Genomic DNA, 72,089 nt, shown 5'->3' on the forward strand with positions numbered 1-72,089 from the left:
AGCCTAGCTAACTTCTTATATATGGTGATACAACTACTGGATGTGCACCTAGCAAAATATGGTGCCACGTTTTCAATACAAAGTAGAAGCCCGGTGTGTCACACGGAAGGTAGGCATGTCTTACCTACTTTATTTAACCTGACTGTATACTGTACTGTAAACTAACTTAAATTTACGTACCTGCAGATGTTTTCTGAGGTTAGACATCAACATTTTCAATGTCATTAGCATTTTGACCGCTGCCATATATTCTTTGCATGGCATGGTTGTGTTCGAACCCTTCTCGGATTTTTATATGAAAAGTATTTTTGTATTTCCAGCACAGGAAAGCGTTTTTATCGGCACACAAAGTGGCAACTCTCAGACAGTTTGAGAGGCAAGTTAAAGATCAGATGGGTGGCTATGCAAATTCAATCAGGTGAACCAATTAAAACCAGCAGAAAAGCATCAAGCTTTACTAAACACCTGTGGCTGGAATTAGCAAAGAAGACATTGTGCACATGCAAAGCATACAAAGCCACAAAATGAATGTTTTTGTTTAAAATATAGCCTAGCTTACAGAAAATATTCTGATGTAACCCTCAATGTACTCATGAACATTTTCACAAGTAACTGCAATTTACTCACACATTCTTTCCCAGCAACTCTCATGGATTACAGTTACCTTAATTTTGTAATAAAATAACCTAATGCCTTTACATGTACAGTAACTAGTTAGGCCTACTCCCCAAAAAGGACCACACCATACCACCAACAGATTGTGAAGTGTACACACATAAAGGAGAATTTTTAAATTAAATGTGCAATTCTTTTCTTTGACAAAAATTACATGAATGTGTCAGGCAAAGATCCCACACCGTCACAATTTAAAGTAAATTAAGCACAACTAATAACCATAATAACCAGTACAAGCTCCAGTGGAAACCATTCAACTGGTAGTTTACTACTAGTCTTGGGTGCATGGCAGGTCATGTTACAATATAATCGGAGGCGTAAAAACCGCAGCAACACCCGTTGCGTGAGTCAAATGCAAGTGGAGAAGGGTCATCTCAGGTAAAGTGATCACGTGGGCTCTCCTGGCACTTCATCCTATTATTGTTGAGAAAAGCTGGCCTATATTCTGTGTTCTGCAAGAAAGTCAACCTGAAACTGACACAAAGCCAAACATGCTGTGGCACAAACAAGCCATGGGACTCCCCTCATTGTACCTGTGACCTGCTTTTTAAGGACAAGTCAGCCATGCTGCCAAGTGTTTTTACAGATTTGTGTATGTGGGTCTTGTTTGTTTTCCCTCGGAGCGCAGTGATAGGCTTACTGTAGATTGGCTGGCAGACGTGCTTGAACAAGATGTGGGCAGGCCTTGATAACACACTCAGATGAGCTGCCTATCTTCAGTCATGGGACTTCATGAACCCACTCACCCCAGCCAGTGCAAATGAAAAACAGTTGGCTGCAGATTCAAAACTCAAAATATAGCAGGGATCATTTTTTGTAAGTATATTCTTACAAATACATGCAGCATGAATAAAACTGTGGCTCATGCACATGTACATGTGTGTTTTACATTGTGCATTTGCACGGTGTGTCTGCCTGTATCAGTGGACAATTGATCTTTGCATGTGGCATCTAATGTTTGTCTCATGTGGCCTGGCCCTGTTGTTTGTCCGGGCATTACCGCATTTGATCCCTGTCAGTGCTCTTGGATTATCTCCATTTGAGGGTTTTATCCCTCTAGCTGACCCAGATGCTCTTTGCCGTTTCAGGCTGTTGGGCCATCCCCACAGCCCTGCGGTTCTCTTACTCAACACAGCATGTGTTATTCATCACATGTTGTCATGAGCTGTCAAATGCAGCCATGACAAATGCTGCTTTACTGTTTATAAAACGATCAAGTTGGCCTCACACTTCAAACCACCATTATAATCAACAGTTGACTGCACTGCACTTGCAAAATCTGTTTTGTGGGCATGCGGTGCCATAATTCAAAGGTAGGAGGACATTTTCTTTGCAAAGTCAATGAAATACAACATTCTTTACTACATGCTAGAGCTGTTTAAAAAGCTGAGAAAACAACAGGAAAAACATTAGCGTAATTAATGGTTAGACTTGTGGATTTATCACGGACCAACTTACTCTTTTCCCTTACAGTAAGTGACCTCAATGAACTTACAGCATGCAGCAGGCAACGCTGATGTGTGCACAATACGATTACTGTATATCTCTTACACCCCCTCACTGCTCTCAGAGATGACAAACATGCATTGTCCTGGTTCAGGGCCAGAACAATCACTTCCTTTGTGGTGGAATGCTCAAGGGTCCACAAGGTCAAGGATTTTTAAGAACCGGATGACTATAACAAAAATTAAAAGCACAAACGGTATTTGTGGAAAGAAAAAAAAACTGTAAAGCCATTACAACCAATTGAAAACTAAGCCTCCTACTTGTGTACCTCTTTTTTGTTTTTGCATTTAAAATGCTCTCAAATCTAGTGAGCCTGTTCAGACAAAGCCTTATCCTTGTCACAGCGCTGTGCTGAAGATATTTTGGCTGCTAAGTGGAAAAAGTCCTGTCCCTCTTGCGGCACTGGTTGTTCCTTTCACCCCTCCTTCTCCACGCAGGCTGAATCAGCCTGATTCCTAATCAGAATTAGGAAGGTTTTCTAAGTACATTTGTAGTAACTAAATGCTAAGGCAAGGTGCTTTAGCACTTCCTTTTTGATCTACATTAGCATAAAGTACATTTGACTATTCCTTACAAAAGAAAAGGAGATTATGCCGTTTGATGATTCCTTCTGCATGAATTCTCCTTGACATCTTTCCTTGACCTCATGTCGTTGTTGAGGTCAAGGAAAAGTGTTCAGGAAAAGACATAAGGTAATTTTTCATTGCTTCGCAATGGCATCATATCACATTGGCTTTGGTGTGAGCCGGCCCATGCATCACCGACAGGCACCCATTTTCAAAAGTTTTACTCAAGAGAGATTTAAGGGGAAACAGGCATAATAAATCAAAAAGAGCTCATGGAGCTTCTCTGTAATGTTGTTTTGGCTCTTGTTCTCAGTTTTACATTTAAAAGACATCTGTATTCACTTTTGCTGTGTTAAAACCACAGAGTATTTGTCATGATGAAATACATGGCCAAAGAGTGAATTTTAATCATGCATGATAACTAAACATGAAGCAAAGGAAGGAGATCAGTGTAAATTGGCACACATATGAATAATACTTGCTAAACTTCTATCTGACCTGTATGATTAGAAGGGAGCTTGAGCAGCAGCGTTTACACGTGCAGTGAGTGACAGAATTGAGGAGTTTCTGGCTCTGGGGTCTGCTCTGTTAAAATGTGCGAATTGGTCTGGACACAGCAAAGATTGATTATATACGGGTAGGAAATATGGTGCACACTCAGCCAGTATAATTTCCTGGGTCACTGGATCTTGATTTATATCTTTCTCAAAATCTTTGAAGCATTAGTAGTAGTATACATTCTGGTAGTTTGCAACAGGGTGCCTGCTGACATGCAGAAATATCAGATGGAGAAATCTAAATTTTTACAACAAGACAGTCGTATATACAACCCAGTGAAAGCAAATACCTTCACTTTTTTTCCATATTAAAGGACAATTCTAGTCTACTACAACTTGGCTTGTATTTTTTGTAGATTTGGCCATTATTTAATTAGCAATAACTTTGTACCTGGGAAGGTATTGACATAGCTACAGTGAAGTCCACTGGGGCAAGTAATACAAGTGGTCAGACAATTAGACAGGTTGCCACCAGTGTAACCAGATTACCTTCTTTTGCAGCTAAAAGTAACATTGAGCACAGCCAAATGTAATCCCTCACCACATGGTCACAATATTTTTGTAATTGTCAACAAATCCGACAAAAATACCATGTGTTAGTCCAGCTCCCAAAACATTCTGACTACTCTATCCTGCCTGTATAGCACTCAGCCCTAAGCCCATTTATTCTTACTAAGACATGCTTAAAAAATAAAAGAAATGTTCATGAATACACACCCTCATTTTTAAAACAATGTCCTAAAAATGCTGTGCACAGTACTTTTTAGGGATTTTTTTTCCATCTGTGGATTCATTGCACAAGTTGGGAGTGAGCGTTGACGAGTGAGTATTTACGGCAGCAGATTTGGTGTACGTGTCATAGTCTCAAAATAAACTAAAATGTCCAAGTTTATCATAGTGAAGGCAAAGCAAGGCAGTGTAGCTCACTGATGAGTTTTTAATTGTATAACAAATTAGGTCTATAGAAATAAGATGTATCAGACTACACAGGCAACACTTGTGTGTAGGATCAATTCATTGTTGGTTTTGGTCTTTAAATGGAAATAGTTAACAGTATAAAAAGATGTTGAATTTAATATAGAATCACCAGTGTTATTCATTGACAATGGCTGAAGAAATCTGACAGGGAAATGAAAATACCCTGCCTTTAAAGGGTGAGGCACAGCTAATGTTCCTGAGGAGGAGTCTGGTTACCAACATACTGTGGTTGTAATGAAGAGGTCCCTAAACGTATGCAGGGTACTTAGACAAACTATGTCGCTTTTCTAGGTTTAAAAAGTTTCCTCCATGCAATCATGGACACGAATGACATTTCCTCACAGGGGAATAATCAGATCGCTCAGTGCATTTGCGATCATGATCCAGTTTGTGTAGTAGACAAAACTTTATATTCCAGATTTTTACCATCAATCCACAAACTACAAGAGGAGACAGTTTTGCCGATTCATTCCGGTCGTACAATTAAACAGTATTTACATATGTTTGATGTTTAAGTGCTTTGTGTGACATGCTGAAACAGAACATGGTGCTATAATGCACTTTGACTCAGAGCAAGGGGCACAATGTCTATCTTTGATCAAGCTGTTTTTGAATTTTAATAGGGGTACTGTTACTGTACAGTGATACGCCTGGTGGGACTAGGAGCGCAGGGAGCTAGACACTGTTTCAATCCCACCGCAAGGCTACAATTGGAGGAGATGTGTTCCTCTGAATCCAAGAAGTGGTGTGCAATCAAGAGTTGCAAGAGCCCCCCCAGCCTCCACAGACACACACACACACACACACACACACACACACACACACACACACACACACACACACACACACACACACACACACACACACGTACACAATCCAGTTGGCAATCCAATCCACTGTAGTGTTGGCTGAAGTCAGGAAGTGCTAATGAAGACATTAATAATATTCATGCGTGTAGTGTCGTGCAAGCAGCAGACTGGGCCTCCACTGGACAGCTGGTAGATTTGTCTCAACTTTAGTTCATGGTGATTAATAAAGTGGGAAAGAAAAGAGAGGAGACTTTCACTTTGTACGCAGACAAACACTTGATACAAGCAAATACTGAAATGAACTTCAGCATAAGGGGAAAGTTTGCATTATGATTAAGAGATTAGGGGTACATTTCCTGCAACACACTTCATTTAATTACATCTAATTACAGGAGAAGGCTGTTTGGACTGTTAACACTTTTAATACATTTTTAATTATTTCCTTTTGTTTAAACAAGTGAAACTATCATGGCAGACACACTTTCTAATACAGAATGATTAACAGATACACAAATATACTGTTTCACGACTGTTCATCTGATCAAAGACCGGTCTTGTCCACAGTGTTGGAACATTTTATCACAGCGGTAATTTTGAGCCGTGAGTCACTCCTGCAAAGATGGCAGCAATTAAAATGGCGGAGGGACTGGGGGGGACAGTCAGAACACGGCTCCATGTGGCCGCATCCACTGGCTCCACTACTAGGGGCTGTAGAAAGTAAGGCCCTCCTTCCCAATGCTGCTTCAATACTTGTCCAACATCTCCCTCTGCTGACTGTCCACAGTGCTCGGTTTAATCAGACCTCTAAAAGCATGGAAAGACTGTAAGTGCTTGATAAGTGCCTCTTTCTGACATGCATTTTTCAGTTTTAGTCCGTCATAAAATTTAAGTCAATAATCGTTGAAAATTCCTCCAACATCTGTTAAAAAATTAACTAAACTTCTAAATTGATTCATTTGCCAATGCATGCTGTAATGCAAGCATCAACTGAGGGAGACAGAAAACACTCTAAATGGCACAAGCTCATTGTGGAGCACTTAGTGCTGCATTCTTTGTCTCCATCTACTGGGAAGAATCAGTTGTCACTTTGATTATTACAGCCTCTTTCAATGGTAGTTAAAAATGTTCACAAAGGCATACAAATGTTGATATTTGATGCCTTGTGGATAGAACAAGGCACCAGAAAATCTGATTTTGGTCACTTTAGGTTTTGCTGATATTGTGCAATATTTAGGAATATTGCACTTGGCAGCATTTTGCATGTCAAAACAGAAAAGTGATTTGTACATGACTCACATCACGAAGAAACCTTTACAAACAGAATTTTTCAGATACATTATCACAAATAGATTAAATACATTATTTATGCACACACTTTCTGCTTCTTTGACATATTGCTCTAATTTATCGTACCACACACAGATGGGCAGTGCTTCCCAAAGACATCATCATTCGGATGGCTTCCTGATGACAGCGGTCAAATCTGAATTTCATGCAGGAGTGCCAGGATCCAACCACCCATTAACCACCAATATATCCCTCAATATATTTAATCGCTTGGTTATGAATGATTTATCTGTGCGCCTGCATGCGGCGCCAGCCATGGGAACGCTTGGGAGCCATTATTCTGTTCAAGCTAACTGAAGATAAAGGAAAAGACAAATGTATTGCCCTAGTGCACCATTGGTCAAAAAAGAGGAATTGCATTGTCCACCATCTGCCACTTTCTGTAAGCTTTCTGTGTGCCTTAGTCTCTGCCAGCAAGCGTTTGCTGCAAATTCCACCAGATTCCAGTAAGTGGTGTCAGACGACTTTCCTGGGCTTAACGGGAAATCTGTCTTTGGGGTGCAAGATTATAACCTCTGCAAACCGCTGGTCAATGGAAAAGTCCTAATCCACTCATAGGCCAAACACTCCAGAGTGTAATATTGGCTCCAGGAGATATGGAGGTAGCCGATTTGACCAAAAACAAATAAATTCTGTACAGAATAAAATAAATACTCAGAGGAACAGCATGTGGGGAGCGGAGGAATATTTTGGTCTCTGTTTTCTTATAGTCACTTTAGGTTTGTTGCGACTGAATTCAGTGACTAGTAAAATGCTGCTATGAAGATGCGGACCCAGTTATTCCCCTCTGATTAGCCTGAAATAACTGCAAACTTCTGGATACCAATGCATTTAAATTTGTTTATTTACTAATTAAAAACACAAATTACAATGTGATCTGGGAATTCTTTAGCGTCATGCTAACATCTTCCACATGAATGCCTTTTACATTACGCTGCCATTCCACACACAACAGCCTCTCATCAGACGCTGATCATGACTTTTACTCTTGCACTTGGCCTAGTTATTATACAGCAGTCCAAACAAAGTTCTTTTAGTTTTCTGAAGGAATGCATGTAGTAAAAAAGTGTTGCACCGCAGCAAAATAAAACCAAATGGGAGGCCTTTCATGTCTCTGCAGCTTTAGTTTACAACAGGGTTTACGCTATGACTGAAAATATCATTGTCATGTTGGTGGCGGCTGAGGTAATGGCTACAGCCTCGTTGTGGAGGATGGCTCCCCTTCTGTGTTCGCCAGCCATTGTCGTCATCTTCACTTAAAACCCTGACACCAGACAGAAGGTGGTACTGATTGCGATGAGAAGAAGACATGCAGAAGAAGAAGAAAACTAAAGGAGGATCCCCTCAGAGCGGCCACAGTCCATTTCCAATGGAACGCTAAAGGGCTCTTTGACCTCCGCTATCAAAACAACTCAGAATGCTTTCTGTTTACAGTTCCATTGGAGTTGTGGCTGCCGGCAGAGAGCTCTGAGTTTGGCAACACTGGCTGTCACTCTTCTGTCGCCACGGAAATGTCTTCTTCCTCAAAGCGCCAAGGGGAAGCTTGAGGGCAGACACTCAGACCGACAGACAGACAAACCGCAGGCAGCCCAGCGCTCCGGAGTTGAAATAGCAGTCACTTCTCACAGGAAGTTGTTGCTCACTGGGATGCTTCACTGCTCAGACACAACAAAGTGGGCTTTTACAGACAAAACACACAGGAAGAAAAGTGTAGGGTTAAGCGGAGGCCAGGAGCAGAATGAGAGTTGAAATAGAGTGTGTGTATGCTAATGGTGTGGGATTTATGTACTTGAAACAGCTTGGACAGAGGTGAAGTTGAAGTAAACAATCTTAATAGACACATGGCCTCAAATAATGCTTAAGGAGTATATTTCTATTTAAAAAAAAAAAAAAAAATGTTCATACTAGTCTTTGTGCAGTCTGGTTGCCCTTTGCAACACATGTAGTGGTATGCAAACTGCTGGCTGGTAAGCTGTCAGTGTCTTTACACCAATGTCACTAGGACGACGTCTTAGTGACGTCTATTGTTCTTGACAATTTAAGTGATTCTGACTGTGACCCTCCTGAACCAGGACAATTTTACTCTCTCTTGCATTTCCTCTTCTCAGGCTGCCTCCTTATCCACTGTCCGGCCTCAAAGCGCTACAAGAACCTTCCTGACCCAATTTAGATGTCAGATTACTGTTGTGGAGTCAAACAGGCAAACAAGCAGTGTGTGTGTCTGTGTAACAGATCCATCTAAACATTCCTTTGTGTATGTGAGGCCCCTGCAAGGTTCACTGTGTAGCTGACACAACAAAGGGAACCTGTGTTTGTCAAGCAGCTTGAAGCCAGGCCCAACCCGAGGATGCCAGAGAAGCCTGGGACACTCTCAACCTACCTGAGGCTGGGCGTCCAGCTCATGGACACGACACAGACATACACACACATAACACACAATTCAGAATGCATTCACAAGTGATCACTGGCACTCATTTGCTTTCTAATTTGGATCTTATGACACATTTTGTGTTATGTCTCTGATGTAGTTAGTATCTCCTTGTCACTGCAAGGAAATTCATTTGGGATAATGAACGTGTTCACTGACATATTTTCAAATGATAAAAAGAAAAAGCACTGTCTGCTGAGAATAAAGAGAAGTGGGCTAATGACATTCAAGGTAAAACAACACAGCTGGAATTATAAAATATGAGAATGATGTTTTACATAATTGAACTAATAAGCTTTAATCATTATGTGCCCTGTTTTGATCGGGTATGTTACCACTTAATGCTGAAAATGGACAATGAGTTAATTTGGAAACAAAACAGTGTTGTCTGATGTGTCACCGTGTAGAATATAAGCTCCTATTTGTTTTCTTTTGATATTTTAACTTGGGGACTCTGAATTAGCATATAGTTGCTATGATAAAATGTATGGATGATAAGATCCAATGTTACCCAAACTGTAGATATAAGATGAAGATAATGTAAATATAAGTTCATAATTGTTGAGTTCCTGAAGTTGAAAGTAGTTTGACAAAAGAGGTCTTTCTCAAGGTTCACTTACTGTTATGTTTAATCATTTGTGGACAGTAACTGAGTGTTACAAATGTTACTTTAATGTCTGCTACTTGTACTCTACATACTACTCTACCTCTAACATGACAGCCTCCTCATTTACAGCAGACAGTTGCAAAATGCTGAGCATACCACGTATCAGTGGATAGACAGTTGGCAACATGGTTTCAGGGGTTACAATCTCTCACATATATCACCTGTAAACATGTGAATTCTTTTCAGACTTATTTGTGTAACCGGACGATCCTTAATTGCTACGATAAAATAAAATGTAAAGAAAAGTGTATTACTTTTCTTTACATTTTACTTTCGTTACATTTTATCTTTAGCTGTATTGTGTAATTGGTAAACGTTACAACAAAGTGACAAAAATAACCAGTTATGTCATGTGCTTCCAAACCTGCAGGGAGAAATACAACCATTGCATAACACGAAATCTTGGCATGCGCCACAATGCGTTTTGAAGGATGATTGGTGGAGCTAATTGCTCCCTTATATCAACAGCAAATCTAGCTTGAATTTCATTTCACATTAGCCTTCCTGAAAAAGGCAGTACTGTAAGGAAACATTTTTGGGCCATTTCTTTATACCGCAGTCTATCAGGCCGGTATTATTAGGCCTCCCTATACAGCTGCCAAGCCATCCGTGAGCAGGAGTAAACGCCACAGATGGCCTTTACATATTGCATACCCAGTGTTTGATGTCAGGATGGTATTTGAAAAGACACACTGCCAGTGCCAAAACAGGAAAACCACATTCTTATATCCAAACATATCAGGCCATTGGTACAGAAACCTCAATCTGCCAAACGCAATGCTGAAGATAAACAGCATGGATGGATTGAGGAGAATGGCATATGCAGAGATGGAGCACATTGAGAACCCCCCCCCGCCCTCCAAAAAAAAAAAGAAGACAAAAAAAGAATTTTAAACATTTAGCTGATGCACTCCTTCAGAGTGATTTATGTTAGGTTTATCAGTGGAATAATGAAATTCTGAGAAAATTAAAAGCAAGGGATAACAGGACTTGTTCTTTTATAATCTGATCTGACCCAAACAAATAATAATAATAAAAATAAAGACAATAAAAGATACTGACATTTGTATATTTTGCAAAAACAATCTGGAGTTCATTGTTAATCTATGTTTTTTTTTTTATTAACCTCTTTATACCTGAGGATAGAGTGCAAGCAAGGACAACAATCTCCCCCCGGCTTTGTGAACTTGGTGTACCAGCTTCTTCCCAACAGCAGGTTTGTCTTTGTGAATGCCATTGTTGAGGAAATGAAATAGTGCACGACTAATATCTCTGTGACCCTGACTGGAATGCCGAAAACATTATCAATTGCTTAAGGAGAAACACGGTGCAAAACGTGTAAGGTGCATTTCTGAGATTCTGGTTGATTTCTCAATGAACTTGGGCCCTGTTTTTCAAGTACGACCTGAGGCCAAGCCTTCCCAGTGTGTGTGTGTCTTCACAAAAGCGAGCCTCAGAGTGTGCTTGAATGGCAAAGGGACGGAAACAAATGCTGTTTGAGCTAGGTGCAGTGCAAACACAGACAGTGCATGGGTCATTGTGTGAGACAGAGAAGAGAACGAAGGACCCACTCACAGTGCAAACACTCCCAGCTGTTCAGAGTGAGGTTTGCATGTGTGTGCGCGTGTGCATGTGTCCATGCACTTGTGCTCGTCCATAGCTGCGGTCAGATACCAATATGGGGCCACACCTTATGTCAATGCTCTCTATTTAACGTTCACAGGTATGTAAACTTCAACGCCAAAGCATGCATTTGATGTATCCGCAAAGTTTACTCAAAAGGGGAGGAAAGTTAATATCTAATTCAGTTTTGCAATGTTATCTCATCCATATTGCCCATTGAAGCAAAACATGCTCAGAACATTCACTAATAGCTCTCAGCCAATGAGACCAATATGCGCTGGAATCAATGATGCAAGATGTTTTTTCAAGAACCATTTTCAAGCACATTGGAGTGCTAAGAGCCCTCTAAATGTCATAATAACGAACCTCAATCTTACTGTTTTATGTCATTTATGTTTTATTATTGCCGTTTTTTCATAGTCAAGCTGCCATTTTGAAAACAAAACAGAAATTATCCAGTTGAATTGTTGCTTCTGGACATAGGGAACATGTCATGATATCAATATTTCAGATGAAACCCCGTCCAAAGTGCCAAATTGACGAGGACTCAGTCTGTTCTCAGACCTTTTCTCATATCCTCTGGCTTATTAGGGACCAACAGAGAGTATTGCTCGTATTCGCTCCACTGCACACAAGGTCCGTGGCCTTTTTTACAGACACAAGCCATATGTCTGTCAGATTTTATTGTGAATGTAAATGCCTGGGTTCCATTCTCTGACCAAGGAGACTGAATGTGGTCTATGTATTTTTTTTATTGTAAAATCACCCTGTTTATTTTGTTTTTGTGATGAAATTCATTGTTCCTGCATTTAGTGTTCCCTTTCCTCAACTTTGATTCAAATTTTTTATTAACTCAAACTGCCGTAACTAACCCCCTTAATGCACTCCACCGTCTCCCACATGTCCCTCAAACACAACACAAATCCCCCTTTGTGACAAGCCCATCTGCAAACTGACAAGTCCATCCAATTTCAACTAAATCACCTGCATACAAATCAAGTCTTCAGAGCAGTTAGGCCAGTCCAATGGATCTGGAGAATGAAATGGCAGCACTGATGCCATAACACTTTCTCAAAGGGATTAAGCGGCTGTGGCGTATGGATATATATATATATATATATATATATATATATATATATATATATATGTATATGTATAATGGTGTGTATTAACTGTAACGTATCTTCTGTTTTATGTCTGGATTGGGTCCAGCCATTGATGATATTATGATCTCTGGAAATACTAGAACTTTAGTTCAATCCCCCAGACAGTGCCAACTAACTCATCTGTTTTTCTTAGTCGATTGATTCAGACATTTAGGAAGAAAAAGCTAAGAAGATGAATCAACACACACTTTTGCAAAATCGTAAATTAACAATGTATTATATATAATTGTAATTTAAGAGTACAGACATGTGTTTTCCGACTGCACTTTATTGTGCTCCTGGCTCAAGAGCAAATATTGGCCTGCATCAAATTGTTTGAGCATAAAACCTAAATCGTAAAAACAAAGCATCAATTTTGTTTTCTTATATATAATATGGCGGATGTTGGCACTAGGATCTCTTCTAACATAATACTGATGAATTAGAAAACTCAGTAATTAGTAGGTGTATATTAAATTACTTCTGTGAAACACACATACCCAACTACAGTCACACTAATATACTCATGAGCCAGGTCTAGACATGGCACAGTAGCAACAAATCCTAATCTCAGTCATTCTCAGGCTTCTCCAAGTGGAAACTGGACTATTTTCTTTCCTCTAAGCCATTTCATTCATTTTCCTGAGTGTGATCTTGAATTGAGGCTGCAGCTTTGGCGTGGTGTGCCAAACTGTCAGATTTTTGTAAATTGATCTTGCCTCCCTGTTCTGTCTCGGAGCCCTGGCCTGATCAGGAAAACACCAATGACAGTTTGGCTAGCAGCCTTGCTAAGAAGTGAACCCTATTTGAAATATCAAGATTGTAAATTAGTGTTTGAAGGTTTAAACATGAGAAAAACACTGCTCGCTCTTTGAGTTTCAGTTCAAACTTCAGGCTCCCCGAGTGGTATCGGACCCTAGTGAGGCCAACCCTCAGAAAACCTACTTTCCATCGGGAATCCAAGGCGCAGCATTTCAGCCTGAGCTAATCAGCCAGTAAGAAGCAGGCTGGGCTACAGACCTGCCATGCACACTTACAAATGCACAAATGAGCCACCAAGGACCTAATATATCAACAAGCATTGGGAGGAATAAATCAGATCACACCCTGCTTTCCTATCTACAGCTGTGACTGAACAGGAGAGAGGAAAAGGTCGAACCCATTGGCCAGGATAGGAGGACTGGGAGAGTTGGTTTAACCTGTGACCTCAAAGTTAGATGTACAAGGAGACATCTGACATCCAGGTCTAAAAGGTCACTTTCTCTCAGCATACCTCTGTGAATTGTCTCCCTCTGGGACTGCTTCCTCTCACTGTGACATGTTCTCAGACTAAATCTGAGCTTGGCTAATTTACGGAAGTGTTAAGATCAAGAAGAAGGGAGAGTTAGAGGGAGATGGCCAATGGAGATGGAGAGTGTATAATAGCCGTTTCCCCCCTCTTGCCTGGGGCCCAGTGTAGATGTGGTGGACCCAGCCCCAGACGCCACTCCATGGTTTGGCACACTCTGCATTTCAGCCCTCTCACTGTTTCCAGCTGAACCAGATCCCATGCAAACACATGGGCAACCGGTGGGTTTTCTTATTTAGTTGTCGGTCAAAAGTACTTAATAATATTCAAAAAGACAGTGCGACATATCATCCCACGCTTGCCAAAATATGATCCCCTTCTTTCCCCCCTTTCTCCCCAACATTTTCCACTCCACAGTTTGTGAAGAGTGCACGCAGATGAAAATGAACAGATACACAATGGTACAATCTTAAAAAAGGTTTGGCTGACAGTTATTAAAGTAATAGAGCAGACTGAGAAGAGGGTAAGTATGGAGCAAGGAGGACAGTGACCGCCTTTTAGGAGTCTGCGAGAGGACATATTTTAAATACAATGGCCTGTAATGCAACATAAAGCACCAGCAGTGATGTGGCATATGACTTACTCAGATTGATATGTCCTCTCTGACCCAAATGCTCTCATCCCTGCCTCAACTTTTTGAAGTTAAATAAACAACATGTCACTAGATCTTCCATGTACCACCCAAGTGCTGCAGTGTGTGAGAGACTCCCTGTGTGTCCGCAGTGCTTGTGTCTAAGTTTTTTGATTTGTGAGTCTCTATCCATACATGCTGTATGTGTGGACACAGAGAGACAGTTGATGCGTGTTAGCGTGCACAGGAATGTGTGCGCTACCAAGGAGCGAGCATGGATGTGTGTGGCATGTCTGTAATGACAATGGCGGGTGACAAATAACGCTGACGCACACTGTCCATGGTCTTGATCCTGCTTTAATAAAAAAGTGTTGGCTCTTTGAACATTTTAATTAAACTAAATAGGACCATCCCCACCCAGGCCTTGACGATGAGCTATGTACATTTGAAGACAAACAAGACCATCTGTTACAGGGCAGACATCAAATACATGTCTTTTTTATGTCACCCTGGGCCCGCATGTTGACTTTCATTATTTCTAAAATCCATCTGGAATTTTGATGGGCATGTTTTGAAGGAAAAGGCCTTGAAACCACAATGCAGGGATGTCTTGAAACAAAGGTCTCTGTGGTTGTGTCTGTTTCTCGTGGTCAACAACAGCCCAGCAGTCTCTGTGCTCAGATAGCTCATGTCTGTAATTTTAGTTTATGCCATCATTATTACAACACGTTAGCCGTTTTTCATGCAGTTTCTTGGAAATATACTGAATTGATGGTTTATGTGTTCTTTTAAGAAATTGACCTAAGACCATAACATATAGAGAGGCGAGAATGGAGTTCATTCAATTTTAAACTATAAGTAGGCAGAGGCGAAAACTATCCGGATGAGTGTTTGCTGCAGAAAATTGAATTTTTCTGAACAAATTACTGTTAATAAAAAAGGGGTGAGGTGAAAATCTAAAAAGTGGTCTTGTCAAAACAACATCAACTTTATTATATCATTTACCTATCCTTGCATTAGATTTTCTTCTCATTAACAACACATTTAGTGAAATTTTAATTTTGAAAAGAATTGTGATAAGTAGGCACTTTCTGTGAACTTTCTTCAAAAGTCCCACAACAACACTTACATTTGAGGTCCTTGCTTGAAGTAGGTGTGTTTTTAAATTCAACGTGTCAAAAAAAAATAATCCTTTAAATCCATTTTATTATCTAGTTCTGAAGTTAGTTTGTCTTTTTTTGTTTTAAAAGTACTGCCATGCAGGAGTCCACTGCAGAGGATGTTTTTATAGTATCTTTACCCAGATCAGTTCAGCAGTGTCTTGTTGCCACCAGAGGGAGTCTTCCTAGACAAACAATAGCTCCTAAAGGAGTTGAGTTCTGTATTCTAAACATCTGCTCAAAATCATCCTGACTCAAGCCCAAGTAATGGGAATATTGATGTTCTGTTTATGTTGTTTTGTTCATGCATTGCACTGTTATCAAAGTCACTGACAGAATCTTACTGACACATATTTATCATGACGCCAGTTTATTATTATTGGTCATTATTAGTCATGCAATTGTAATTTCTATTCATGCAGTTGGAAAGCCATTCCTCGGCTGTTTGATTTTATGGGCTTCACTGTTGTGGTGGAGCCAATCCGGGGAGCCCACACTGGTGGGGCAATGCCCAATGTTGCAAGTGACAAACACCAGCCTAGCCTGGGCCACAGGCCTATAAAAGGCCATTTTACTTCGGTTCTTTTAGTCTTCTGTACAACAACTACACGTGTTGACCTCAGACTGGAAGCCCGTCCCATTCACTGCATATCCATGCTGCAGGAGGAGGAGAAGGCGTGTAGCCCTTTTGTTACCTGTATTAGAGTAGTACCTGGCTGTTGGCAGTAACATGGACTGCGTTTAAGATGTCTTCAGAGAGTAGAAACAGCGAGCGATGTACAAAACCTTGACTCCAAAAAAACACAGGGTTGGCAGTGAATGCAACTAGTTGTTTTCTAACTGTCTGGCGCAGCAAATGGGAAGCGTTAATTAGGCTCTACCGTGAAAGTAAGGACGAATAGGAGGCACTTCCTCCAAGAACTCATTCACCTTTCAAGTCCGACCCTCTCTCAAGTTTCATTTTGGAGTTCTTAGCCACCTTTCAGCTCGTCATCAGCATCTCACCTGTACTGCTGGACCATGGATTTCACACGGTCGAAGATTTCAAAGGCGCTTCAGCTTCATATCGCGGAAAATCGGCGGTATACGTGCATCTGGAAGGGTTAGGAAACCTGCCAATGTGAAAGGAAAGCGTAACCACTTTATGTTACAGTGCATGGCCTCCGGAAAAAGTGGTAACGATCATGCACAAACCCCTCCGAAAGCGGAGTCTCTACGTGTTCCTGTGTTTTGGCATCATATACCTCAGACTTGGGTGAGTTTCCATTACCTGTGATTACATGCGTAGACTACTTTCTTCACATGCGCAAACCTGAACATCAAACTCATTGCGACACTCTGACTATTAAACAGGTAACAGGAAGGCTGCCCTCTGACCTCAGACTTAAGCCTTATGTGAAAAACCTATTTTATGCAGGTGTATGTAAAAATATATATATTTCAGTCCTATGTCCAAACGCCTGTACCCGGGAAATGTGTCGTGCGTAAAAGTGGCAGATCAGGTTTTATGCCAAAAGACAATATATGATCGATTCGTATTCGCCATCAAAGAGCTATTTAGTTCGCTACATGAGACTCCTGCTGCTCCTTTGTCGCACAAGATAATTTGAGCCGCTGTCATTGCTCCAGATCTAGCTCACCCTGCATACCTTCGTTAATAGCGGCAGCCTGAGTTGTAGTTCCACATTCCATTGGTCAGACGGAGTTTTTACCTGTTCTGCAATAATTTACATTGATGCATAAACACATAAGCACTTCTATCTATTCCTAATCTTCTGCGCCTAACGCAGTGTCTCTCAAGCATAATCACATTAGAATCTGAGAGGAATTGTGTGTGGTGAAAATCCATCTGGGGAGTTTTTGTACATGGTGTGCATGCAGTTACCGTTTCTCCACTTACGAAAAGCATATTCTGACTAGTGAAATAACATGATGGCTACTGCCTTCAAACTATAACTTGTGATAAGCCTTTATTAAGTACTTACGTCATAATAAGTTACACGGTCTAAATGTAGACTATAGGCTCGTACACATGCAGTGGAGGATAAGTTATTTTCATTTTTCTAACACTTTTGCAGTTTATTCATCAATAGGTCTATTTCTAGGCAGCTTTAATGCGACACTATTTGATTTATTGAATAACTGTAACCAATTGTTATGGTTAAGTGAAATCAATTCATTAATTGAAATATAAGAGGCCATATCAATAGACTAATTATAATAAACTTTAAGGTTATTTTCCTGATTTCATAGTATTTTCGGAGTTAGACAATGCTGGATGCCCCAATGAAGCAAACGAAAAAGGGTCAGCCCTCCCTGGTAGACTCTCATGTGGAGTGAAGCGTGTAAATGACTTCAAGTTCCACAGATGCTCATATCACATAACAGTAGCTCCCCATGGAGGCAAAGTCACCCATCTCCGTGTTCACTGAGCCTGAGCAGTTAGCTCATTCCTTCCATCCTTTTACTAAATCTTTCATGGTACCCTCTTCATTTACAATGACTGGAGCCTGCAGGTGTTGAGTGAGAGGCACGATGCTGAGGCGATAAAAGCCCTCCACTCACTAAGCTCTGCCACAAAATCTCCCCAAGTATTTTATTGTTTCTGCGCAGATCCAATCTCTGGCAACAAGAGTGCTTTACATGTTCTAACTTCACCTTGCAATCCTTAATATTAAATTTTACAGCAGCCAAATTAATAGTTGAATATTATAGGGTCACCAAATCCCATTAGAGCGCACCAGAATATAGACGCCTGTGAATGTTACAGTGCTTCCACAGGAAATAGCAATGTCACTGAAACTCATATATGAGTATGTTTCTAAAGAAATATTTTAGGAAAACTTAAAGGACATAAAACTGCATAGATCCCAAGAAAAGTTTAACAATATTATCGGAATATCATATGGGGAAAGGACATTTCTACTCAGCAGGATACTGACGCTTATGCGCACTCTCACATAGACACCCGTACGTAACTATTAGGCTATGAGAACAATATCTGTCGTATTATAAAGGCTTTATTGCGACACCAACTTGTTGATTCATAATGACACATCCTGCCAAAGAAATGTGCAGATTTTTTGAAAATTGAGCTGTGATAATGATGTGAGGCTCAAACAGCTAGCGTCTGTTTGTTTATTTTTGTCTGGATGGTGAGGTGGGGTGGTGGAGGAGGTGTGGGGGTAGTGATGATGAATGAAACCTTCTGCACGTCCAACGGGGATCGGATCAGTGTCACCCTATTGTCCCGTTGTGGCAAAGTGGGCGGATAGCAGTGTCTCTCCCTGCCCAATGGCAGGCACGACTCACGACGAGAGTGGAGAGAGGCACTTTTCTGCCATGCAAAATCCCTAAAACCATCATCATTCTGGATCGGGAACCCACAGTACTGTGCAACAGCCTCCGCCGCTGAGAGATGACAGAGCCAATCTCAGCGCACACACGGCCCTGGGAGCTTGGAGCTGCGTAGAGCGCACCAACGACAAGGAGACGCACAGCACCTCTTTTTGATTTCGGCCAAAAGGGACCTAAAACCGGGAATTAAGGGAGTTTGTTCATCCTGTCTGCGTCGTCTCTCTCAATCCGAACGTGGCCATTTGCTCAATGTCATCATGATCATCTTCTCGTCGCGCAGTGTACTGCTGTCAGTCTACTATCCACAGATCTTTCTGATCCTGACGAGTGGCAGCTACCTGTAAGTTTGAGTCAATTAACGGGGTCCTTAATTAACTTCAGAGAGTGCGCGCGCTCATCCTCACTAACGGAAGGACGCACGGGTTTGGTTTTGCTCTCGTGCAGCTTTCCTACCGCGTACAACGGTATTTTCTAATCTTTAAACGCCAGTTCTGAGGTGAAATCTTTTGTTCTCCGTATCCACGGATTGGAGATCAATTTTAACTTGTTTATATTCTTTCGAATGCAACGGCACAAGGAGCGGGCGTCGCAAAAGTGCAACTTAAGCAGTACATGTGATTTCATTTCAAGATATTTTTTACACACTTCCTAATGTTATACAGGCGTAAATTCAGTAGAGAATGCTCATCAGTGGAAACACCGTTGGGAAAGTGATCCGCGTGGGAATAAACTGATTAGTTGAAAGCCTGAACGCGCTAATGTGCCGTCTGCAAACGGATGAGCAAGTCTTGTGAGTAAGCAGTGATGGTTTGTAGCTAGCTGTCGTGTTGCAAATATTTTACAAGATCAGAAAACATTATGGTAACTGCTACATAGATTCATTTTGGCCACAGAGTGGCAGAGATGTTCAAGACAATCGGATGCTGAGGTTGGGTCTTTTTCCCTGTGAGGAGAAATTCACACAAATATGGGCACTTTTTACGCATGTGAACACCGTTAACCTGTCAGAGCGTTTGCCTGATAATCTGTGTGCATTACCTCATCTCTGATTCAATCTCAGTATTTTGATGTTATCATTTGAACCCACATCTTAGATTATATGCCTTTAACGTCCACGTGATTGACACCGTAATGCGCTTCGGCTTTGAATTAAACGAAAACTACTCCTGCAAAGAACACTGGCTTTCTTAAAGCTTCCAAAAAATTACTCTACCACGCTGCCTCGCTCCTTCTTCTGCTGCCCGGAGACCCCAAACCTGATGCTGAAATAGATGTGGGTTTTATGGTTTTCTGTTAAAAGTGGGCTACACTGCTAAATATAGTAAGGGCTTGCGCGTTCAAACTACGTAGCCTACCACTGTTTGTTTTGATAACGTTTTCTGTTCAGCCTAAACCACAAAATACGTTTTTGGGGAAAACATGTATAGGGATTCAAAATAATGCAATGCCCCTTCCTCAAAGCTACTGAACTATTTGTTTTGGCTTGTTAAACTGCAAAATCTGAAGAACTGTGGGTGGCAAATGAGCCGTCAGCAAAAGGATCTGACCATGGAGAGCATTGGGGCTATTGCACACCTCACACTCTAATATCCAGGAATTTCACACTAAAGCTTCCAATGGCAATAATCTAACCATTTTCACTCTGATTTGTTAATATCACACTTGCCTAACCAGTGTGTGACTTGATATATTTGGTATAGTTTACAGATGCAAATATAATTTTGTTATGAATTAATCACCTTCAGTGTGCTGATCCTTTTATTTGTAAATATGCTGCAAAAGAGAAAATCCTATTCAGGACTAAAATAACAGTTTATTTCATGCTCTTGGAAAGCTAAGAGCATTTATTCACTTGACTTAGTTAAGTTGTTTCTCAGGTATTTTTGAGAGTGCATTGCTCTGTAGAAGATGCATGCCTTGGAGCTTGATAGTGTGTCAGTTATGTTCAAAGTCTCCCATGCGATGGAGTAGGTGGCTGTGAGCACTCTGTATGCCATGACGTAGACTACAGTTTCTCTTAAGGCCAAAGTACCCTGTGATGGAATCTGTAAGCTCCTCACCGCTTACATTGGTACTGGTTACATTTTTTTCAATCACGTTTTTCCAAAGAAATGCTTTTTGTTGTCAGGTTACACTGGCCTCTGTTTCTGTGATATTTAATGTTGGATGTTTAGTGTGATTGGTTCCTCTATTGGTCACATTACATCACACATTTTCTGATTAAAATAACCTATAGTAACCCCATGTTTTGTCCAAAAAAAATCAAATTATTAAGGATAATACTTGTCACCTGCATAGGTGTCCGAGCCCTTGTGCTCATACAGTTCATTGATCTTCAATCAGTCCAACAAAATCACAATTTGAAAGAACATATCAACACGAATATGGCTTCTAAGTCACAGAGCTTTTAGCACACACAATTTTGGATATACACTTTATAGTATCAAGGCTCAAACTTGGCAAACATTCATGCCACCAAACAACTACAGAACTTCATCTCTCTATCCCAGCTGTGTTAATGACGCCAGTGATCAATCAAACACTGCATCAATGTATAGGTTAGATCATTACTGTAATACCTGAGACATGAAGTCATACTTTAGAGTTGCCTTCAACAGTCTATCTGATGGTAGATCTGTGACTCTAGGTGAGCAGTTCCCAAGCCGCTGGCGTACTCACAGTGTATACACTAAGCAAACAGAATTGCATTTGTGCACTTTTATGATTTCAGGGATTCAAAAGCTTAGCTCTGTTTGGTGTTGTCTGATGGTTTGTGTTGCCCACGGTAGATTGTGATTCTGAGAATTAGCAGGTGAATGACATGAGCAAGAGCCAAGAGGAGGAGTCATTAGAAGTTGCCAGAATATATCAATGGGCGGTTGTATAAGCCTTTAAGCAGTGCACTGAAAAATCAGACTCAAATGTATTTTATTGCCTTTGGATTTACATAAACAAACCAGTTCAAATCACTTGTTAACATTCATTATGCAAGGCAGTGAATTTCTCCAGTTGTACATTACTAGTCTTAATGAGCATGACCTTTTGCTATATGTCATCGTTGCCATGGACAACCACATATACAGCAGAGGGTCACAGAGGGTCAGAGGGGTTCAAGCCTGTTTAACAGCAGAGAGAGTGTAGATAGCAGCAGGCCTGAGTCTTTATTGCAGACAATCAATGCACCTATAGTGAATTTCTAAATGTTGTGACAGCCTTCAGTTGACAGTGTAGTGATCCACACATTTTATAAAGCAAAATTTGTTATTTTGTCTTACATACATCTTGCTTCTGGTTCTCTCTCTCTTTTTAAAGAACTACACATCTTAGCATGTTTACTGTAACTGAAAAAATATCTTCACTAAGTTTATTGGGGTAACTTTTACAGCAGGGTTTGCAAAATCAACAGAATATACAATGGCACCTTCCCCTTTATATACTGCTGTGCGTTCCCCTGCCTGCAATGAGAAGACCAAGAGAATGTGCGTAGTGCTCAGTCTGTAGAGACTTGTCTCGCGGAAGTCCGGATTTATTTGAACTTATGTGTTTGAAATTTATGTTTTTCTGTCTTTGTGGAGAAACTCAAGAAAACTGCAGAAAAGGAGCATGACTGTCCGAGAGTGAATTCTAACAAACGATTATATCTTTGTTCTTAGTCTGGGGTCTCCTACCAAGATCACTTTGAACCAAAACAGAAATTCTCGGTGTCTCTCCCCCTCACCCGTTCTTCCTCGTCAATCTTCTAACGCCGCTGTTGCTCTTCACTGAAACACAACTTGCCTGTGTTAGTTTGCCCTGTTTGTGGTGAAGCCTTTGGAGGTCGACGTCATACTTCAAAGCTGGCGTTTGACTTCATCCTCGTTTATGGCTCCCCGTCCCTGACATGTTTGAAAAGTATGTATCTACATGGTTTTGTGGGCTATAAACAAAGTTGTGGAGAAAGTCAGCGCTTTGTTTAGCTGTAATCTATTTTGGCTTACTCAGTGGTCACAAAGCCATTTTTAATATATGTTTTGATATTATCACATTGAAAGATCCTATGACGTCTGCCAGTGAACTGAGGACCATGTGTCATTTACTATACAGCTCATTAGTACCCTATGAATTAAGGTGACGCGTGTTGAAAACCTTAAATATTTTCCATGCAAAACCAATCTATGGATGTGGCTAAAGTGAAAGCGGTATCTCATGAAATTTATAGGCAGTACTTTACACCCTGAATAACTTTCAAACACATAATCACACAAATCTTGAAGATTAATATTTTGTGTGACATTTGGTTAAAATTTGAACCCTGCATTTACATCACAAGAACAAGTGAATACACTGTACTTGTGTTGCATAAGAGTCAAGTCTGGCAACTATTCACACCACTATGTTACCACTATGTCAAATAAGCATCTTGTTTTCACTTGCTGTGCTGTTTTAGCAAGTTTCCCTGTATGTTTTTTTAAAAATTTCATGTTGGATTAAGGTTTCAGTTTTATGATTGACCTCTAATCCATTAAACAGCAATACTTTCATGCAGTACAGCTTTCACTTCACTATGGAACGTGCATCAATCACTGGTTGTATTGAATCCTGTTCTGGAGAGTCTCACATAAATGAGTCAGTCTGACCATCCTCTACAAGTTCTTACTGAGTGTGTGTGTGTGTGTGTGTGTGTGTGTGTGTGTGTTTGCGTGTGTGTGTGTGTGTGTGTCAATTTATGTGTGTACGAATGTGCACGCGTGGTGGTGTGTTTCTCTTACTTTGGCAGGGCCCTGTCCTCGGTGGTGGCTCTGGGTGCCAACATCATCTGCAACAAGATTCCCGGGCTGGCACCCCGCCAGCGGGCCATCTGCCAGAGCCGCCCGGACGCCATCATTGTTGTGGGCGAAGGTGCCCAGATGGGCATCAATGAGTGTCAGTACCAGTTCCGATATGGACGCTGGAACTGTTCGGCGCTGGGAGAAAGGACAGTCTTCGGTCAGGAGCTGCGAGTAGGTCAGTCTGGGTTCTATCACAAATGGGAAAGGGCACATTGTGCGCTTGTCTGTGTATTTGTTTGTGTGCTCCAATATGGCTATTCTTACCTTTTTTATGCATTGAGAGGGGACATTTTTACAAAGTTGCAAGTTTCCTTTAGTGCCAAACCTTTTTTTAGTTAGAACTAGGCATGAAGTTTGGTTTATGTACATTCTAATGCTGGTTTTTAGTTAATTCTTTGATTTAGACTTAACTTCCTCTACCCTGCAGTACTCTCTTGTGTTTTGTCTGATATGGTGTGTAGAAGGGCTTTGTAATCTCTCAGGGTTAGCCTCGACCAAAGATTGGGCCCCTGTTTCTCTGTGTTAATTTAGATTGTTGATAATATAATTAAACATAGGTCTATTTAGAAATATCACTCAAATAGTTAAAATTTGATTTTGACCCAAGGAAGGGCCACAAGAAACATGTATTAATAAAGGACCCATCTCGATTGATATTATACTTTAGTTGTGAATATTCTCTGAAACATTTGCAATCAACCAAAAAACATTAAACTTGCAACAAACGCAGGGTTTTTGTATCCCAAATCTTCCAGAAATCCCTGAAATATGAGGCAGAATGAAAGGTAAATGTATCTATAATAAGTATTACATTTTCGGTTAGATATTGCAGCTATAAAAATGGCCTCTTGGATTTGAAAATATCTTCAGTTTGAGAGAAATACTGCCTCAGCACCATTATGTATGCCATATGAGACATTGTTGTACAATATGAATCATGTTATTGTAATTCTGAAAGAGCCTAAGGGGTAATTTCAGGGGAATATCAAGGTTCACGAGGTTAAAGTTTGAAATGGCGTGTAAGGATAAGTTAATTACTTCAGAGTAAGGCAATTTAACAACGATAGATTTTTCACAAGTGTGTGTGTGTGGTTTGTTACAGTGAGTTATTAAATTAATAAAAGCTAAAAAACAAATTACAAACTTGATTTACAACTTGGATGTTGTATGTAAAGCAAGGGAAAGATTACTTTTTTAAGATGCTTGTGGTCACAGACTTTTATTTGATAATGATAATGAAGCCCACAGTGATAGCACCATTGTAGTTCCTCTTGACAAGGGAACAGAAGTTACATAATGTGTGTTTCAAGCCATCCTATTGTCTTAGTCTTGAGAAACGGCACAAGAGGAATATCAAAAATGTAGTACCAGCTCCCTACCCTCTGAGCCCCATATGAAATATGGCTCTTCACAAGCCAAACCCAAGCTGCACACATCACACAGTCAAAACTCAAACCAGCAACACACAGTCTCTTTGACTCGCTATTGTATAACCATTCACATTGGCATTGCTCAACGGGACTTCATATACTGCTGATTCCAGCCCATCTTAGTTGTCCTCTTTTCAATTGACAATGTTATATTTCTCCAGCACGCTCTGGTTTATGTTGATGTAGCTTCTGCAATGAGACTGTTGGTTAGCAGCATGCCGACCATTACTAGCTATGCCAAAGTTATGGAAAAGCTACCGAAAGGCACTGAATCCCTAATGGGGAAAACGTATGGTTGAAAAATGATATCGCAAATGAGGAGTCAACTGATGGTGTTATTGCAGAAAATGCTTGTTGAACCAAAATAGATGGACACATCTGTTGTTAATTGGGCTAAATTGGTTGTGTCCAGGCCTGGCTGTGTATATACATGCAAAAAAAGACCTTAAGCAGACAAACATTTACATTTACGATGCTTTTGTTTAAGAGACTTGGCTCTACGCAAATCTCTTTTGCATTGTTTTCGTTTTTACAGGGACTTTTATATATTTCCTTTCATTTAGAAGATGCTTTGTTGCCATTACGTTGCGGTTGGGTTGTGCATTTAATCCAGCGGCTCTGTTAACAATCACTCCTCTTAAGGAGTAGCTAAATTAGCTCCAGCTCCCTCTCCAAAAGTATTTTTTCTTTGTTGTGAATGTGGCACTTTCTTTTGTAATGGAACTCATGGTCTTCTCCTCAACATTCAACATCCCCTTTCTTCCTCCTTTTGGTCTGTTCTTTTATGCCCTTTTAAAGAGAATAGAGATTTAACAATTATATAACACACTGGTTCATCAGAAGAATCTTTGTCTACTCTGGATATTTTGTAGTTTGTGTTTGTGTTACACTGTTTACCTTAAACACTTTATTGGATAAAAAATCTACATCTACAAAAATCTACTGTACATTTAGCAATTATTCACATAGTCCTTGTTCTCTGATGGGGACGAGTAAGCATTGTCACTCATCTTTGTGTAGTTGATGCATATGCAAAGTTACATGTACAGTTTGTGCTCAGTGAGGTTGAGGCCCTTCAACCCCCTGAGTGCTCTTCCACTTTTCATCAGTGATACGACATCTACATCCTATAGTGGCGTCTTCTGAATTTCATGCTCGCCTTTGTTTGGTTTCCATAGTATATCTGCACAAATAACTGCGTCATGCGCCTGCGCTGAGCACATGACTGTTGGTGTCCGTTAGGACTACTGGGCCTGCCACGATTGTCCAATAATGATGGGACTTGGTGGCCTTCTCAATAAAGTATTCCAACAATGACGTCTTCTTTTAGACCAATATGGAACAAGATTTTGCCCAGGGATCCCATGACAGAGTTACAAAGTCATAAAATAATCTGCTTTTTTGGTTATTTTTGATTGCCATGATAATCACCACAAATTCGCCTCTCTCTTGTCATATTTAAATCACATACATAGGCTGTATACAGTAAAAACTATTTAAAAGCTATAATGTACAGGTTCTTGTGAAATTTTCTTTATGTTTATATGATTAATAGAAAGAACACATTTGGCATTTGAACCTAAACTTTTTGAAATACAGTTTTGGACTACAAATTGTAATATTCTATGATCTCGCCTGTGTCATTGGCACCCTGTTATCTCACTCTGTAGCTCTGTTTGGAAAAGCCTGTAACAGGGATGCAGGAAAGCCTGGTTCATCCTCTCTCTTTCTGCTCCATGGGGGCAAGAGGGAGAACATGTTGCATTGTGTGTGCCTCTTGACACTACTGGCATGTCATCTGGAACCCATGGCTGTGCTGAGTCGCACACAGCAGCACTGTGTCCGTTGAGTCGGTAAACTATCTAAACAGAGGCTTGTGCTCTGGTTTTGAGATCTGGATGTGAGTTCACGATTCTATAAGTTAACGCTATAGTGATAAAGAGCTTTACGTGGTAAAAGCATCAGTAACTGTAAAAAACAAAGTTTAAGTACATGTTTCACATTATAAATGAATCTATTCTGTCAATAACTGCACTGGCTAGTGACAGAGTGAAACAAGAACACAAACCCATTCACACAAATATTATTGTTTAAAAAATGTGTTTTTGATAAACTGTGGTAAAAAAATGAAAGTCAGCAGTTCAGAGATGAACAATACATTCTCTCAGTGACTGGAGCATGAGTTGCACAGAAAATAAAGTTGTATCAAATTGACTTAACCGGAATTTAAAAGATCCTCTTACCACTTGGCATTGCGTCATCCTGGAGACATGAAATATGACAAATCTCATATCTTATTTCCAAATTGCACAGGTATGTTAATGTTACCTGATGATTGAATTATGAGCTTCGTTGTTTGATATTGCACATTTAAAGTAGTTAAAACGGATTACGGATCTGATCGTTGATTTGACCACACAGACAATCACTGTAATAGCACATAGTTCTTCATTTTTTTATGATTTGGCCATCGTTACTATAGATTATTATTATATTTGATTGATGTTACGAGCATATTAGGAATAACATGACTAGTTAGACGATTAAACAAATGTTCACAGCACCTAATAGAGATCTGAGGGTGTGAGAGATACAGTATTTTGAAACCAGCCTTGGGTCAGCTGTGCCACCCGCCGTTACCATCTATGCTTACCAAAAATGAAGTGTGGCAACTATAGTTGACGTTCTACAATGATGTATACTCAAACAGGCTTGCGTCAAACAAACAGCACATAAGCAGTCTAGTTATATTGAGAGTGGCAGTGTCCTCTGATGTGCCCAGTTACTCATATTAACCATATTTCTTTGTGTTATTGTCACAGCAATGATGTAGTCAGTGAGTTTTGCCCGTTGGAGCATGATTCCTGTGTGAAACCGAACCATGGTTACATATTGTGACCCTATTCTTGATTTACTTTCATCTTGCAGTAAAATACAGACTTTTCTATGTGCAGTTCCTTAAAATTAATGCTCTATTAGCATTCCTAGAGATTTCCACTCATTCACAGTTTCACTACTTAACCATTAGTGGATGTTTAAGCCTTTTTCTCTTTGTGAATTAAAAGTGATGAATTTTGTTAGCACGGAGATACCTAATTGTCAAAGTTTAACTAAAAAGTCGGATGAAGATCTCCACTAATGTAGGTAGGAATGCTGTTGGTTGGGATCTGACTGTGCTCATTCAGTTTAGCAGTGTCTCACTAGGTCATCATGGGAGACCACAGAAGCCACAGCTACTGCAGAACTCCGCTGCCAAAAGTGGGCGATTTCTCTCAGCACCTTATTGTCAAACTGCCATCAGCTCGCACATGACATTCTCCGATGTGATAGTTTCCAGTGTTTGTTGCTCATGATTGAAGATGTAACCATGCTGTCTGACCATGTCTGTATGTATTATGGAATTCTTTAGCATGGCATATGAAATCATGGAATACACCCCTTCAACAAAATGTTCCAATCCCTTCTCCGAATCTTCAAATTCCCACATAATCATAATCAAGTACAGAGAAAAATCTATTCCCGTTCCGCTCCTATTTAAGTTTTTCATTCAAATCCCCCAAATTATGAACACTAAACCTCCCCCCCCCCCTGCTCTGTGATCCAGTCTTAGTTTTGGACTGGAGGGAGAAGATGTCGGCATTTTTTCAAATACTGAAGATCTGCCGACCGCAAGTCTAATGCATTCTCTCTGTGTTGCCTGCTCTTGGAGGCGGTCTTTCTGTTCTGGTGCTTCTCCATGGTATTACATTTGCTTTCCAAGAGAGCACACATTAATAGAGCATTACAGAACAGCATTAATAGAACATTACAGAACCTGAGATATCAACATTCAGCAGAGCTGATTCATTTCCAAAGCTGGTCATTTTACATGTGTTTCTCTTCTACTGTAAACAGAAAAAAAACTGTATTCAATTCAGAAGATGGCTTTTTCTGGCACCTTTACTGGTGCAGCACTTGAGAGTCTTGAGGGTAGATGGATTGATGGAAAAATGAAAGCATCCTCATTCTTGTTGCAGCTCTATCCTTCTTCAGTTTCTCTGTTTTGCAAAGAGCGTTGGCTCCCTTATTATGCTCTAATTGACAAATTGAAGAACAACACTATAAATTTGCAGTGATATTTGAAACTGGCAATTTAAGTGTCTTTCTCTTCTGCAAAAGCAGATTTAGCAGTCGTCTTCTTGTGCCCGGCCATGGTGTTGGCGTGAGTTGATACTTTCAGTCCGTAAAAATGTGGAATGAATTATCCTGTGCTAACAGAAATGGGTGTTATTGAGTGGCTTGTTGCAGTCTATTAAGAGGTAATAATGAAATTATAGACAAATCCATCAGCGAGTCAGAAGGAAAGGATTTTTCAGGATTTCAGGATATGAATGGCAAACATGGTCAATCCTCCAATCATAATCCTTGGACTGGTTTCTGGATGAATCATTCTATTTTAAATATTTCTGGCAAGACTGATCCCAGGGCTGTGATTTGTTGATGGTGTTTTCTTATGCGTATTTAAGTGTGTTCACCCACGCGTGAAGTGCGTTGAAAGCCCCATGTGGTTTCTGTTACACATCTAACATAATAGGTTGACTAGTCTTAGATCCAGCCAGTGATCTTTGCCACATACCTCAACTTTTAAACACAAACAGGATCATGTGACCACGCCTTATTTTCCTGTCGCATTTATTCTATTGTTCAACCGTGATGATTCAGGATTTGGTAGTACATTCATCTATTACTGTATATTTGTACTTTTTTCCCCATACTTTAATGTTACGTTTTAAATCCGTTGGAAAAAAGCCTTATCTTGTGTACCATCAGACATTCCTTTGGATAACCTCCTGTAATGGAGCTGCCCTTCACTTAAAAGACCTGCTTATGTACACCTTACAGCTCTGTTCAAATTGCAATGCACTTGATGTTGGCGATTAGAGCTTGAAAATGGACACCTTTCAACGGCTACACTCAGCATCAAAGGCCCACACTGGCCCCCTTGTCATAAAATGGCCTGCTCTGGTTACTCTCTGTTTGACTTTCTAGCCAGTTTGTCACCGTCCTGATTCATGCTTTTCATCTGAAAGAGGTTTCTTGTTGTCCCAGCAGTGAAATATTACAAAAGTTCAATCATTCTGCCTCTGGCCCATTGCACAAGAATAGATCCAGCACTTGAGCAGGTGAGCCGTTTGCGGCAAAGGGAATACTTCAGTGTAGTTTATTTAGTAATGCCCAAAAGTTCACACCTGTTGTCTAAAGAAGAACTGATTTACATGTTTCAGTAGAATTGCAGGGAATATATTGTTTTAGTAGTCTAACTTTGAAACAAAAAAAGCTTTTCAGAAAAGATGCAAGGAAATGTCTGTTTGCTCTGTGACGTACATCATACCTCTCTCCTTCTCTCTCCCTCTCTCTTATTTACCTCAGATAGGCACTGAGTTGTTGACCCAAGCTGTGCATCATGACTAGAAACTCTCAGGATGAAAACGGGATAAGAAATGTCTATCTGAGTAGTTAGTAATACAAATGCAAGTATAATGAAATATGGAGGCTTCAGCTGTAGAGAGGTTGGAGAAAAGAGGGTGAGTTCATGTGTGTATTTTCTCATGCTCCTTTATAGTATCACCTCCCAGTCAGTCCCTTCCTCATTCCTCCATCTCCCCTTGGAAGCTCAGAGTGTGCTGAAGGCAGTAGGCGATCCACCTGCCAGGACTGCAGGGCTGCAGGGGCCAAACCAGCGTCTAGTCAGATAAAGGATGTTTAAGTCAGCAGGTTCATTGAAAACCACTTGTGTGGAAAGAACTCTTGGACAGGCTTGTACTTGATCGTGAGTGGGAGATGCAGGACTCCTTTTGAGCAGAGCTCCCTCTCAGAGGAAGGGAAAGGTCACTTACAAATAGACAGGGCCCAACAAAACTCGGGGCTGAGGCCGATTTTTGTATCCCCAGTTTACACAGTGGAGAAGGATAAGTGCAAAGACAACGTGGTTGATAGACGTTTTTAGACAATCGCTGCACAGGATTTTGGTTTTCATGTGTTATACTAGTATGGAAAAAACTGAAAATCTGTGCATATTGCTTTTTATTTTGTTATACAACTGCAGTTGATACCAAACCACACTCTTCAAAAAAATCGGTGATGGCTTTGGCTCTTATTTAAGAATCACTGCGGTGTCAAATCAAATTTTTCCATTTCTCTTTACAGTTACTTAAGACAGTTCTTGGGAATTTCAGATCAGTTTGACTAATGTTTTAACAGAATACAATGACCCCACAAGACCTTTCATAGGCAAAAACTAATCATAATGATTGGATACATATCAGGTGTAAACTAAATTACAGTAGCAATGGTAGTTAATTTTTCATTTCCTTATACTTTATTCGTTGTTCTAGGCCTAAAATTGCCATTCATTTTCTTTTCCCCCACATATCCAGCAGTTCTTCTCTCAGAGACTGCACTACAAGCTTCTGGTTTGAGGACAACAAAATACTTGCAGATTATAAATGCATTGGCTGAGCTCCTTTCCCTTCTCGGAATCAGTTGATGGTCATTTGTGGTGAAATCATATCCCGCAGAATGCAAGTACAACATCACAGTCCAACCTAAGGCTAATAATGAATGAGCGAGAAAATCTTTTCAAATGACCATGTGGTTCCATTCATGCTTTGTTTGCTCATTCTGACAAAGTAAGAGGAAATGCAAATTGAAATATTAATTTCGACCAGCTGAACTATTTCAACAAACTCCTTTTCAAATCAACTAATGCCGCTTTAAAAACAGCCATTCAAGTTACATATCAACTACAGCATAAACATTATTTCCTTTAAGCAAATAAGTCAGCTGTATAGTATAACTGTAGCCACCTACATTGCTTATTCAAAATTTAAAGAAGAAACAATAAATATATAAACTCAACAGATTGCTTTGCTTCTCATGTTTTAAAGGCTATCTTCTTTAGGAAGAGAGTTTTCCTAGTTAAATTCTTTCTTAACAACTATGGCAATACCCTGTTTGACATACGAGCTTAGTGAGTTGGCTGTGAGTGTTATAACCAGAACTAGTGTAATAAAGACCAGAGAACACAATAAGGTGACACTGGTGAACTCTTTATAAGTACCATCAATCATCACAACACCGCCTGAGGCTGTTCCCTTTCGGGGATTAGTTTTTGTTGGTTTTGCATCCTTCAGGCACATTGTGGTTATCCACTCATATATTATGTAATCGACTCATATACTGTGTAATCATTCCCCCATCCTGTTATCCCGTATAGATTCAAAAATATTTATTTTTATAATAATGCAAGGATGATATATTGAGGCATCTATCGCAAAAAAGATCAAATATCTCTTATGCATCGTAGTGCCGAGCTACCAGCAAAACTGCAGATTCACTCCGAGGCATCCAAGTACTTGATGCTATGCGGATAGCAGCATGGAAATGATGCGTGCATTGTGTTATGGTGGAACGGTGTTGGATAAAAGGTCTATTTTTCAGCCCATCATCATGTGGGTAGCCGTAATCCTCTCTGCCCTCTTCTATGGGAGCCCAGAGAAACAGAGCAGTCGTGTGTGTGTGTGTGTGTGTGTGTGTGTGTGTGTCCCAATGTGTAGGACGTTTCCCTTAACTTTTATCAGATAGGGGAGTCTGATGTGTTGTTGTTCTACAATGTGTGGGCTGTGGTCATCATGGCTTGGTAAAGGTCATCAGTCACTCTTTTTCTCCCATTTTTTTGCCTCACATCCCCTGCCCACAACATGTGTCTGTATCTAGGGTGGGGCCTTTCGTCCTACGCGACCAAACAACGCTATCATCGCCAGGCCCCTTGTTCATTCATCAGCCCTGTCTCTGTCTCAGACTGTGTGGGTGTGTCGGGAGCTGGGGTCCCTCTCCTTTCCCTCACCCCTCTCTCTCTCACTCTCTCACTCTCTGCTGCCCACCCACTGTCTGTCTGCTGACGTGGCCCAGGGTCGTTCTGGGCCCTGGCCCTCGGGCCCCTGTGTGTGTGTGTGTGTGTGTGTGTGTAGTTCGCCCCTCCCCTCCCCACAGCGCTGTGTTATCGGTGGGATCTGCGTCTGTCTGTGTCTGCCAGTGACGCTAGACGCAGGAGGAAACAGGATGCGAGAGGATCAACTGTAATCTCACAGCGCGCTTTGTTTCGCACAATCCCAGGCCGATCACTGTATTCTCTACACGCTGGGCCGGCACTGGACATTTACATGTGCCAACAATCACACCGCTACTGGCCCACTTAGAGTTAGTAGCCTTAGTTTGAGGCAAAGAGACACCAGTAGGTGGGAGAGGATGTGAAGAGACCTGGAGCTTTGTTTGAGGGTTTGATGAATATCAACAAATATGGAAATATTAGATCTGGAAGTTTCTTTTTTAATAAGAAAGGAAACATGTCATCAGTGGTATATTTGACTCGATGATTATAGTGTTGATGATAATGATATCTTCAATGATATGATGTGGGATTGATAAACATCTCAGTAAAATGTTTCCATTGCAGTTAAAACAAAGTCAAATGGGATTGAAATTGAGGAAAATCCTCAACACTGTCCTCAAATGAACTTGGTGATTACCGTGTTCAGCACACACAGATCTACATTTCCAGATCCGAGCAGGTGAGGTCCTGATTCGGTCTCATTATTAGGATGAAAGGGTAGGAAGATGGATTTTTGCCTGTTTTAGCAAGTCTCGGAATTCATTCATAAAGCTTTATCTCCACCTCAGGGAGCTCAGGGAAGAAAAAGGATGCTTTTGAGATGTTTTCTGTAAGCCCAATTTTCTATGCCTGGGAGGCAGCTTACTTAGATTCTGAGCATTTAATACCGGCAACGTTAAATACCCTCATAATTGTTTTAGCTTTACTGCTCAAAGACCTCCTTATTATATGAATCAAACTCAGGACCCTACAGTGAGCGGCTGTGCCAAAGCGTGTCACTTCCCCAGCTCTATGATGTGAGTACATTGAGAATGTGGAGCCTAGTTCTGGTAAAACAATATTATTTTATTGTACAGGAACACGGCTGTGCTAATTCCTCAAGCTGCAAACCTCACAGACCACAACTTTGTCTATAATTTGCTGGAAGCATATGTTCATAGCAACAGTACATAAAGCGGAACGAAAAACAGTAGTAGAGAGCGCATTAGTCAGTTCAGTGATTGGTACACAAAGCAAGGGGTTTTCCTCCAACTTTCTTCCCCTTCCATGGGGCCCTTGAGACACAGTTCCAGCGCCGGGAAAGCATCGGTTAGAGCTTGTTTTAGTATTTTGGATGTCATAACTTTATTAAACTGTACATGTAGTGTGGGAAAATAACTTTTTTAATGTATATAAACTTAAACATACAATCAAAACCCCCCAGGATTCTAATCTAAATTTCTATTTGGTTCACTCTTTTGTACAGGTTATAGCTGGTACTTTGTAAAATTTTGAATTTTTCTTGCTTTATAAAGTTTAGTTTTTTGCTTTATTAAATGAAAATCGGGGACTTTCTCGGCTAAAGGTGTTTCACTTTATTTAGAGAGTGGGAGTGCAAGACAGAGAGAGTAGTGGGATGTTTGTTTCTGTCTTTGTTTTCTTTCTTACATTTGACACTAGAGATTTTACTGTATATTGATTGATTCATACTGTTGTTGATTTCCTGTTTTTATTTTTTATTTATTTTTTTATCTTAAATGTATCTATTTTAGTTTACTCAATGAATTGTATGTATATATTTCTTCTCACATTTTTTCCTTGATGCTTTGGCAATATTGTTATTTCTGACAATTATGCCAATAAAGCAATTTGAAGTGAATTGAGTAGGGAGAAACCTTTATCAGTATTTAGTTTAAAATTCTGTAAATCTACATGCGGTTCCACAAACAGTAATCTTAACTGCTTGGGTTATATCCTGGTCCACCTTAAAAATAAAGTTGTGTAATTGAAGAAAAGTGTCGAGTTTGGGGAATTTGCAACTGCTGGGTCCTGTCCTGTTTGTAATGTAGGCCAACTGTCAGTCAACATCACCACAGTGTAAAGACCCCTGGCCACCAGCAGGTGACACTTTTCCCTTTGTTCGCTGTACTGCCATTTGTCCGTGACAGGATGTCCTTGTGCTTAATGGATATATAGCTCTAAAACTCAGTGTTTCGTGTGTTGTTGCGATGTAATTTCTTATGCAATCCAATCCTCCTCTGTCCCCAGGGTGTGAGTGCATGTCGGGGATGAGGGGGCCTTTAAAAAGCTTTCCCCTTCACTGCTCCACCAACAGGCTTGGCTTGTGTGAAGAGGCCATTCAGCTGCACTGCTGGGCTCTGCCGGTCTATGTGTGTTTCAGCGTGTGTTTGTGCATGTGGGTGTTTTCCTGTTGCTTGGCAAGACCCCCACCAGTTTTCCAGTCTAAACTACTTCTCTCCAGCCCTTTTCATCTGCCAAATGTCTTCCGATATATTCTCACTATATCCGGTCCTCCTCACCTTTGCAGTAGACTAATTAAGTTGTATCTGCAGTGTTCTTACATCATGCTTCACTGCAGCACACATTGGCCACAGACCTTTGTATGAGCTTTTGCAACCTTAATTATTTGAATCAGAATCCAGTATTGTGGCCAATTATGCTTACGCAAACAATTAATTTGAATCTGGATGTCAGTAGCTTTCTCTGTGCCAGGATCTAAACATTAACATACAGTTAACACGATTTTAAAAAGCCAAACAAGCAGAACATGTACAGTAGCTACTCTGTGCAGGTGAGTTTAGTCATCATAGAAAGAAAACAGAAATAGAAAACTGTGTTCAGAAAGTGAGGAATAAGATGTAACATGGTGCTGTTTGTGGCCCATTTTAGATTTCAACCCTTTGTCTCGTGGGATAGGCACACAACCAAATTGACCTTGGGTTGGTTTTTGGCTACAGCAGTGGCCTCCACAGCCCTGTGTCCAAGTCCCTTCAGTATATCTTTTCCCTTTCGTCTCTTGTCAGCAACACAGCCTGACCATAGCCTGTGAGCAGTAAAGAAAGCGAGGCCCGTTGAGGTCAGCGGCAGTGTTACTACATCATACTACACCAGCACTGCCTGCATAGTGTCGTCGGTTGTAAATCTCCTGTGCTGTGTCATGTGAAATTTGTCTAGCGGTGTGCCTGCCTCCGTCTCTAAACACAGATTGCCGTTTTAGTGGCGAGCCACTACATCCAGAGATTTCTTTTTGTGTCCCAGTTTCGGCAGATGGTCAAACGACACGACGGGCACTGCAGTAGGGGCCCGTGTCCAAAGTGGTGTGGTCAGTCAACGTGAAGGCCAAGGCACACCGAGTCAGTATCTTTCACTACATCGCTGGATTTAGTCCCTGACACAGGATATAGTAACCGGATATTTTATGCCTGTTTATGAATGCTTGTACCTGTTCTGAGTGAAGCAAGGCAGATCTTCTTCTTCCCTACTTTCTTGGATAGTGTAGCAGACACTTGCCACTAAACTCCATTAGACATCTGGTTTAATATTCCCCCATTCTTCTCTCCTGGATGTTTCCAAGTTCATTGAGGTTTTTCTGGTCACTCCAATTTTCCACTGGCAGCTAGCGAGGCTATCCCAGGGTGGTTCCTCCTGGAGGGCTGTCAGGACTCTGGGGCCAGCCTCTGTAGAGCTTTCTGCTGCTGTTATGGGTGCGTTTTCTCCTCTGCATTTCATCAACCGCACGGCTGTTAAGCAAAGCAGGGCCTTCCTTTCCTGAAGGCACGGAGTAACATAACGTTGCAAACACAGCATCCAACACAAGATAACAGATTTTACACTATTTCTTGTGGATGTATCAATATATTTGTTTTCTTCAATGCACGCAGAACATTTGTATTAAATGCAGTGAAGGACTTTGATTGTAGTTTTTATGTTTTTGATTCATAGAATTGTCAAACATAATGTGATTGACGAGGCAAGAGGGAGATTGAATGCTCCATAAACATGGATATTTATACCCAGCGGACAACATATTTAAAAAAAATCTAATTTCCGATGTCTTCTTTGGTTCATTGCACAAAGAAAAAAAGAGGTTCTTGATCGCCACAGTTCCATGGCTTGTGTAATTGGCTTTCATTATGGCCAGGGAGGGCTTTGGCACCGCCAGACCCACCAGGGGGTGACAACCAGTACAAGCCCAATCATCATCATTTTCCCCATGAGCAAACTCAATGGGTCCAGAAATGGGCATGCATCTATGGCTCGGGGAACCACCCTTTCTCTGGAAACTGCCTTTATCCTGTTTTAAACATTACAGTGACGCTCTGTTTGTGCGTCTATGTGCAAATGTGATTTTAACAGTGTATGTGTGTGCGGGTGGAGGGTAGTGTGAGTATGTTGTGTATTTTTATTATGTGGCCGGTTACTGAGTATTTGCGTGCATATGTGTGCGTGTGAATGCATTTACATTATGGTTGCGCGCCTCCATCTGTGCATGTGTGTGAGGTGGGGGCAGCAGAATGTTACCACAAGCTGGTGGGGCACAGCTCTGCTGCTAACCAAAGAAGCAAGTGGTTGTGAGTCAGTCCCCACCGGGCAAACCTGTGGCCATGGTATTAGCTCTACAGCACCCGTGCCAAGATAGGAAATTAACAGTGGCTTTGGGTGAAAACGTCTGTTAGAGTTCAGAAAATGCCCCTGAGACTAGAATAAGAGGTGCAAAAAATCCCTCTGAAGAAGAAAAAGGAAATTAAATAAAAAACAGCTGCATAGACGCAGTTTATTTAGAAGTACCTAATTCAAAAAGCTCCATAAAATTAGGCAATAGGCAAATATAAACCCCAACAGATATGTAAATGTTACTATTCTGCTTTATGCAAAGCAGCATGCCAAGGCTAGACTCCAGCTAACACAAGCAGCCTTGGCTATATCTGACCGCACTGTCTGGGAACATTAAATCAGGTAAAATAAGCAAAGATTTTCCATCGAGTAACTTTTTAAAAAATTGTTAAAAGTTTATTTGGTCAGGCAAAATTACACAGGCCATGTTGAGGCATTTTTGTGTTTTATTTCCTTATAATTTCCACTTTTATTGTTGTGCTTTGCTGCTGCAGATGTAAACATTTCCTCCATTTGCTCATTTTAGGATATTATTTCTGTTTTTGGTGGAAGACAGTGGTTACATCTGCAGTATCTGACAGTTTATTTGTTGTAGGTACTGAATGTTTACAAAGTTTACTTCTTCATTTAGGTTTTTGCCAGATTCAACACTGTTGCAGCGCCCCTTTGCACTGAGAAAGTTTTGCATATTTGTTTAAACTCCAATAATTTAAACACATATTGTAAATCTCTCACATCTGACATGTTTGAACATGTTACAGCCAAGTAGTCCAATGGAATACATTTAAGATTTGACTGGTATATATTCATAATAAACCAAAAAACACTACTTAACTTGACTTAACATAAAAATAAATGAGTATCCGAGGAGGTTCTGACCACAGAATGTTTGATATATCCTATGCTCTTTGTGATCAAGTCACAATGTCCAGAACACTGGAGTTGCTATTTAGATCTGATGTAATGTTGCCAAACTAATCTGACGAACTTCTTGGCTGTTTCTCTGAAAGCCATTGAGGAAATGATATATCAAGGAGCTTTTGGGCTCTCTGAAGTGCAGAAAAAAAATGCGTTTCACCTAGAGTGATTCAAATAATTGCAACTGAGTACATTACACAACATACATCAAAAGACTTATAAAACATTCCTCTCTGCTCTGCGGTTAGCCTTGTTTCTGCTGCTAGGCCGCTTCCAGATTACTGCCAGTTGAAGAGAGACCAAGGTTGTAATAGCCCACAGTCTGTTTTAGACCAGGGGAGGCCTTTTAAGACAGCCCTCTATAGCCATTAGGAGATAAGTAGAGGTCTCTGGGATATTTAGAAAGAGAAAGGAATGGTATGGTGGGGTTATTGCCACCTTCTGGCTAAATGTGTACTGTAGTCTTTTGGCTGCCATTTTATCTAAAATCCATCATTGCTATTCCAAATAACATGGTTAACCATGGTAAAAACATGATTCTTCTTAGTGCTCAAACAATTATTTGATCAACAGAAAATCATTAACAACAATTTTGATTACTAAGTACTCTTTTATGCCATTTATCAAGGAAAAATGGAAAACATTCACCCTTTTGTACATATGAGGGTTTGCAGTTTTATATAATTCTAAATTGAACATGTTTGGCTTTTGGACTGTTGGTCAGATAATCCAGGCAGATTACTCATTAATCAACAATCAACAAGTTGCAGGACAAATTTGTTTCTACAAGACTTATAGCTTTAGTATGTAACTTTTTGCGGTGCACGGTCACGGAAGGCTTGCATCATGTGGCAGCGCCAATGGTTTTGTTGTCATCACTTAGAATTCCTCATGGGGCGGCAGAAACTATGCACTATAGCTTTAATTATTCAAACAGTATTTATTTAACATGTATCAGTAATTGTGGAAAGTGTCTTATTTTTGTCTTGATAAAATGGCATTGTGCATTTTTGTCAGTCACATAATTTCTCAACTCATGATACTTTGATTAGATATAATGATCAGATGAAAGCACAGAAATAACATAAATTGGATTTTCAAGATTTCCACACAGCAACACTAAAGGAAATTCCACAGAGCAGTTTTAAAAATATCTCCTGTCTAGGGTTAGCTCATGATTGTATCTTGTGCAGTCTTGGTACCATCTGGCTCTTGCTCCCCAGAGTGTCTCCTTTCTTGTCAGTGAGCAGTGTGAGTGAGTCAGCCAGACCTGCAGACCCCAGCTGTTTGCTGTGTGGGCAGCAGTACAAGGTGCTCCTGTAGAGGAATTCAGCACTTTGGACAGCACCTAGACCAGCTCTCCCCACACTGGAATTCCAACACTGCACTCTGGCAGGCTGGGCCAAAGGACTTTGCGGTCGGAAATGTTACAACATTTCTACCAAGGTGCACGAGGGAAGCTGTTTAGGAAAGGGAAGGAAAAATGGGTCGCTCACCAAGACGATGGAATTGCTGTGCTGTTTATCAAGGTCAAAATCAGCAACTCATAATGTGACTGGAGTGGTGTTGAAACTCTGCTGTGCAGAAGAGGATCGTGATAAGCATTAGCCCTTGTAAGGATTTACATTTGTACAATATTGGAAAACTATGACAAAATAAGATGGAAGGTACTTGGGTGTCTGATTTGTCATTTTTGTATGATGCAACTTATGTTAGTCTTTAATGGTTCCAGTGGGTGCTTAACATGTCCTGTGTACTGAGTTTTGTGTAACTTCAGTGCTAATATCTTAACTCATCCCCGTATTTCTAAATTCCTAAAAGACCTATTTTCCCACTTTCAGGCAGTCGAGAAGCAGCGTTCACCTACGCCATCACAGCTGCAGGAGTGGCCCACGCCATCACTGCCGCGTGCAGCCAGGGCAACCTGAGCCAGTGTGGCTGCGACCGGGAGAAGCAGGGCTATTACAATCAGGAGGAAGGATGGAAGTGGGGAGGCTGCTCGGCTGACATCAAGTATGGAATCGAGTTCTCTCGCCGCTTCGTGGATGCCCGCGAGATTAAAAAGACCCCACGCCGCCTGATGAACTTGCATAACAATGAGGCAGGGAGAAAGGTAAAAAGTTTTTTTGTGATACAAGATATTTTTCAAGAAGTGATCCAGAGAGAGCAACGGCAAAACACTTTTCGATCAAATCTTTTTTATAGATATTATGAAATTGAGCAACTCATTCTATGAAAGGAGACAATAAATAATGCAGATTTAAAGAGTTATTCAAATATATTACAACTTGGATCTAATTTTTTAAGTTCTTGGCCCTCGTTCCTATCAGTAATAATACAATTGTACACCAAGTTAACGGCTGAGATGTAGGTATGTGGTGACATTGCTAAAAAGAAGTCAGAGGGAGCATGAAACAGCCAAAATTATGAAACCCAAACCGTCCGTTGAAAACATCCATCACATCTTTGTTACTTTAGAACTATTGTATATGCCACCGATTTTCCTGTGCAATGATGGATAATTACCAACATTTTGGGTGTGTTCACTTTTCTTTTCATCTCAAAACCTTGTGGGTTAAGTATTCTGTCATTACTGTTAAGTTTGTTTACAGCTTGGCAGATTGTTTACTGCTCATGGTTCTTTCTCAACTTTGTTGTAGCAATGTCGCTGTGCTCCCCGATCTTGGCAATTACTTTGATGAGTACAATGTTATCGAAAGAGATACAAAGGATACTCATAAGAATGGAAATCCGGCCCAAGTTAAAATAAAGCAGAGTTATCCTATAAGTGAGTCCTTGATTGATTACATGAAATAATTTTCCTTTAAAGGAACAAAATATTGTATGACTCAACCCATACAAACTTGATCCATGCATGTGTTAATGTGTTCCTTTGCAAAAGAGCAAACAGTCCCAGATAAAGAGCTAAACGTCACACAGTAATGTGGCAGAGGACTGTGATTGACCGAGTTGCTGATTGATTGATCACCCTGTTAGCCTTTCAGCAGCCTGTTTTGCTTCAGCCAATTATTGACATATCTTTCCATTCTAAAAGGGTGTCTTTTATTTCTGAGAGAGTGTGTTGGCAAACTTCCTTATGGACATGTTTGTTTGCTATTAGTCATCCCAGAACAGCCATGGAAGAAAGAAAGAGAGAGAAAGAGAAAAAGTGTGACAGTTAAAAAAAGAGATGATGTTATGTTGACAAATGGATCTAATTAATAACTTTTGCTTTATTGTGTGTCCACTGGGAAAAGGGGCCTGGCCATTGGTTGCCAGATGGAGGACTGCCATTCCCTCTTTCCAGCTCCTTTCATGGAATTATGAAGTGTAAAGTCAGGAACAGGATATTATTGCAGTTCTCCGCACAATACCATAACATGTCACTGCCATTTGACTGCGTCTATTCAGGGTGTGAAAGCAAGCTGACAATGCCGCTGTTACCACAGCAGACTGGGTCTGTGCTGCATGCCAGGGTGGTGGCATGTTGGGCTGTCAGGGTTGGAGTTGGCACTGTTGTTGTTCTCACTCTGGGACTTGGAAACCCGGGATTCTAAGAGAATGTGCAAAAGTCCGATTTCAGCGAGAAGCCGAAATCTCTCTTGAAAAGACTGGAAAAGGTTATTAAGGATACAGAGGTCTGAGCCTCTAAACTTCGCTCAAAGGCCATAAATGTGATTCATCCATGCCTTTGTGTTGGTTCACAGTTTTTAGCTAGCTTGTGATTATTGCTTACTGTTAACAAAACTTTTACAGTACACAAGTTGGCGTTTTTTCTTCTTTGCGTTCTTGACAGTTACCAAACAGCTTCTGGTGACCAGGCAATGGACCTGAGTTTAGTCCGGGATTTGCATATAGCATGGGAAAACCTGGACAGATTGCCATCAGATTTGACCAACAGAGACACATATATGTATTAAGACATGGAATTTTTTTGGATACAAGACACTTGAAATTGTTTTTATGCAGAGGATTATCCTCTCCTTTCTGCTGGGCTATTTTTATTGTGAAGAATAGTTAACATGGAAGTAGATCTTGTTTGTTTTCCCTGTCCACTGCATTACACCGTTGTTGTAGCATGTGCAAAGATCCTCAACACCAACATATTCAAGACAAATGAGCTGATACAAATGACCTTGACGCTGATGAGGAAGGATGTCCTCCAATAGGATCCAGCTGATATTGTGTTATCTAAACTCTGAGAAGCATCATTGAAACATAAAACTCCATTGTGACAAAACTGAATGTAAAAGAACCATATCTTTCATCTTGCGTTGGGGTTATGTGTTTGACAAGTGATCTTTAGAGGGGAATCTGGTCATATTGGTCTAATTAGTAACAGATCCGAGGCTTTGATGGACACAGTTTAAGTAAATGTTTCCATGCATCTGTCAGACTCCTCATGCCAGGCATTCCTTGTGGGTTTGCGCTGTACATTTTTGGAAATCCTTAATCTGAATCAACATGCAGGCGAGATTGACAGCTGACCCTGGCTTTTATGAAGGTGGTGGAGCTCATGTTTTTTCAATCAAATGTCCAAAAATGTTCACAACTTGTGTACATTTTGTAAGTATTTGAAAGAAATGATAACTTGTGCTTCTGTAAAAAGCTACAATGAAAAAATTCCCTGCCAACCAAACTTACATCTTCTACAACAAAGACACATGCTTTGTTCAAGCAAATCAGGGGTTCCTAATTTGGTAAAAGGAGTCATGTCAGCACTATTACAGTTGTGTTAATATGACCCGTTTGAACTCCACCCTCTCTTTTCCCTGTCCCTTTGCCTTTGAGAACAGTTTAGCAGAAACCGAAGAGGGCACCGTTTTTATTTTAAGTTTTTTTTGTTTCTTAGTCCCACGAGGATTGACACTTACACACTAGCGACAACACTCAATATTTCCCATATGCCCCAGGATTAGGCCTCAAGCAGAAGGCATTTTGCCCTTTGCACCATATGTTGGACATAACCTCAAAGAGAAATTAACTCCATGTCTGAGTAAGGGAATAACCAAAAAAAAGTGACATTATTGCATTTAAAATGACTCTTTGACTCAAAGCATGTGAATACATAACTGTGATCCACTTTCATGCATGTGGCAACATTTGTTTTTTTTCTATGTATCACAAGGTTTAGGCAGTCAAATAAACCTCAAGTCTTTTGTCCAGCTGTAAATAATTAATTGAGTTCGTCTTTGTTTTGTACTGCATGTGGAACGATCAATAACAATAGGATCTGGATTCAAGTGATCTAAGATGATTGATAGTTCTATTAGAGCCATGTTTATTATTCTCTGTCATTGATGTGGTTTAGGGAAGGTAGACAAAATTACAGGATGGAATATTACCAGTAAGTGCAATTTTCACTCCTTTAGGACATGCAACTGCATGTCATCCATGACTAGAAATTCAGATATGTCTGGATTTGTCTTCTTCACAGAGAGCTGTCAGTCTGCACTAAAGCTTTGTTTTTATATGATTTAAGTACCTGTGCCATAACTGCACTGAACTCACAATGTAAGACACTAGCACAATCACGGCTTACTAGAAGCATGGAGGCAGATAAGAAATGCCACATTGCCAACAGAGTTTTTAACACACACAAAAATCTGATATTTTGATCTGTTTCCACTTACATAGTGGCACAACACAAAGCTAACCGTTTATTCATCAATGTTTACTGAATGCAGGTATAAAGAATATAGAGCTTTCCACAGTTCATACACCAATACAAGCATATCTAGAGTGATGTTAACATGTAAATGGAACTTACTTAAAATGTAAGTGGAACTGAAAATTGAGTTGTTCAGCATGGTAATTTTGTCTTTTGCCTCTAGTCAGTTTTTGTCTTTTGCCTCTAGTCACATATATATAGCAGACATGCAGATAGTTGCTGTTGGCTTCATGTTCTATAGATTATCTAGAGTAACAGAGATATTGTGTCTGTAAAGACACATTTCTGATGTCTATTTTCCTTTTTTTTAAATCTACACAAAATTAAGCTTGCCCCCTTTGTATTGTGATGTGTGAAAACCTAGATGAATGAAACCAAAACTACCTAGCCATGCAGATACCACTGGAGGTTCTTGAGATTTTTTTTTGTAATTTGGGTGAACCGACCTTTTAGAGAGTTTTTTTGTAGAGTGGCTGCAGTTCTTCAAGTTTTGTTTTGTATTTTACTCTCCAGGTACTAGAAGAAAGGATGAAGCTAGAGTGCAAGTGCCACGGCGTCTCAGGCTCCTGCACCACCAAGACCTGTTGGACTACACTACCCAAATTCCGTGAAATTGGCTACGTACTCAAGGACAAGTACAACGAAGCTGTGCACGTGGAGGTAGTCCGGGCTAGCCGACTGCGCCAGCCCACCCACCTCAAGGTGAAGCAGACTCAGGGCTACCGCAAGCCCATGGAGACAGACCTCGTCTACATCGAGAGGTCGCCCAACTACTGCGAGGAGGACGCAGCCACGGGGAGCGTGGGCACCCAGGGACGCCTGTGCAACCGCACCTCGCAACATACAGACGGCTGCGACCTTATGTGCTGCGGGCGGGGCTACAATACACACCAGTACACCAAAGTGTGGCAGTGCAATTGTAAGTTCCAATGGTGCTGCTTTGTCAAGTGCAACACGTGCAGTGAGAGGACGGAGGTGTTTACCTGCAAATAAGAACCCGAGGAACTCAGTGCCAGGAAGTGAGGCGCCAAGGACTAACTGAATGAGGAAGTGTGACAAGGACCAGTGAGAGACTTTTAAATAAAGGAATGGAATTTACACTATCAGCTCTTCATGGCATCGTTTTGCACAGCAGAATCTATCTATTTCTTTTCAGAAAGTAAATGCTAAATATCAGTAGGTAATACCCCAGGACTTTTCTGTCACTTAGAAGTTGTGTTCATGTACTGATGCATCCGCAGTGAAGATGGGACTATAGCTAATGGATGAGGTCCCCGTGGAAACTCTGGGATTTGTAATTGTTAAATTCACAACAGACACTTGCATGGAGAGAAAACACAGTAACCTGGGAGTTGATCAAAATGACAGCAGCTGCGGTGACTGGGAGAGATTTGTCAAGTCTTGAAAACCTTTAAAGGTTTTGTCGTATGTTTCACTAAAGGGGAGAAAAAGTAAATCTTGACATGAAAACCCCCCAAATTGACTGGGGCTTATGTTGGAGGTTTGTAGAAATGAAGAACATTTTGTAAGCATGGCGCGTTGGGGTGCGCCAAAATCTGAGTGGAGAACTCTGTTAAACCCTCTGCTGCCAACTGGAAAATGGTGGAGTATGTTAGTTTTCCAGTCACACTGGAACTGTCTGTTCTGAACACTGAAAATAAATTGTTTATTTATGTTATAGTATCTTAAAACGAAGCACTAACGGGTAGAGATGTCTTTTTTGTACTAAGTGTAAGAAAAAATACTTTTTAGAAATTCTGACTGAAAATGTGTGTGTCCCCCCCACCCCCACTCCCTAAAACACACCTCAACGGAAAAAACAACCACATCATTACAGTGTGTTTCACATTCAAACACCTTGATTCTATTTTACTGTAGCATACTGTTTGTTAGTAGTCTTCTTTCCCCAAGCAGTACCATCTATTTGGATGCTTTTGCAATTTCAGTTAATATACAGTAGCAAGAAAACTCATTTACCTGCAGAGATTTTTCCTCAATTTATTAAACGTGAAGCTGATATGTTGCTGGATGTGTTGTCGAGTGCTGCACTGATATTTACTATTCAGATACGACTCATGAGAATTAAATAAACTCCTATGTGACTCAGTTTGGCAGTTCATCGCTAAAATATCAGTTGGAGTTGAACCTGCAGTCTGCCTTAAATTTAAAGAGAGATACTGATTCATACATTTTATAAACATCTGTAAAGCTCTGGTCAGTGGAGTGGTTAGTTAGAACCACATACCCATGCATGTAATAGACCAAAGGTAACAAAAACTATAGAAGATATTATTATTATGTGACTGATCTGCTGCCCGACAAACATTTATAGTTTAAAGAAACTGTTAAACAACACAAGGCTAACTTTGGTCTGATGATTCACACTCATTGTTCTCAATAGGGCTATAGTGAAATTTTGTTCCTGGCTAGATTAGCTCTACTCTGCTGCTACATTAAAGGATGATTCCACTTAATTACAACAAAGATGGTCTTTTAGGAGTTTGTATTATCTCTATCAGTTGTACTCACCAAAGTTATTGATGAGATCTGGAAATACAGTGATACAATGACGTCGGACAGACCCAGATTATCTAATCCACTTTGCTGGTATAGACAATAGTGACGGCAACCCCAAAAGAAATTGCACAAAAACCTTAGCTAGCCAACTTTTTAGCAATGTCTTAGTATTCCCAGATCCTTAATATTTACTTGATAAGTATAATGTTATAAGAAAGGAATGAGGGCCAAAACTATGAAAATAAATAAGGTGCTCCAACTATTTCTTAAAGAACAACGTTACCTCTGTGCAGTGTCTCTGCTGGTGATAACAAGAATCCAGAAAGTCCATGCAACCCGATGTTGTTCTCCAAGAAATCGTTTTAGAATCTTACTCCCCGTAGAACCATTTGTTAATATCTAATTTAATTTTAGAGAGAGTCAAGCTAGCTCTTTCACAGCTCTTTCTCCTGGCTGTAGCTCCAAACAACACGGGTATCAATCTTCTCATCTGAAAGTGAATAAGCAGATTTCCCAAATTGTCCTATGATTCGTTTAATTCATGCAGTGTGAAAGAGGCTAAATAAACCATATGCTAACACTTGGCTTTGGGCTGAGAATGTGCAGTGATTTGTGGCACTTTATGTTATAACCACTTTTTTTGTTGACATATTCATGTTTTTGCCGTCTATTCAGCTTTAATCTATAAAACCATATTTCCAAGGTCATGTGAGGTTTACGGACTATACAGGCCAGTTTATCTTTTGGTTTACGTAATCATTGATAGGTTTAGAATGTATTAACTTTTGCGCATTAATAATACCCAAACATTATAGAGATTTAGAGACAGATATAGCCTGGTCTTGCACTTTGCATGATTAAACGTTTGTGTGCATCAGTCTTTAAGTTATTTTCTTTTCGTAGAGGGGCTACTCAGATGGATCAAACACAGTTGTCATGTGAATAGATTTGCATGTTTACTCAATTAAAGTAACTTATTAATATAACAGCATGTAGCCTCATTCTAAAATTCATATTTTTTTCTGAAATAGATCAAAATAACCCCATCAGGAGGCATTTAAAAAAATCATGTTTCCTTTGACCAGGATTCAAATACATTTTCCACACAAACTTACAAGAAAGGTTATCCTTGAACCCTGAGTAAGGAATTCACATTCTTCAATGCATGTTGGAACAGGAATATTCCCGCCCAGTGTGATTAGTTGCCCATATCGACTGTTCCAACAAATATTTTAAGCTATTATTTTCATAAATTCTCTCCTTGTGAAGAAAAACATACACATTAAATGTGGTCATTGAGTGTGTCCAGGTTTAAAGCCAAACTTTATGTAGAAGTCTGATATTCAAACATTCCAACACGACTGTGTCACCTTCCTAAAATAATGGCCTGAGTCATTTTTTTGACAAAAATGATCTAAATCATCTCCTTATGGTGCTGGCCACCACTGGTAAAATTGCCTACATCCTCAGTTGAACAGGTCATGTGATTCTATTCGTTTAGTGTAATGGCCTATGTCAAGCGTGAGACTTTGTGGGGTTTTCTGAAAAACCTTTAAAAAATGTCAGGCCATTATTTTAGGAAGGTGACATCACTGGCAAATGCATTAGGAAGCATAAATACTTAAAAATGTAAAATAAATAAATCCAGCAATGTGCTGACTTGCTGATTTTATTTTGTACACAGCACATTTTCATAATTTGCTGTGGTCTTCCGTCTTGATTGTGGCACGCATGGAACAGAAGTCAATTATCTCTTCCAGCATGGAAAGGAGTATCTTCTTCATGTCTTTGTCAAGTGAAAATGTGATCAGAAACACAGAAAGTAAAAGAAAAAAAGCAAGAAGGATTATGAAAAACTGTTATTTTCCATTAAATATGACAAAACATTGCCTCACACAAAATACGTTTGTAGTAATCATGCAAAATCTAATCATTCATCAAGTTGGAATTGTTTTTTGTTTAGGGATGGAAATCCCACATGCTGTTTTCTTCAGGGTAATTGGGGCTCTCTGATTTGGGTGGTCACAGCAACCTGTGACACCCACAGTTACCCTTTCTTTAGTCTCACATTGCCAGACCCACAGAGTTGTGGCGTTAGGTCTGGCCCCTCCACACATACACTCCTTGATAGCAGAAAAACTGCCCGGGTTGTGTTTATTTCTTTAAACCAATCACAACTGTCATGGGCAATGCTAATCTCCGGTCGCAATGACGGTGGATCTGGAAAATGGTCTCAGGAAGGAATATGTTTTGTTAGAACATTTGCACCCCGCTAAAGAAAACGTCAACTGTTCACACAATATAGTAACGTGAGATATTTAAATTGGCTGGATACACGGTTAAACATAATTTGCTCTTACCACTGTATGCTATGTGTATTTCATCCAAAGCAATCCCCACCAATGGGTTGCACGATTCAAATTGTCTTCCAGAAAATCTAGTTTTTAGCGCGTGGCTTGCTAGCTTTGAGGTTCTGGTTGTTGTTTACAGAGGCAACCAGAGTTTAGAACAGCAACACAAAATAAGTGGAAGGTGAGTGACATCCGGTAAATTTACCGCAGTTGATCCAGACTACTCTACTTCAACACTTTATTTTCTGTTGTGGTTGAAATGGCAGATGATATTAGCAGTTTATTCTCAAATCATGGTGTGGGTTGATTCATGATGCTCAGGAAGAACTCATTAAGGGTTTAGGACGGACAGGATAACTGGCTTAACACTTGATCCTCTCCTCATGCTGTCTGTGTTGGCAGAGCCATTCGGAATCACTAAATGGAGAAGAGGACTTTTATGCAAATGACCTGATGTGAATAGGAAGTGGCTCAGTGTGCCTCTTGTTTTGAGACACACAAACAAGAGTGTAGTTCTTTTGTAAGGGTGTTTTTGAGATGGAAGGGATGGCTTGATGAAACAAGGAGGTGCATGTGTAGCCGGAAACTGATCGTGAAAAGAGTGGTTATTTAGGAGAGGAGCTAATTGAGAGTGGTTTGGAGAAAGAGTGGGTACACTATATAAGCAGGAGCAGCTGTCACACCAAGTTAGGGACCAAGTGCAAAGCATGGTAAAAAGATAAGGTAAAACAGTTTTTTTTCCAGCCTATGAATAAGTTCATGATAGTTAATTCATTCATTATTTTGACTCTTTCTAGCCTTCAAAGTGATGTAGTTTTTTAAGGCAGTGAGGGACGATTTACATCATTCATAAATTACCATTTTGGCGATTCATCCAGCTCTTTCTATGAAGTGGCTCTGTGAAAGAGAACCATGCCATTTCATTCATTTGCTGGACGCTCCCACTTGTCCTCCTGTATGTGAAAAGCATTGTAGGCGGGCAGCAGAGCAGAAGTAAGATGTGTTTTGTTAGTAGTCTGAAGCCCTGGGGACCGGAACCGCATAAGCTCCCCATACTATTCCCTGGATTGAGAAAAATAAATCCATTTGTTTCTGACAAACATTTTGTCATTAAAAATATGAGATAGAAAAACAGAGTCTGCTGTGTGTGCCTTCTTCTAAAGCAGCTATTGTTTGGGTGTCAGGATCATTAGTTCATTGGGATATATTGTGCAAGCTAATGCTTCTGGTCTAATTCACACTGGGAGCGACGCACCCACTTTTCAAATTCAGGGCCCAGTTGGGAGGAAAGGCAGTCTCAAGGTAACCACTGACATCACTGGAAAGGATATCGCTTATGTCTGCCAAGGCCATAAATTAACTGTATGCAAATGTATCCTATGATCCTGCTATTCAGAGTTCACTGGCACACGACACGTCTGGGTCTGTAGTGCTTTAGAAAACCAGGATAGCTTCAATTGACTTACAAAGTCAAGGAGTCCGTTTTCATTTACACAAATTGAAGCGAACAGGAAAGACAAAAAACGTACTAAATTTGATTTAAACCAATGAAGTAGTTTAGAAAAGGTCAATCCTGCAGAGTGATTTCCTCGTTTAGCGGACAAAACCTTTTGGTATCTAAAGGAAATTTATAAAGGCTGTATAGATAATATGATGTATCCTAGCCAAAGGATTACACATTTAAGTTAAGATCTTTTATTGTTGATAGCAACATTGCTTCATGCTAAGTCATTTTTAAAATTTTGTTCCACTGTTTTGTGAAGTGAGAGAAGCCCTCCCAAATTCCTTTGAATTATCTCCAACACTATGCCTCCTTGTAATTTGTAACTTTGGCAAAGTGAGATAGGAACGTTTAGATCAGAGGCTTGGCTTCTCAGAGATAAGACACATCTGCAAGCGTGGGGGAAGAGAAGCATGGGTGGCAAAAATATAAATTTGCCCAAATGAAGGGATTAAATTAAAAATCAAGGAGTCAGAGGTCTTCTGAGCTGGTGCTTGAGATTAGCCAGATACCAACTGAGAAGAAAAGGATTGTTGTCTTCCAGACGCCACATTTCAATTACAGACTTCTCCTCAGTTGAGGAAAGGGACGTTTAACAGTCTCATGGATGATGGATTATTCTGGTGCAATCCTTTAAGTCGTGTTTGTTATTCCAGGATGTGAAGGCTTTGGTTAAGGTGATAAAAGCTGGGAAAACATGGAAGTACTACTGTGCTGAAAACATCTCTTGGCAGCCCTCTTGGAGAGAAATGCAATCAGTCTTTGCACCATCATAATGCTTCTTTAAAATGTTAAAACTGTCAACAAAGAAGAAGAGCACACAATACAGTTTATTGCTGCCCACAACACAGCCTGCAGCAATTAGGAACGTATATTTTCTTCTCTTTTTTCATGTGATCGCTTGGTGTTTTTCTGTGTTCCTTTAACTTTGTTTTGACTGCTTGTCTTAGTAAAAGACCATCATTTGGAGGTTTCTCATCATCTGTTTGATATTAGTGGCAAGGAACACATGGCCATTCAAAGGCAGAGCCCTGTGTGACATCATAGACCACAAGGAAAAGTGGAGATCTTCAAGACCCCAGACTGAAGACTCTGAACGCTACCTGATTGCCTTCATCCATCTGTATTGTACCAATGTTGGGCTCTGTTTCTGAGGCATGCTATGGTTTTTGAAGAACTGTGTGTTATCTCTTCTTCACAGTAGTGCTCCCAGAGGCCTTTTTCAGAATATCGTCAGTCTCATATTAAAATAGCAACTGGATTGTAACCAAAAGTCAAACTAAATAGCAAAGGCACGGTGAGTCAATGAAATGAAAAAAAATAAGCAAAATACAACAAGTTTGAATTGCAGAGTTTTGATGGGAATCCCCAAACCAAACGGCTGCATAAAGACAAAAGCAACTTCTCTTGTGTGGCTCTGACTGAACCCGTTAAAAAATCTCTGTCAAAAACACTGTAAATAACTTTAGATTCACAGATATTAAAGGGAAAATTCTGACTACATATACATAAGCAGACAAGACATTAGCCCAGGGAGTAATGATGCCCAATTTGGCAAGCACACCTGTTTATGTTGGACTTGGGCAGTAAGCGGTGCTTGTAAAATATGAGCGAGGTTAATACTCATGCGGTAACGCCCTCAGGCCTCACAGCTACAGTAAGGATAGCATCAGCAGTCTGAGACGATGGGATGGGTCTAACCCCAGGCGCTGCTGTATTTGTGTCTCTGTTCATGTGTGAGCAAAGCTCATTCTGTAAGCATGTGTTTGCCTGCTCACCTCACCTTAGGCTGCATGCAACTTCAACATGTACATATGTGTGTGTGTGTCTCTGTGTGTCTTTGTGTCTGTCTGAATCTGCCTGCTTGAGTGTAAGACAGACACGTCCCTATGGGAAGTGGGTTTCTGCATGAGACATTTGGCGGAGGGAGTTCGAGGACAGCCCACACGCGCTTTTGTGCTGCTCAGTGTCCAGTGGTTGGCTAGGCCACGGCTTCTCCTTGAGGTTATTTTTCTCCACACGTTTTGTTTTCATGAAGTGAGGTCGGGGTTCTAAAAGCAGACTCCACCTAGTGAAAAGCTACAAGACCCTTAAAGGCCCTTTTCTTAGCGTTTGACCCCTCACCCTCTGTGAGACAAAGCAGAAGACAAATGTTCTGGATGAAGCAAATTACAATTTTCATGAAGTTGATCGCAAATTATGTCTTGTAAATACATTTTCCATGGCCTGTTGCTTTTAATGTATACTGAGGTACAGTATTTCCAAGGACACAGCATGAATTTTTACAGCTAATTGCTTAGCAATTCGTTTTTCTAAACCATGATTCATGTTTAGCAAATTGAGTTTGGCATTTCATTTTAATGCTGCAAATAATAGATTGACCTTACTAAAATAAAAGAATTAACTCAGTCCAAACCTTAGAAACTCAGAAAGGCTCCAAGTGCTTTACTCTAAATGATCTGTCTTGATAAAACAACATCAAAATATTACACAGCTGAGACCACAGAACTTGACACTTTACAGCTGCTATTTGAAAAATACAGTAATTTTAAATGTTTTGGTTATCTTACAAAGCACATACATGTTGTCAACAAGTTCCCATCGGTCTTAAAGTAATGTTCTCACCTTACGCAACTTCCCTCCATCTCTGCTACTGAAAATCAACAAGCTGTACCAGCAAAAAGTCAATCACTCTTTTGCTCCACTAAAGAGCGACAGTTTGGGGTCAGGTCCAGAGAATAGTCCAGGAATAGCTTACCAAAGCACACTGTCAGTGCCAGTGAGATCCAATGCCAGTGCATCCTCCTTCCCGGTCTATCCTGTGGAAAGAGCGCTGGTGGAGGTGAAAAGGTTCCATGATGTGGGTCATATACATGGAAAGTTCTGCTGAATCTTTTGCTTTTCCATGGGGATGGAAGGTCACCGGAACAACACACAAACAGCTCCAACTCAACATGCAGCTCAGGGTGCAAGAAACACTAGGGCTTGTTGTTCAAACTAATTATCTTACTACTTTTAATGACTTTTTCAGCTGTGTAAAACCCCAACGAGTAGTACCGATTTTAAGCGATTGTGGCAGGTAATGATGAGCAGCATGGTGACAAAGTTTGCTTAACACAAGTGAACTTGTCCATCTCCCGCTCAGAGAGTTGATGGCTAACTCAGTCTGTCAGCGGAGCGCACCGCATGGAAAGCAACATCAGAGAAACTGGTTGCCCAGCGCTTGTATATTTCTGTCTCCATCTGTGTCACCGGCTGGAAGTGGGCTAGTGTACATGCCTTTGAATATGTAGGGCATTGGACACCAGCTCCATGTGGTTTGGGATAAGTTAAAGGCTGGTTGGGGCTTTAATCCGCCAAACCCTCCTCCCAGTTTTTTCCCTCTTTTTTTTGTCTCTGTGGGTCCTGTTTCCCCCCACCACCTCGCCCTCTACCACATAAGCCCGTCAGCACCCCAACTCCAATAGACCCTCAGCTCCCCTTTATCCTCTCCTCCACTGCCTCCATACCAACTGGGCCTTGCCTCAGTCCCCGACGTCCTAATGGCTGATGGATGCACCAAGGTCACACTGATGATCTAGAGAAGTCCTTTGGTCCATCATTGAGCCTTTGATCAACATACTTAACCCTTTCTTCCTACCCCCCCCCCCCTAAGTGGATGAGAATGTGGGGAGATTGAGTTACACAGTGCTGGGGAGCGGGCAGGCTGACATCCCTTTGGTAACACATGTCTTTGTTTAAGGCAAAGCTCTGGCACTGACGGTCCTCTTCCCAGCTCCTTTCCTTCTCTTAATACCCCACCAGAGTTACCATGGAGAAGATCTATAGAGGAGATCCAGCCTGTAGTCTATGAGAAAACCTGCTGTTTTTTTTGTTTTGTTTTTTACAAATCACATGCCTAGTTGTTCAGTCAACCAGGCTGTTCTCAAGAACCATTCTTATGTTTAGCTATGAAAAGTAATGCACTGGAAATCGTATAACTGCATGCAAGCAGCACAATGTGGATCATAAAACACAAGGCTTTAAAGTGGGGGAGCAAAGTTTGTGTCCAGAAGAACTCAAGGGTAAAACACACACAAACTTTTACCCAGGAAACGGTTGTTTGTTAAGGGGACCAGTGGTTAAACCCAAACCATAATCTTTTAATAAACTATTCCTTTTGGTGCCCTAACATAACTCACCACGACATGACAGTCACCGTTTGTCGGCTAAACTTAACTGCAATGGCTGCTCAAATGACTGGGGCCTTATGGTGCTCTGTAGCCGGCTCACAGTAACCTTTTCTCGGCTAAACTTATCATTTGAATGAACTCCAATCATTTGGAATTAACTTTGACATTTGCTTCACACTTTAAAAGCTTTTACAACTGTTTTTCAGCTAACCATGTACCTATGGTTCCAATAATAGTTGAACGATGCATAAGCAGTGCATTGGAAAGATACATTTGTAGCATGTTCCATCAGTCAATTCCTGTTAGCAATGTTAGCATCCTTTATTTATAGTGCTGGTGTCAGCTTGTTCAGCAGAAATCTTACTGGCACCAAAACAACAGAATGGTTTTTGGGAGGCAGAAGGCTGTTGTGTGCTACTACAAATTAATTTAAATCAATATTGCTTCTAAGAAAGAGGGGACAGGTTTTGCTTAAAGCTAGAATTTGGTGTTTAGAATTATTTATAGTTCTCATCTTAATAATATTTTCAGCTCTTGTTTTTTTATCCAATTAACTCCTGTGGGTGGGAGATTATCACATAACTACAAAGTGCCATATGTGTTGTAAATCTCAGAAGAGCTTAACAGAGCAAAATGACTCATTGTATGGTGTTAATCAGATCTTTCTCTTTGAGCTCTGTAAACACAACAAATCAAATTTATGTTCTCACATTAGCAAAAACGATATCTTTGTTTTGTGTTTTCAAAGATTAGTAAAATAAATTCCTTACTTTGAATTAGCTCAGTGATGACTTCCATTAGCCATTCACAACGTTTGAAATTAAAGGGGGTTTGAAAGAGTTGTTGCTCCATATGTTCATTTTAGGATCAACTTACCAGTTTTTGGATATGTTCTATCAATTAGCGGGCTTGGGCAGAAAGCAGAGGCAAAATTAATATGTTTCTAATTCTGAGTATCATGGTTTCTGCATATGGACCTGTATATTGTCCTTCCAAAGAAAACTTCTACCCTTACATTTCTCTGTTTTATTGAGCTGAATTGCAATAAAATGTAATCCCCAAATACATAAACGCATTAGACCTCATTGGGAAGTGCTATTAGGTCTGTCTTGGAGCAGCAGTAAAATGTATTTTCAACTCCTGCCAGTTTTTGGCCCGCAACCTGCAGTTACACCTCTCATCACTTGGACCATTTAAGAATACTGCCTGCTCCACATGGAGTCAGTGATAAGGCACTCATGTCCAATCAAGTCCCAACAGCTTGCTTGTCTTTTTGTGGACTTTTCACATGTGCACAGGTTGGTGAGGCAACAGCAGCTGTCAGACGGTGGTTGTTGGCAGGGCGTGGTGCCTGACCAGTGGGTCTGACCAGACACTTGTACTGCTACGCTGAGCCACAGGCAGAGAGTTGACCCCAAAGCCTGCCTCAGACTCCTGGTTAACGTGCTGTGGTTGACGGGGTTCATGACAGCATGGATGAAACTCGACAGGATGACCTGGACTTTCTGGGTTAGCTTTGTCGCAGGATTGGCTGATTCTGACAGTAGATGTCCGGGCTTCTTTCACATGTGTATTCATCTTTCTTTGATTGAGCTTATATAAGTCCTCTAAGTAACTTCACAGCTAAACAAACTATGATTTGTGACCCACAGTAATGTTGTTCTTCTTTTATCATTCTTAAAATATGCCACTTGAAGTTCCCTCAGAAAGATCTTTTGATCTGGCTGAAGAATAAACAGCGAACACAGCATGAAGCAGAGCTGGTTTGAGAGGAATATGAGGGATGACTGTCACTATGGCAACCACCTAATGTTTTCAGTTTAAAGCTGACATCTCAATAGGTCCTGTTATGTCCTGATATGTGGGGATAGTAAATGTTATAAATGTATGAGGTGAGTTAATAGGAAGTCTGTTAATTACAGGGGTGGGATAACGTATAAATCTTGCAGATTAGAGGCTGGATGTATAAGCAAAACTATCTGCAAGCTCAACACTTGGTACTTTAGAGGCCCAGTGATAGCAGTGCTGGATAGCCGCAATGTAAAGACATGGCACGGAAGACTCAATTATCATTGTCAAGCTGAGTCTTCATGAAATAAGCTGGTGAATGTAGATTCATAAAATTGATAGGTGGTGGCCATATGCAGTGAAAGAACCAGTGCAGGATTCTATGTTTTCCATGCGATATTGAATTATTGACAAATGTCTATTATGTAATTTCAAATTCAAGCATTTTTTGCATTTTAACTTTACATGCTGCCATAATGGCAAAGGAACACAAGCTTAGTCTTTAGCTCAACTTTAAATTTCAGCTTGTCAAGTCTGTACAAGCCAAAACGATATGTTACTAAATAAGCTTTGTGAATCATTGCTGTCATGCATTGCACAACCTTAACTTAAAGCATAAAAAGTTTTTTTACAACTTTGTTCCCATTTTTACAGTTTTGGCCAACATTTCTGTCAGATATGATTGCATTGTGGAATGTAATGGGAGATCTGGGAACACAAGGAAATTGTTCAAATGGTAAGAAACACAAGCGGTCAGATGACCAAACAGGTTAAAAACCAGCCAACGCTTTAGTAAAGTTATGAACCACCGTATCTGAAAATTGAAATTGAGCACATTCAGACAGGGGCGGATTTAGTCATTTTGAGGCCTAAGGCAAACACAGGCATGGGGCCCTCCACAACTCTTGTTCTCCCCTTTTTCAGCCCTTATGTATCTGAGAAAGACGTGCTCTCTGTTTGACAGCTGTTTTGGCCAGAGTGCTGGATCATCTTCAATCATAACACATTGATTAGGGTAACTGCTACTCACAGGGTCTAGTTGCTGAGTTTTATGTGTGTCACCATCTTCATCATTGCCATAGTTGTCATCGTGGACAGTGAAAGCAGCGGTTCCGTAACCATCTCCATTCAAAGGATCCTGTAAGGTTGTCTTGTATGTAGCCCCCGCATCGCTAGACCAACCTGGGCTGACACTACTCTTCACCAGTGTTAGCATTGCTAGCGCAACCTGGGCTGACGCTGCCGGTGGGTAGCTCCTCAGCGTTAGCATTGCTAGCGCAAGCACCGGCTTCTTGCTATTCTTTAGTAACGCTGATGTTAGTGTTGTCAGTAGCCATCGGGAAAAAGGTTGTAACCTTTGGAAGTTTTGCTAAAAACGTTCTACTTTCTTCCCTCTTCTTCCTTTTTTCAGAACCACTTTGGTAGCTTCCCTTCATTTTTCAGTAGGATAATGGAATAGTCCAATTTAGTGGGGCCTGGGGGGAGTTTCTCATCATGAATTAAACAATCGGATAGCACTTTAGCGCATCAATGTTTAGAGATATGATTAATTGTTGAAAAGTAAGACAACAAAACGTAACCATAAGTTTATGAGGCGTTTTACGGGGCCCTTGGTAGCTTGGGGCCCAAGGATATTGCCTACCTTTGACTAATGGTAAGTCCGCCTCTGCATTCAAAATATTAACAATAATCTTTCATTGCACATTAAAATAGGGATGCACTGACCTGGTATTAGCGATATCAACAATTAAAGTCCAACTGAAATCACATTTAGTCATCCCATTTTTTTGTCAAAAATAATGTCAACATGTTTGAAAATTAGACCGTCTGACCGTCTAAGCAACTCATAGTGACTCATAAGCATGTTTCTTTTTAGGCAAGGACCTCTCGTGGTTGTAGTAATTATCGCAACAGCAAACAAGGAAGTAAGGTGACAAAGTATATTCCGCGTACGGAGGGAGGTTGGGATGCAGATGGGTCAAACAAACGTAGTGTGAAACCATAGGACAACAAACCTGAAGCCATTCATGTTCGTCATTGTTGTTTTGGACTTACAGTCACAGCGGTCACAAACACCTTAACCACACCCCTATCTGCCAGTAGCCCTGTGACTCTTGCTTGATCTCATGATATTGAGAGAATCCAGCTCCCGTGCAAAATAATAAGTAAACTTTCACGGCCTTAATCTGTGATGCGATGATGTCTGTGATGTCACTTACTTTATACGTGACTCCTTTTGAAATTTGTTGTTTGAAATGCATTATTAATAATTGCAGATCTGAAGTTTCAAATGGATCACAACAGAGGTGAAAGAAAGTGGAAGAGGTACACAAAAAATCCTACTGGGTGAGAGCAGGAGAGCCTGGGTAATGAGAGTGGGTCAGGAGGGAGGCTGATCGCTGGAGCTGGAGAGACAGGTCTAGAGGTTGGAGCATTCATGCACAATGGGCCATGAGAGGCTCCATTCTCCCCTGTGGCAGGCCCTTTTAAAGGTTCCTCCTCCCCAGCCCTAAAAAGGACCCCACATGCGTCCCCACTGCCCTGTCAGTCCACTTTCCTTTCCCAGCATTCCCTAACAGCTGTTTCTGGGTGGCGTTGTGTCATTATTTGTACTCATTTACGGCCCCCTGCCTGCAAAGAGCTTGGTTTTGTTAGGGTTGTTGTGGTAGCTCTCTCACATTTGGTTTCAAATATGTTGCATGTTAAGTTATTTGATGGTTTGGCTGTTGACAAGTGCTGGTTAAACTAATTTGGGTACTCATAAAAAAAAACAAGCCTCCAATGAAAGAGAACACTTGAATACATTTTTTTAAAAGTGACGTATTTGTTTCAGTGCTGCTGTTTCCACATTGCAGGAATGGTTTCTTTTAACCATAATAAAATGTAGCTGGCACAAAAAGTTTAAAAGAGATATTTTCAAATTATGACCAGGGAACATAATCTGTGATCAGATATCATATGAAACCAACAGGGCATGTTTTTGTGTGGAGATAAAACTCTGCTCTGCAATTTTGGCGAAGCAATGAGATGTCTCAGACACTCACTGACACTCGCTCTGACTCAAAAAGACTAGGCATCTCCTACCGCAGTAGCTCTGACATTCTCTGGGTTTTGGATATACAGGTGCACCACCACGACCCTGATGGAAAGAGTATTATGTCTAGAATCAACCCACTATCACTCCAAATCCTTATAAAGACCTTGTGGATTGTGCAAGAGGACAGTGGTGGATATATCACATGAAAAAGTAATATGCCATACTGTTACGTTTCTGTGCCAGGAGAGCTATAGGGGAGCCACGTGTGGTCAAAGTGGTGAAGTTAGGCCTCACAGTGTTGGCAGCCATGTGTGCTATACTCCACCAGATGCTGCTTCTGCTGTAATTTGTTTGAGGCAATTGCAGATTTAAGGATCTACCTGCTTACTTTCTAACCAGACTGCAATATACTCTCAGTGCACAGTGTAAATCATGCTAGTATTTAAACTAATTCAATCTTATAATAATAAAAAAAAAAAAATAATAATAATATTAATAATAGTCAAAAGTCACAACGGTCATGTGCACGACTAAGAATTAAACTATTAGCCAACAGAGGACTACTTAACTGGCTAAATTATAACTACAAATGTTGCCGGCTTAACTACCTATTTGAAGATTCTCTAATTGCCATTTATTTAACATTTGGACAATGGTCTTGGCTTATGGAATGCCTTTAGTGGTCAATATAATTAGTTGCTGCGTAAACTCAGAATTTGTCACAAGGATTTCCGTTATCAAAGCTTTACAGCAGTTCTTTTCCCACATTTTTCACATTTTCATTGCTTTGTTGTTGACTTTGTTTCAAACAGTTTTTGTGAATGAGGGTTCTGGTCTAGCCTCTAGTGCGATCAGTAATCTTAATATTTTGTGACTTACAAGTGTTTTTCATCACTGTAGGAAATGAGCTATAAAATTATAGAGGACAATGATTGCGTGTTTAGTCATATTTGGGTAAAAATATAATTGTTTGGAGCTCACTGCATACAGATGGTGAGCAGAGGATTGGATTATGTTGCAGGGTTGTTCTGTGAAGTTTGCTTAGAAATGTCTTCCACAGTGAAAAGTGGTATGTCTTGAAATCCCTTGTAGCCAACAGGAACTCAACCTGGATATGGACTGAAATTAAAAAGCAGAAAAACATAGCATTTGTAAAGATGTTACATAAAGGATGCAAAGATCCAGCCCAATGGATCAGGATAAAATGCACTTAAATACAGTTTCACTGTCTAGTGTTTCTATCATTAAATACATGAATTTAGTCACAGGCATCTAACTCAGTTACCTTTATACCTTTACAGTGCTTGGCCGTATCAGTATTTGGATATGGCAGATATCCTGAGCTGATGGATCTGAAGAAGCATTTGAAAGGAAAAGTAGGATTGGTGTAAACAAATGTGTTCGTTTCACGCTTACTCCAGAATCACAAATCATAGAGCTGTTTCTTCAGTAACAAATAGCATAACACCAAAAACCAACAGATAATTACCATGGTGATAACTCAAGTAGCAGCAGACAACTCAAATAAAATACCTTCCAAGATTCTTTGCATAATTGCAAAAGGAAGGTCATGGCTACTGGTGGAATCAGGGCCATAGGATTTCCCTGCCTCTGTATGTAATGGCCATGCCAGTCATGAGGCCTGGGTCACAACAGCCATTTTAGTCAGCGGTCACCATGGTCCAGTTGTTAATGATTGAGTGTTTTCCTTGTGCTGACACTAAGTGGTGAGTCAGGTCAAACGGCCATTCAGAGGAATTCCATCTCTGACATTCCGATGCTGCTGTTCCCTCAGGTTCACATCATGTAGGGTGCAGGGAAAAAAGGTCGAACAATGTGATCCGGAATCTGGGAGGGAAATTTGCCGCTGCTTGTTCACAGCTCCTGAGATATGAGTTAAACATGCGGAATGTTAATCTGTCAATGTGTGGTCATGGTGCGTTTTTGTAAGCGGTTGTGATTTGAATCACGAGGCCCTGCCGTTGTGCCCAGGCCCTTTCCACCTATCAGGCGTGATTAGAGGTAACCAGTTCTGACACCCTGATGGCCATGAGAGACATCCCTCGCCCGCCAACAAAGCCACATGTCACACACGGCCATCTTGTTTTCTCCCAGCAGGCCTCTGGAATGTAGTTCATCCCCTCAGCCTCCTCAATAATGCCATTCTACGAATTCAGGGTTGGCAGCTATTGAATCTTAATTCTTCAGGGGGATGCAAAATAGCTCTCAGCATGTGAAACTATGTAGAACGAATGCATTTTAGCACCCTTTATCTTCCTCTCAATAGACTGTCTTCATTGACACAGGCATTCTGAAGCCTGTCTTGGTAAACTTGTCTCCAAAATGAAACCGTGAAACAGCAGGGACGACATATGTGATCATCAACTCAAGCTCTAGCAATGCTAACAATACTTTAGCACTAGAAACAAGTCCATGAAAACAGTCAACGTTGTGCGAAATTGTTTGCATCAAGTGCATCTGAGACCCCAAACCCTGAGTGTACCAGGGATAACCTTCTTTGGTTTCTCATTTGAAGTAAGTGAAAAATGCATTTTTTTTAATCTCAGTATGCAGGGATAGATCCATGCCATGTTGGAAAAACATTTGCACCACAGCTCTGGTTTGTGGCTGGCTATTGTACAGGGAGTGGTATTTTACTTATGAAGTGATTCCGTTTCAGCTGTCCCCTCAACCATCCCCCCTCTGCACGCACTCACTTACTCCCATTCAACCACACACACACACACACACACGTACACACACACACACACACACACACACACACACACACACACACACACACACACACACACACACACATACACACACACACTAAGACGTGCACACAGACACACCAACCTTTTAAAAAGAGTTCTTAATAAACATGTACAAATCAGTTCCAACGTTCTCCAGCAAAAAGGACCCAGACCCACCGCACTCAAAAACAGGTTATTTTAGAAATGACACGATATGCCAAGTTGCACATCTGCAGTCAGATCCTGCCAAGTTGCCATGTGAAATACAATCCAACCCTGGTCTGCTTGATTCCAATGAATGACATCCTTACGCTTCTATCTGTTGAATAATGCATTTCACTTAAGTCTTTATAGAGGGGGGACCTCTGGCTGGTTGGGGAGGAACAAATCTTGAAAGGATTATTGTATTTACTTTCTTTGGCGAGGCTCTGAATTGGTATGGGAGGTAGCTGTGGCTTTCGTGGTCACGTGTTTATTGTTTATGCTTTGTATTTATCCTTAATTAATGCTGCGCTGATGAGTGCTGTCACAGACACCAGCGAACAACGGTTGGATCTCACGCAATGTGCGGGTAATTTCCTCCCCACATTCAAGGCCTTGGAGAGGAGCAAAACGCTTCCTCCGGCTTGTCTCTTTGAGCCGGAGCAGGAAGACAGATGCTCTAGAAAAATACACACTAAACCAAAGACTGTCAATCTGTGTGTGCTACTCCTTAAGTGCACAGCTTTTTTTGGAGGCTTGTTCTTGTTTTCAGGCACGCATTTTGGAGCAAAAAGAAGATCAAAAGCGTGTTTTTCGGCATCACAATAGTTACACGTTGTCCCCAGATGGAGGCTCGTGATCCAGATGCAGATCAGTTACAGGGGTCACTGCGAGGTCTTTCTGACCCCCCTCCGTGTTGATACTCCTTCTAACCAATCTCTGTCATAGGATTATTGTTTTCAAATGATCTGCTCACTGACAAATGACGTGTGACCAATTTTATGATAATGCAACTTGTCTTCCCTGAGAAATGGAATCCTGAGATTTCATACAGTTGGAAGTTGAATGAACATGCTGACTGACACTGATATTGATTAATGTTTAGTTTATACCTTGACTCACACGTATTGTGGTGCAATATTCAAGTAAAAATACAATTTTAAAGTGTGATTAAATATTCTAAATTTAAGGTTTACTTAAATGCTTTCTCATCCATAGCTCACTGCCTTCTGTCAATTTCAGTATTTCACAACAGAAATGTGTTGTCAAAGTTATGAATGAGCCTTTATCAGGAGTCTGCAACTCTTTTGATATGAAGTACAATTTAAAATGTTTTGGTTAATTAGTGTGCAATGTATGAAGCCTGGAGGGTCTTTGTGGAACGTTGAAAGTTATGTTGAAAGTGTTACAAGTTACAGTATTTACTCATCCATCTGCAAAATTTTCATTTGAAGTGGCTTTGTTGACCACCTGATCAATGTAAGTTTTACCTTTTAGCACTGTTTTGGGTCTCCACCTGAAAAAAAGGGAGTAATCAGGATCTCTTGTTGTAAAATGCTCCACTATGTTCACCAGTTAGTAGCTACCTCTAGGGAATCTAGAGATAGGGTGAGGGATAGAGCTGAGTTAAACTACAATAATTATCAAACGGATGGTTATATGTGAGCTGTGTCACTTTCACATTACATACAGTTCTTTGTTAATTATTGATCCAATTTCAATATTGAAATGTGGATCGGTGTAGCTTTTGAGACAAGATCAAAAATTGGAGTCAAATGTATGGCAAACAAAATGCCATACATGAGTGATTTCTTTTCTTATACAACAGGCTTGACGTTTTTGGTCATACCTTGACACAAACTGTAATGGTATGACACATTTTTTTTAACCTCTCATATAAGGAAAAAGAATATAGGCTAAACGAAGTTGTTTGTTTTAAAATGCAATCCATTTTGACAATAAATGTCAACAAGAGACAGCATAAAACAGATTCACTCCTTGCACAACATTAAAAGGTTTTTTGGAATAGACTATTACTTATGAAAAACAACATGCATTATAAACACTCAGACTATTTAAATGTCTACAGTAATCTATATAAAGCATTGTACTGTGTGCACTCCTGTGTAATGCACATTTGATTTCCAGTCTTTGTTTCCCCTAGGATTTTCAACAATACGAGCTCTTATATAGTTTACAATAAAGACATTAAAGACCTGTGTGGCTTGCTAACTCAATTATGGGGGGCTGTTTTCTGGAGATGTTGACTCACCCTAAATATAGGCTACTCTTCTCTATTTTGGTTAAGGCGCTTAACATGTCACGGCTGCTCTCCCCTATAGAGGAAAACATGGCTACACTTCATTTTTGCCTTGGGTCAAGATGTCCCAGAGGGGAAAAGCGGACGGCGTTCTCAACCCGCAGTATCAACCGGGCCATCTCGACACGTATAATCTGTAATGCACAGCTGTCTTTTACAACATACTACTGTTCTACCACTGATGCCTGACAGTGCCAAGGCCTGTTGTGGTTTGTGCGGTGCAGGGCTCAGAAGTTTGTTTTTGTCTTGAAGGCTCCAAAATCGTATCTCACCACCTGAGCCCTTGGCTTTCATGATTGAGAGTTAAAGACAGAGGGTGAATCACTTCACTTTGTCACAGGAAGCTACGATGAGTTTTGAACAAAATCTCAAAATCTACTCTGCTGTAATTTATTACTATCTAATCTGATGATATGCACACAGTTTATTGTACAGTCAAAGCCAATATTGGGCAACTGTGTACCTCAAACTAATTTTAAAAGAAACAAAAAACAGCAAGCAGATTTTAAATCCACAACATTTAAAAATCATATGAGAGAACACACACAAAGTAAAAATATTATTCAAACACAGTAAACACTCGAAACTGGCAACATAAGCAAAATATCCAAATTCAGCTATATCATCTGTCATTTATTTCTAATTTCTGAGCATCTAACACTGTTTATTTGGTGATGTATTTGCTCGATTGAAGTCTACTTTAAGGATTGGTCCTTTGCGGGGGCCATGCTGAAAGATTGATTCTTTATTGACATGTAGTCAGAGACTGATTCTGGAAACCAATCAGGTCTACTTAGACCAGGCCAAGGCTAAAGTAGACATAGGCTTGATCCAATCTCAGATGAAAAAACTAACAACCAGTAGTTCAAATTGTTGGCCCAAATGCTAAGCTTCAAATACCGTAGGGTAATTAAAAATGAACTTTCTTCCCTGTGCAAAAAAACCCAACCATGATTCATCTACATGGGTAAGTGGCATGCTTTCTTTAAGAAAACTTTCATAATCATTGGATCCAATGAAGGCATATAGATGCAGCATATTGACGAGACAATAAACCAGTTTTTATTTGCACGAGGAGGAAAGTGCATCTTCCATCACTTCTTCCACAGTGCCCGAGGCTGCTTCCTTCTACGCGGTGCGGCCAGCACCCATCCAGCCACACAGGAAGCATCTTCCACTGCTCCCCCTCTTCCTCCTCTCCTCCTCCTTTCCCTCCCTTCTCTCTTGGTCTTCTCCTCACTCGCCCATGGTGGAAACTATTAACAGGGCAGGGTTCCATGGAGCAGTGTGGCGAGGTTATCGTTCACACAGCTTTCCCTCTTCCTTTCCTTCTGTCTCTCCTTCTCTCTCTCTCTCAGTACAGCAATCTTCCACACACAGCCCAATATAGCGGGAGAGACTCGCTGCCCTCTGTTTTTAAACCTCCACAGCCACAGGCTAACGATTTTTCCTGATATGCGCGTGGTGAAAATGCGTAAGACTTGACCTTTTTTTCATGGGCCTCTGTGTGCCACAAGCAGGGGTAACATGGGAAGGAAAATGTGATGGCCGGCTGACTGCAAAACAGTTTTTGTGAAGTGTCAACAGAAGAGTAACATAAAGATGTGAATAGGCAGCTCAGAGTGGCTTTTTCTTTTTGAGAGTGAGTAGAGATTATTGTTAATTTGTACATTTCCAACCACCAGTTTAGTATGCTGGGGTGAAAATCAAGAAAATAGAAGTCATGGTCGTGTTATCTGCTTCTGCTTCTCCTGTTTTAGACTGAGCATTCATATCATGCTGCCCCCAACGTTAACTTGCCTCCATTCAGGTTGGTCTTGGGGACCAGTCAACCCACATATCAATATAGCATTATAAAAGGACCGGAAAAACACCACAGGGTACACATGGTTCAGTATTTCCCAAAATGTGTGCATTTTTTACATGCAAAAAGATGCCTACATGTGTGCATGAGGGACTTCCATCCCTCCCCTATGACTTGAAATCCAGTCTCCCTGATTGTAACGTACCTGCTTTCACACTGTGTACTGTAGTGCAGTCTGTCCTCTCACTTCTAATCTCTCAGCCAGACTCATCGTCCTCCTTTCCTCCTCCTCCCAGGCCGCTGAAAAGCTGTCATTGATGAGAATACTGTGAGGGGTTGAGAGGTGGTCGGGCTCCATGGGCTCGTGTAGCAGCTCCACTGAAAGACTCCCATTTAAACACACACACACACCTGTTAACAAACAGCAACAATGGGCTGCATGGCTGCCAGCTCAGTGAGTTCCATACCCTGACCCCACTCCTACCCCACGGCCCCTGGCAGACATTAAAGAGCCTCCATTTACCCATGCTGGCACACAGCTCACAGGCCTTACAGAGGCTGGCCTGCCCATGATGTCCTCAATCCACCATTGTCCAGTGATGGAGAACTAGAACTAGGCAAATGGATGGCATAGAATTCTGAGGTAAAATGGAGTGCTGGATAGTTTTTTTTTGTTTTAGATCTCTAAGAAATTTTGCGGAAGGTGTAAAAAACAAAATAAAAATGAAACAAATAAAACTTAAATTAAGTGTTGCACTGCCTGTCCACCTAGAAACCTATTGTGGCACATGGGATCATGTTGTGTGTTACTTTTTCTGCTCTGTCTTTAAATACTGACATTTTGTTAAGTGTAAATTGGATTTTAAATAGAACATGAAAATAAACCGTGCATAACTAACTTGTGGCTGCCAAGAGTTCATGGAAACGTCACTTGTTAATCCTTCTTCAGCAGAATTCACCAAGTGTTCGCTTCTCCAATAAGGAACGGGAGCTAAGAAATTAGACTCAAGACATCCAGGAGTAGTAGAGTAGCATTCACTGGTGCTGTTGCATTAGTGGACGCAATACAACCCGTTAGTGTAAAAGCTCAGTAAACTCGGATCTGAAAGGACATGAGAGTTAGTGATATGGGAGGTTAGCCTGGAACTGTAGACGCACCCTAGCGGCAGCAAATGTAATTTAGCAACTCTCTGTTGGCTTGCGAGCTGGAAAAACCAAACTCTAGTCAGGCCAATTGCATCGTTAAAGAGTCAGTGGGGAGCCTTTACATGCAACGGTTCTACGTGAATTATATTCCTTTTGTGCTATTTTCTGATCAGGTACAATATTTGGTTTGGTTTAGGATTAACAGTCCAGTCTCATGGCAGGTTGTGAAACACATTTTTTTTTTTGTGGTGGTTAGCACGGATTTTAAAATAACGTATTTTAATGGGAAGCATCTTTGTGATTACGGTAGCGAGTAGTATTAAAAAGCAGAGTATCTGCGTAAGGAGGGTGGTTGGGTCAACAAAGGACTTTTACCCCGGAGGCCGGGGATCGTGTCTTGCGTCCAGCAGTACCTTTCCATATTGTTCTTCTCCTAACCACAACCGTCACGTTGTTGTAGCGTGTCCCACGTATGGCGGTCCCTCCCATTGTTATCACCGCTGTGCAGCGTTTCATTTCCCCGTTGTTGCGTCTCCCAGAGACCGTGGATTGTGTCCCGGCGGCCCATTGTAGTCACCTTCTAGCCTGTGTTTCCCAGTTGTTGCGCCCCCCTGAGCAGCCCATTGTCATGGCAGTGGTTGCCAGAGTGTGGCTTTTCATTTCCTTGTTGTTGCATCCCCAAGAGACCGCGGATTGTGTCCTGGTGGCTATTGTTGTCCCCCAGAGAGAGAGTTTGTGAAATGGTAACGTTCCCGTTTCGTGACCACCAAGAAATAAATAAGAAAATCGTGTCCCTGTTGACGAATCAATAGATCAAAATAACGTGACCATTTCACAAACTGCCGTGAGACCGGGTCGGGTTTAAATAACACCTGTTGGTGGGAGACAGGAAGCAAACAGCAGTCTCCCATGTCTAAATCCTAGACTATGTTGACTCAACCAGCCACCCTGACTACCTCCACAAGATTTTTGCAATTTCATACCAGTGTCACATCATACATCTGCCTTTGCAGACAACAGTCATGATTCACACGACCACAATAGATACAGTAAACAGATCATTTTAAGCATTTAAACACATGACCAATGTTGTCCAATGTTGTTGTTTTTCTGGTGTGGACCAGCACAATATTTTGATCACAACATGTTGAAGGTCTTACTATTTACATAATTTATAATTCTGCTAAGGCTGCAACTATTTTTTTACTGTCACCATTTACAAAAATCATACAATGAGCTGTATGTGCTATGAGCTCTTTTTTCAGGTTATGGCCTTACGTTGACATATTTAAATTAAAAGATTTTTATGGGCGTGGAAAGGGTGACAGTATCTCTCATTTTACATGAAAAAAGAAGCAAAAAATACAAGATAAAATAACAAAAAGTTTTTTTTCTCCCCGTTTCCTATTCCTTTGAAAAAAAAAGTGGCCCCTTATATCCCTTTCCAGTGGGACAAATGAGTCTGCAGTAGGCACGGGTATTAATGGGCGCCAGCTTTGATTGGCAGTGATGGAAACAGAACACAAGCGGACACGCTAATTCTTGCCTCTTTTACAGTCATGTTGCCTCCGTCGTTAACTTCCGTCATCTTGGCTATTAATTCTGTCCCTCTTTGCCCAAGAAGCGCTCAAACATCCAATTAGTGTAGAGTTTGAAAGAGAGATTGCATAAGTAAAAGTTTAAAAAGATGTAACCACCGTAACATTGTTACTGGCCCCCATGCTGCTTTCTACTGTCTACTAACCCGATGGTGTAAGAGCATATCTCTTTTGGAGAATAGCAGAGAAAGTAAGCAGTGTGTGTGTGGGTGTGTGTGCCATTGTCTTGGGAGTGTGTTGTGGAGCGAGTGAGAGAGTGACAGTGAATGCAGGGCGATTGGTCTGAGAGAGGATAGTTATTGTCTGGAAAAGGAAAAAAGGAAACAGCTATTTTCAGTGGGTTAAACCGTGTTTAAAAAAACTGCGTATGCACTCTCATTTTTATTAAAAAAACAATATTAGATTTAACTTGGGGCCCTCTGGGGGTTGGAAACTACTGCCTTAGTCTATAACAATCCACAAATGCCCCATTTACAATAAAATAATACAGATAAAAGCTTGATAATTGACTTGAATAATTAACACATACCAGACTAGTGATGAATAAATCATGTGATCCCATCCATTACACAAGTCTTTTAACATATTTTAGAGGATAAAGAGATATGTCACTGTTGAGACCAACAGTTTTAGCAGTGTGAACATCTTTAGACGTAAAGCCAGCAGGGACCAGCCACCGCTCACGGCCACCATTCTTCAGATGGGGCCGCTCTCCAGTTCAGCTGAGACCACTCCTTTTGTCTTCGCTGAGGGGGGGCAGCCATTCAACCCTATGGGATGGATAAAAGCCTTGCTGGCCTGCTCCCCCTCCACTCCCCACCATTGCTCCATCCTCCCATAAAATTCCCCACTTTAATTGCGTCTCCTGGAAGCCAGTAGGAGAAGAGAAGGAAGAACTTAGAGGGAGGAGGGAAAAGAAAGAACTCTATAGTGGGGAGCCTGTATTCATCCCTGGCCTATGCATTGCAAACAACAAACTGTGAACCACAGTCTAGGAAGAAAGAGGCACAACGGTCAAAAGCAGTGGAGGACTGGCCCACCAGTCTCCAATTCAGCCGTCTCTGGCTTCTTTAATAACTGATCGAGTTCACAATTAAATCCTGCTCGCTGGTAATACAAGTCTCCTTAGAGGCTCAATTGCCATTGGTGGGAGACAGGGCCACTGTTGTGTCCCGGGGATTAAAGCAGGCAGGGGGAATCAAAAGCCATTTTACAATACAGTAATCAGCATGTTTTCCCTCTGAAAGGCCCTCTGCTCCCCAATTTAGAAAACACAGAGCATTACCTCCTTTCTGCTCTCTACAAAACCCATTCAGCCACCCGCTTTATTATATGGATTAATCCTATGTGTTGTTGGGAGCCCTGGGGCTCGGTGAAGCAGGGGGGTGGAGGTGAAGAAGTGTCCACTCCAGACAGGTTGGTGAGGCGGTGAAACCCATGACCTGACCAAGGACACATTCCCCAGTTGTCACGCTTTTACCCAACCTGCTGTGCAGATGAACTTTGGCATGGAAAGTAATGGACTGTCTCTCAATTGGATGCAAAAAGTAAAAAATCTAAATACTGAATGCCACTGTGACTATGAACAATCCAAGAATGCAGGATCCACATTCATAGTGAAATGTAACCATTCAGTCAATGGCAATGAACAAACAAACAAGAACTAAAAAAACAATATGCATAACCAAATTGTTTTCAGTTAAGGTTGATTGCAACAAAGTGAACTTAAAAATTAAATCATCACATTTCCATGATAACAAATTCCAATTTCCCCAATGTTTCACATGCAGATGGGAAATACTCTGCATACAAGGTGCTGACTTTGCCTTGGATTGTGCCGCACATGTATTCCTTAGTTATTATTAGTGGTGGTTTGCTGTTGATAGCTACCAAAACAGTTGAAAAACAGTTGTGTGTGATGATATTAAGACAGAAAGTACATGTTGTAGGTTTCTAATGTTTATATATTATGCTAGTACTGACTGATAAGACTTGGGTGTCAGCATGTGTAAACCACTATTAGGCTGCATTTTGATTAAATGCCAGTCTTCTTTACTTTGTTGGTTCATTTAATGGTGTGTATTGCAATACACTGGTTAAAAGTAGAACTGGAAAATTATATGGTCTTTGTTATGACTGAATATTAAAACAACCAAACAATACCAACTTATGGTGCCCGGTATCACGCTATGGCAAGAGAATAAGTTCGGACAAAATCCAAATATTGATTTTAAATGAACACTGCTGTTGAATGATACAGTACGATACAATTTGATGTGATTCAAGTGAAATTTATTTTAAAGCTTTAGTCAGAACAATTGTTATGTTGCAATATGAAATTCATCATCAGGCATTGCGTGATGTGAGACCAAAGACTTTAGATGGAAAAATATTTTTTATGGTAAAAAATGTTGACTGATATACAAGAACCATGCAGACTAAAACAAAAAACATCTGGAGGAGAAGGAAAGTAGACAGATGTGTTGCAGCAGTGAAAAAACAATCCCATTTTGTCTTAATAATGCTATCAAAGGATCTATTATATGGCCTATTTTTCCATTGTGTCTGGTCATAATGTATTGTGAAAGGCGAGATCCACTTATTACAATAGGGAAAGGAAGTATTTGATGTCGCTCTCAGCTTCCTGATCACAACCACATACATCTGATTCAGTTTATCCAGCGTCATCCACAGCCATCCACTTCATTGATCACCACAAGAAAAAAAACGTCTGCATGTCAAGGATTGTACATTCTTGACTGCAATGCAAATCAAGAAACACAAGCGTTGATTGTTAGAGATGGGGTGTTTGCAAGTGCACACCAAGGATGGAAAACTCTTTAAGTGACAAACAAGCTAACATTTGTCAGCTGAAACACTGCTGTTTTTAGTTACTAATGTAATGTTACAGTACTAAAATGTTGTTAGCACAATGGCTTTTAACTCAATAATCTACATCTGGAAAGTACTGGACAGCTTCCATGTTCAGTTTTTCTAAGGTCTAATCAG

The 72,089-nt window shown here is 40.7% G+C and overlaps 1 protein-coding gene across 2 annotated transcripts; it reads left to right on the plus strand.

Annotated features, from left to right (window-relative positions):
* Nucleotides 1-15,999: 15,999 nt before the first annotated feature.
* Nucleotides 16,000-48,177, plus strand: wnt7bb (wingless-type MMTV integration site family, member 7Bb). 2 transcript variants are annotated; one of them, XM_034879402.1, is made up of 4 exons: nt 16,000-16,635; nt 23,494-23,720; nt 40,279-40,550; nt 44,622-48,177. In XM_034879402.1, exons 1-4 carry the CDS (start codon nt 16,565-16,567, stop codon nt 45,099-45,101), a joined length of 1,050 nt encoding a protein of 349 aa, XP_034735293.1. In that variant the 5' UTR covers nt 16,000-16,564; the 3' UTR covers nt 45,102-48,177. The 2 variants fall into 2 exon arrangements, with proteins under 2 accessions (XP_034735293.1, XP_034735292.1); XM_034879401.1 differs by lacking the exon at nt 16,000-16,635 and adding an exon at nt 18,619-19,077.
* The last annotated feature ends 23,912 nt before the right edge of the window (nt 48,178-72,089 follow it).

This window comes from Etheostoma cragini, chromosome 8 (genome assembly GCF_013103735.1).
Source record: "Etheostoma cragini isolate CJK2018 chromosome 8, CSU_Ecrag_1.0, whole genome shotgun sequence".
Taxonomy (NCBI): domain Eukaryota; kingdom Metazoa; phylum Chordata; class Actinopteri; order Perciformes; family Percidae; genus Etheostoma; species Etheostoma cragini.

Coding starts and splice junctions, on each gene's coding strand:
- wnt7bb (XM_034879401.1), top strand. CDS start 18,995: ATGATCATCTTCTCGTCGCGCAGTGTACTGCTGTCAGTCTACTATCCA. Junction 23,721..40,278: donor CGGTCAGGAGCTGCGAGTAG/GTCAGTCTGGGT, acceptor TCCCACTTTCAG/GCAGTCGAGAAGCAGCGTTC. Junction 40,551..44,621: donor ACAATGAGGCAGGGAGAAAG/GTAAAAAGTTTT, acceptor TTTACTCTCCAG/GTACTAGAAGAAAGGATGAA.